The sequence below is a fragment of the Phalangium opilio genome, unplaced genomic scaffold (genome assembly GCF_054372755.1).
Source record: "Phalangium opilio isolate 3A_F unplaced genomic scaffold, DU_Popi_V2 ptg000087l_1, whole genome shotgun sequence".
NCBI classification, from domain to species: domain Eukaryota; kingdom Metazoa; phylum Arthropoda; class Arachnida; order Opiliones; family Phalangiidae; genus Phalangium; species Phalangium opilio.
In genome coordinates, this window is record NW_028324192.1 from 324 (window position 1) to 72,412 (window position 72,089).

The window sequence follows — 72,089 nt, forward strand, 5'->3', positions numbered from 1 at the left end:
GTATAACGAAGTAGAAATATCTTCGTGTTTTTGATGTCTTTCTGTTAAATTGAAATTTGTAGTAAATCACATTTTGTTTTTAAGTTTGAATTAATACATCCGCTATGGGGACCCCATTCCCAACATTTTTTTATTATCTTTCATATGGATGAATAAAAGTTAACTTCGAAGGTTGTCGTGTTTAGTATTATTCATAAAAAACCTTTTACTTGAAATTTAAAATTTACACCATTTTGTGTCTAATTTAGGATTTTTAAACCCTTTACGGGGACCTTTGAGCCAACGGTTTTTCATGTTTTTTCTTTCTACTGAAAATAATGCGATTTATCTAAATATCGTATAACGAAGTAGAAATATCTTCGTGTTTTTGATGTCTTTCAGTTAAATTGAAATTTGTAGCAAATCACAATTTGTGTTTAAGTTTTAATTAATACATCCGCTATGGGGACCCCATTCCGAACATTTTTTTTATTATCTTTCATATGGATGAATAAAAGTTAACTTCGAAGGTTGTCGTGTTCAAAAAAAAACTTTTACTTGAAATTTAAAATTTACACCATTTTGTGTCTAATTTTGGATTTTTAAACCCTTTACGGGGACCTTTGAGCCAACGGTTTTTCATGTTTTTTGCTTCTAGTGAAAATAATGCGATTTATCTAGATATCGTAGAACGAAGTAGAAATATCTTCGTGTTTTTGATTTCCTTCTGTTAAATTGAAATTTGTAGTAAATCACATTTTGTGTTTAAGTTTGAATTAATACATCCGCTATGGGGACCCCATTCCCAACATTATTTTATAATCTTTCATATGGATGAACAAAAGTTAACTTCGAAGGTTGTTGTGTTTAGTATTATTCATAAAAAACCTTTTACTTGAAATTTAAAATTTACACCATTTTGTGTCTAATTTAGGATTTTTAAACCCTTTACGGGGACCTTTGAGCCAACGGTTTTTCATGTTTTTTGCTTCTAGTGAAAATAATGCGATTTATCTAGATATTGTAGAACGAAGTAGAAATATCTTCGTGTTTTTGATTTCCTTCTGTTAAATTGAAATCTGTAGTAAATCACATTTTGTGTTTAAATTTGAATTACTACATCCGCTATGGGAACCCCATTGAAAACATTTTTTTATTATCTTTCATATGGATGAATAAAAGTTAACTTCGAAGGTTGTCGTGTTTAGTATTATTCAAAAAAATCCTTTACTTGAAATTTAACATTTACACCATTTTGTGTCTAATTTTGGATTTTTAAACCCTTTACGGGGACCTTTGAGCCAACGGTTTTTCATGTTTTTTGCTTCTAGTGAAAATAATGCGATTTATCTAGATATCGTAGAACGAAGTAGAAATATCTTCGTGTTTTTGATTTCCTTCTGTTAAATTGAAATTTGTAGTAAATCACATTTTGTGTTTAAGTTTGAATTAATACATCCGCTATGGGGACCCCATTCCCAACATTATTTTATAATCTTTCATATGGATGAACAAAAGTTAACTTCGAAGGTTGTCGTGTTTAGTATTATTCATAAAAAACCTTTTACTTGAAATTTAAAATTTACACCATTTTGTGTCTAATTTAGGATTTTTAAGCCCTTTACGGGGACCTTTGAGCCAACGGTTTTTCATGTTTTTCTTTCTACTGAAAATAATGCGATTTATCTAAATATCGTATAACGAAGTAGAAATATCTTCGTGTTTTTGATGTCTTTCTGTTAAATTGAAATTTGTAGTAAATCACATTTTGTGTTTAAGTTTGAATTAATACATCCGCTATGGGGACCCCATTCCCAACATTTTTTTATTATCTTTCATATGGATGAATAAAAGTTAACTTCGAAGGTTGTCGTGTTTAGTATTATTCATAAAAAACCTTTTACTTGAAATTTAAAATTTACACCATTTTGTGTCTAATTTAGGATTTTTAAACCCTTTACGGGGACCTTTGAGCCAACGGTTTTTCATGTTTTTTGCTTCTACTGAAAATAATGCGATTTATCTAGATATCGTCTAACGAAGTAGAAATATCTTCGTGTTTTTGATTTCCTTCGGTTAAATTGAAATCAGTAGTAAATCACATTTTGTGTTTAAGTTTGAAATAATACATCCGCTATGGGGACCCCATTCCCAACATTTTTTTATTATCTTTCATATGGATGAATAAAAGTTAACTTCGAAGGTTGTCGTGTATAGTATTATTCATAAAAAACCTTTTACTTGAAATTTAAAATTTACACCATTTTGTGTCTAATTTTGGATTGTTAAACCCTTTACGGGGACCTTTGAGCCAACGGTTTTTCATGTTTTTTCTTTCTACTGAAAATAATGCGATTTATCTAAATATCGTATAACGAAGTAGAAATATCTTCGTGTTTTTGATGTCTTTCTGTTAAATTGAAATTTGTAGTAAATCACATTTTGTGTTTAAGTTTGAATTAATACATCCGCTATGGGGACCCCATTCCCAACATTTTTTTATTATCTTTCATATGGATGAATAAAAGTTAACTTCGAATGTTGTCGTGTTTAGTATTATTGAAAAAAAACCTTTACTTGAAATTTAAAATTTACACCATTTTGTGTCTAATTTAGGATTTTTAAACCCTTTACGGGGACCTTTGAGCCAACGGTTTTTCATGTTTTTTGCTTCTAGTGAAAATAATGCGATTTATCTAGATATCGTAGAACGAAGTAGAAATATCTTCGTGTTTTTGATTTCCTTCTGTTAAATTGAAATATGTAGTAAATCACATTTTGTGTTTAAGTTTGAAATAATACATCCGCTATGGGGACCCCATTCCCAACACTTTTTTATAATCTTTCATATGGATGAATAAAAGTTAACTTCGAAGGTTGTCGTGTTTAGTATTATTCAAAAAAAACTTTTACTTGAAATTTAAAATTTACACCATTTTGTGTCTAATTTTGGATTTTTAAACCCTTTACGGGGACCTTTGAGCCAACGGTTTTTCATGTTTTTTGCTTCTAGTGAAAATAATGCGATTTATCTAGATATCGTAGAACGAAGTAGAAATATCTTCGTGTTTTTGATTTCCTTCTGTTAAATTGAAATATGTAGAAAATCACATTTTGTGTTTAAGTTTGAATTACTACATCCGCTATGGGGACCCCCATTGCCAACATTTTTTTATTATCTTTCATATGGATGAATAAAAGTTAACTTCGAAGGTTGTCGTGATTAGTATTATTCAAAAAAACCTTTACTTGAAATTTAAAATTTACACCATTTTGTGTCTAATTTTGGATTTTTAAACCCTTTACGGGGACCTTTGAGCCAACGGTTTTTCATGTTTTTTGCTTCTAGTGAAAATAATGCGATTTATCTAGATATCGTAGAACGAAGTAGAAATATCTTCGTGTTTTTGATTTCCTTCTGTTAAATTGAAATTTGTAGTAAACCACATTTTGTGTTTAAGTTTGAATTAATACATCCGCTATGGGGACCCCATTCCCAACATTATTTTATTATCTTTCATATGGATGAACAAAAGTTAACTTCGAAGGTTGTCGTGTTTAGTATTATTCATAAAAAACCTTTTACTTGAAATTTAAAATTTACACCATTTTGTGTCTAATTTAGGATTTTTAAACCCTTTACGGGGACCTTTGAGCCAACGGTTTTTCATGTTTTTTCTTTCTACTGAAAATAATGCGATTTATCTAAATATCGTATAACGAAGTAGAAATATCTTCGTGTTTTTGATGTCTTTCTGTTAAATTGAAATTTGTAGTAAATCACATTTTGTTTTTAAGTTTGAATTAATACATCCGCTATGGGGACCCCATTCCCAACATTTTTTTATTATCTTTCATATGGATGAATAAAAGTTAACTTCGAAGGTTGTCGTGTTTAGTATTATTCATAAAAAACCTTTTACTTGAAATTTAAAATTTACACCATTTTGTGTCTAATTTAGGATTTTTAAACCCTTTACGGGGACCTTTGAGCCAACGGTTTTTCATGTTTTTTCTTTCTACTGAAAATAATGCGATTTATCTAAATATCGTATAACGAAGTAGAAATATCTTCGTGTTTTTGATGTCTTTCAGTTAAATTGAAATTTGTAGCAAATCACAATTTGTGTTTAAGTTTTAATTAATACATCCGCTATGGGGACCCCATTCCGAACATTTTTTTTATTATCTTTCATATGGATGAATAAAAGTTAACTTCGAAGGTTGTCGTGTTCAAAAAAAAACTTTTACTTGAAATTTAAAATTTACACCATTTTGTGTCTAATTTTGGATTTTTAAACCCTTTACGGGGACCTTTGAGCCAACGGTTTTTCATGTTTTTTGCTTCTAGTGAAAATAATGCGATTTATCTAGATATCGTAGAACGAAGTAGAAATATCTTCGTGTTTTTGATTTCCTTCTGTTAAATTGAAATTTGTAGTAAATCACATTTTGTGTTTAAGTTTGAATTAATACATCCGCTATGGGGACCCCATTCCCAACATTATTTTATAATCTTTCATATGGATGAACAAAAGTTAACTTCGAAGGTTGTTGTGTTTAGTATTATTCATAAAAAACCTTTTACTTGAAATTTAAAATTTACACCATTTTGTGTCTAATTTAGGATTTTTAAACCCTTTACGGGGACCTTTGAGCCAACGGTTTTTCATGTTTTTTGCTTCTAGTGAAAATAATGCGATTTATCTAGATATTGTAGAACGAAGTAGAAATATCTTCGTGTTTTTGATTTCCTTCTGTTAAATTGAAATCTGTAGTAAATCACATTTTGTGTTTAAATTTGAATTACTACATCCGCTATGGGAACCCCATTGAAAACATTTTTTTATTATCTTTCATATGGATGAATAAAAGTTAACTTCGAAGGTTGTCGTGTTTAGTATTATTCAAAAAAATCCTTTACTTGAAATTTAACATTTACACCATTTTGTGTCTAATTTTGGATTTTTAAACCCTTTACGGGGACCTTTGAGCCAACGGTTTTTCATGTTTTTTGCTTCTAGTGAAAATAATGCGATTTATCTAGATATCGTAGAACGAAGTAGAAATATCTTCGTGTTTTTGATTTCCTTCTGTTAAATTGAAATTTGTAGTAAATCACATTTTGTGTTTAAGTTTGAATTAATACATCCGCTATGGGGACCCCATTCCCAACATTATTTTATAATCTTTCATATGGATGAACAAAAGTTAACTTCGAAGGTTGTCGTGTTTAGTATTATTCATAAAAAACCTTTTACTTGAAATTTAAAATTTACACCATTTTGTGTCTAATTTAGGATTTTTAAGCCCTTTACGGGGACCTTTGAGCCAACGGTTTTTCATGTTTTTCTTTCTACTGAAAATAATGCGATTTATCTAAATATCGTATAACGAAGTAGAAATATCTTCGTGTTTTTGATGTCTTTCTGTTAAATTGAAATTTGTAGTAAATCACATTTTGTGTTTAAGTTTGAATTAATACATCCGCTATGGGGACCCCATTCCCAACATTTTTTTATTATCTTTCATATGGATGAATAAAAGTTAACTTCGAAGGTTGTCGTGTTTAGTATTATTCATAAAAAACCTTTTACTTGAAATTTAAAATTTACACCATTTTGTGTCTAATTTAGGATTTTTAAACCCTTTACGGGGACCTTTGAGCCAACGGTTTTTCATGTTTTTTGCTTCTACTGAAAATAATGCGATTTATCTAGATATCGTCTAACGAAGTAGAAATATCTTCGTGTTTTTGATTTCCTTCGGTTAAATTGAAATCAGTAGTAAATCACATTTTGTGTTTAAGTTTGAAATAATACATCCGCTATGGGGACCCCATTCCCAACATTTTTTTATTATCTTTCATATGGATGAATAAAAGTTAACTTCGAAGGTTGTCGTGTATAGTATTATTCATAAAAAACCTTTTACTTGAAATTTAAAATTTACACCATTTTGTGTCTAATTTTGGATTGTTAAACCCTTTACGGGGACCTTTGAGCCAACGGTTTTTCATGTTTTTTCTTTCTACTGAAAATAATGCGATTTATCTAAATATCGTATAACGAAGTAGAAATATCTTCGTGTTTTTGATGTCTTTCTGTTAAATTGAAATTTGTAGTAAATCACATTTTGTGTTTAAGTTTGAATTAATACATCCGCTATGGGGACCCCATTCCCAACATTTTTTTATTATCTTTCATATGGATGAATAAAAGTTAACTTCGAATGTTGTCGTGTTTAGTATTATTGAAAAAAAACCTTTACTTGAAATTTAAAATTTACACCATTTTGTGTCTAATTTAGGATTTTTAAACCCTTTACGGGGACCTTTGAGCCAACGGTTTTTCATGTTTTTTGCTTCTAGTGAAAATAATGCGATTTATCTAGATATCGTAGAACGAAGTAGAAATATCTTCGTGTTTTTGATTTCCTTCTGTTAAATTGAAATATGTAGTAAATCACATTTTGTGTTTAAGTTTGAAATAATACATCCGCTATGGGGACCCCATTCCCAACACTTTTTTATAATCTTTCATATGGATGAATAAAAGTTAACTTCGAAGGTTGTCGTGTTTAGTATTATTCAAAAAAAACTTTTACTTGAAATTTAAAATTTACACCATTTTGTGTCTAATTTTGGATTTTTAAACCCTTTACGGGGACCTTTGAGCCAACGGTTTTTCATGTTTTTTGCTTCTAGTGAAAATAATGCGATTTATCTAGATATCGTAGAACGAAGTAGAAATATCTTCGTGTTTTTGATTTCCTTCTGTTAAATTGAAATATGTAGTAAATCACATTTTGTGTTTAAGTTTGAAATAATACATCCGCTATGGGGACCCCATTCCCAACATTTTTTTATAATCTTTCATATGGATGAATAAAAGTTAACTTCGAAGGTTGTCGTGTTTAGTATTATTCAAAAAAAAACTTTTACTTGAAATTTAAAATTTACACCATTTTGTGTCTAATTTTGGATTTTTAAACCCTTTACGGGGACCTTTGAGCCAACGGTTTTTCATGTTTTTTGCTTCTAGTGAAAATAATGCGATTTATCTAGATATCGTAGAACGAAGTAGAAATATCTTCGTGTTTTTGATTTCCTTCTGTTAAATTGAAATCTGTAGTAAATCACATTTTGTGTTTAAGTTTGAAATAATACATCCGCTATGGGGACCCCATTCCCAACATTTTTTTATTATCTTTCATATGGATGAATAAAAGTTAACTTCGAAGGTTGTCGTGTATAGTATTATTCAAAAAAATCTTTTACTTCAAATTTATAATTTACCCAATTTGCGTCTAATTTTGGATTAGTAAATTTGAATTAGTAAAGTTCGTAAGATATCGTACAAAGCACTAAAAATAATTTTTATTTTTAATAGGGCCTATATATTTTTTAATTGTTTCTAAAATTGAATTTTACCACCCTCTATGAGGCCATTGTTCCAACGTTCTTTAATGATTTTTGTTCTTGATGAAAATTTTGATATATACCATTTTAATTGAATTTTGTTTGACATTTGGTAGGTGGATCATTGTTCCAAGTTTTAAGTTTTTAATAGTTTGTTTCTTGAGGTTTTGTATTACTATTTATGATTTTTCTAAATTTATACAAGTATTATTTTTAAGTTTTCAAAATGAATCTTGACAATATCAGCTGCTTGATTACGGCTAATTCTTATCGTATTAACGTATTAAATTCCGTTTCCTTTTGAATTGAGACATTTTGTTACCCATAACTCAAGCTTAGAGAATATAAGTGCATTGCTATTCTTACGGGGACAAAGTTAACCGGAAATACGTCATAGATTTTGGTCCCCATAAAGATTGTAAAGAAAATTATGTAAAAGTTTCCTTTAAAAATATTTGGAATTCATTTTAAGATGCAATTTGAAACAAGTCATAAAAGTGAAATATATTTTCGATTTTACGATAAAAGCGGAGGAGATATTGCGTTTTCTAAATGTCCCCGTAAGTGACTTTTTAAACTCGGTCCTCATAAGCAATGTAGGACATGTATGGGTGTGTGTGTGTGTGTCTGTCTGTCTGTCTGTCTGTCTGTCCGTTGTCACACCCACGTGACCGCGTTCGCAGTTTGCGTATCGGAGCAAACGTGTTCGCCATTTCCGAACTGCTTTCACAGACACGGAAATGGCTCCTCTACTTGAGTTCTCACACCACCATCTTCTCGTCTTTGTCCATCCCACACGGACACCAGTCTGTACTTACTGGCTTCTAATCACCACCATCTTTTGGTCTTCGTCCATTCCACTTGGACACCAGTCTGTACATACTGGCTTCTAATCACCACCATCTTCTGGTCTTTATCCATCCCACTTGGACACCAGTCTGTACGTACTGGCATCTAATCACCACCATCTTCTGGTCTTTGTCCATCCCACTTGGACACCAGTCTGTACATACTGCCTTCTAAACACCACCAACCTTCTTCCGTCTATTCCACATAGACACCAATCTGTATCATTGGCTTCTACTCCATTATCATCGTTTGGTTTTAGGATATACGCGGCGATCAGCTAGGGTTACGAGAAACGTCTAGCCTCCCTAAGGTGGGATCGCCACCAAAGGTTTTCGTAATTGCGCTTTTTCCTTACTATTATAATGGAAACGAATCGTATATATACCCCAAAATCTGAAGAAAGCGGGCAAGAGGGGTACCCTTCACTTTAAACGTCAATATTAGCAAAGTTTGAGATGATAATAGGTATAACTTTATTTTAAACGATTTAACTATTATTAATGTTAATTATTGAAGATTAAAATAATTAAAAATAATTATATTTATTTAATTATTAAAGATAAACCTCTCGTTCAAAGAGAGAGATTATCATTGCCTCCTATATCTACCAAGGCCCGTGCATGCGATATATTTCCTTCATTGCCTCCTATATCTTTCAAGGCCCGTGCATTGTGATATATTTCATTCATTGCCTCCTATATCTATCAAGGCGCGTGCATTGTGATATATTTCATTCATTGCCTCCTTTATCTATCAAGGCCCGTGCATTGCGATATATTTTTCAAAACAACAACAAAAATGGGAAGCTCCTCTCAGAAACATAATAATTTCTTTTCTCTGTATATGAAATGAAAATATGGATAATATTGCGCTCCTTCTTTAACGGTATGAATCCTTGCCTGTCTATTAATATTTTACGTAGGAGTAATACATTTTTAGCGAAGTCTAGAGAGGATAAACATAAGCGAAATTGTTTCGAAAAAAAATACTGCTTCCACTAATGGGTTTATACTCCTTGTTACTGTTGTATAGAGTAATCATGATAAAAGCTTAAAAAATACGAGAGGACAGACCTTTTTTATCCTCTTGTTTTATTCTTAATAAGAATATAAAACATTTATTTTTTGATGCTAAGATTGCTTTAAAAAAATCCAAACGGTTAGGCATTGGTAAAAGAGACAAATGATATTTTTCAAATCTAATGAGATAACGCCCACCTAGTTGAAAATTGGCCTTTTTTATCCGCGGGATCCATTCTTAATGAGAATTTCGATGCTAGTAGGTTGTCAATTAAACTACTGGTATATTATTGTTGTTGGAAATTGGATATTAAGTCAAATTAAGTGGTTGTAAAGAGCCAGCAGGTTTTTGCCGCTTCTTTTTGTGAGTATTTGATTTTTGTATGTAAAATGGAGGAAGATAATGTTGAGAGTAAGGATGAAATGCGGAAGCGCAAAGCGCGGGAAAGGATGAGGGCAAAAAGGTCGACGTTTTCATTGGATACTTAAGTTTATATAATCTTCTCGACACGGAGAGGTAATATTTTGGTTTTCCCAACTTGTTATACTTATTTTTGTATAATATTAAATTGTCCCGAAGTGGCGCCTTAGCGCCACCGCTGTCAATCTATTAAAAAACATTAGTTCGCGGGGATAAAAACCCCCGTCTACAATCTGTACACAGCAGTCTAGTCCGTGTTCGCGAAAAAAACCAGTTTATTGTTTGCTTAAATGTTTACTAAAAGTTCTTTGTTGTTCAACTCTGAGTCTATCCTTCCTCGCCATGGATCATTTGGTAAATATAAGTTAGTTATGGACAATAAGTCCTTTAAACGGGCAACCTGGGAACTTCTGAGTGTTCTTTTAATTTAAATATCTTTGTGGATCGTGAAATTAGGCCCCCTTTCCTACATTTAAATTTTACGGTTACATAAAGTGGCGAGCTTGCCAGGACTTGTTAAGACTAACATTACCAATTGTGATTAAACGCGTACTTGTGCGATTTACATTGTGCCTTGCTTGAATAAACTGTCGCGTCATGAATCCCGCCGATCCGCATGCTTTGTTCGCGGCTCTCAACGCGCAGTTACCGGGATCCTATACTCCCCCGAGGAGGAACACTCCTCCTCCAAGCCTTGGTACTAGTCCTGCGCATGGTCAAGGACAAGCGGCAGGAGGATTCCAACCTCCGCCGCCGCTACCGCAAGGTGCAGCGTCGAATGTTTTGATTCAAACTATTCAAACACTCGCAACTACATTAGCAAACATAGGAACTAGACCAGCCACCAAAAATAGGCCTAAACCGCCCCCTGACTTAATATTTAGTGGTGTCGAAGGTGAAAGCGCGCCGGAATTCCTTCGGACTTTAACGGAATTCGCTGCATATCACAGCATGGCAGACCATGACATTATCGCGTTTCTCCCACAAATATTAAGGGGCCGTGCATTAATTTGGTTTAGAGACTTGAATAGGCCAAATCAAACAATTACGTGGCGTACAGTAAAAGGCGCGTTTAGAGACTATTTCTTTTCTGTGCGAGCGGAGGAATCCCTCCGCCTAGAAATAACTCAGTTTAAACAACCCGCCGATGTATCTTTTGACGCGTACATCGCAAATATTACCGCGATGAATCAGAACCTACGCGTTCCGTACACTGACTCTGAACTTGTTGGTATTTGCAAGAGAAATATCCTCCCCGAAATAGGCATCCACGTCTTTAACGAAAACATAAGGACAATGCGCAGTTTTATAGAAAAGGCCTGCGTAACAGAAGAAATTTTACGAGCAACCCCTTCTAGCTCATTGTATCCTACTGAAGGGGCAAAGTCTGCCTCGCGTGAATCCAGTGGGAGAAGAAATTCTCCCACCGCCGCGGTTTTAACTAAACCGCCGGGGGGAGGCACGAAATCAAAGGTTGCGAAACCAAACGCAAGCAATGCCAATAGGTCAAAGACTCCTACGCTGGTGAAGCCAGCGCAAAACGATTTAAGTCGCGTAGAATGCTATAAGTGCGGACTCTTAGGGCATTATGCCACAACCTGTCCGGACAACCAAGAAGTCGCGCAAAGAAAATAAAGCCCCTTATGGAATTTGGCTCTATGGATGTGCGTCGCTGTGAGGTTGATCCTCCCCACAGAAAAAACTATGTTTAGGTTTTGAATGTATTATATGAAACTAAACACGTTTTAAAGCTAAACGTTAGATTTTTACATTCAATTTATAAACACCACCGTGTTCTTATGCTAAACATTGCGATGATAAACATTTTACCTTGCTGCTTTAAGCACGAGACCCGTTCTTAGCCTAAACGTTCCGTTTTATAAACATAAACCTAAATGTTAACATTTAGGAATTCACATTGGATGTTTGGGCGCAGAAAGGGAATTAGGGTTGAAACATGAATGTGTTAGTTTTTTCACTTTTGATAACAGTTTCGACTTCGACATGGTTTTACATGTCCTAAGTTTCAAGTAGGAACCCAATCTGAGTTGTTTACAATTCATTCGAGTGAGCAACGGCTGCCCCGAGTATCAAATTAAGAAGTGTGATTAACATTTTACATCAATTTTATTCTTAAAAAAACGTCAACCCAAATAGTTCTACATAGCAAGGATACCCTTTTCTCAATTCGACTTTTAATCTGGAACGTGGTAAGCTGGTAAATATCCCCACCGGCAGAGCGCGGTAGTAATCTCGGATGTGTCAAAACTCAAAATACTAAAGATTCATGCAAAAACGAGAGAGAAGGCCTAGTATAACAATGAACAAATTCTTAGTACAGATAGGCGTCGCCAGAAGTCGTCGCCCTATACTGATTCACCCACGCCGGGTCATGAATTTTCTTAAAGGCTTGAAGGCTGGACTCGCTGGAAATTGTAATTATGAAAATTAAGAGGTGATTTTTACTTTTGGTTAACTTTGTCACGATATAGTTATATGTCATAATTCTGCTCACAGAAGAATTAGTGTAATAAGAATGACGCTGGGCAGCTGGGAACACAAATCAGTATAGCCTGATTTAAGCCTTTGTCACTGTCAGTCTGTCACTGACTCGCTGATGTTTTTAGTTGTGCTAACAATCATCCGAAGTACTTAATGTTAATTGAAAGCAGCTTATATTTTCTTAATAAGTGCACTTGAAAAATCCTTTTTCGGTTTTTGATCAAGCTAATTATGGAAACATCAGATTTGAAAGTGTGCCAATATTGTACATATTACACTAAATATGATAAACTGTTAACACAACATTATATCCGCTACCACAAACACTTGGCTAAAATGTCGTTTCGGTGCAACGTTTGCGGTGCGGTATTCAGAAATTATAATTCTTATCGGAGTCATAAATTAAGAAAACACTCTAATTCTGAAGTTGCGGAAAACGTTCTGATAGACGATGCTCAATTTCCCCTTGATGATCGTGACTAATGTGAATCTGACGATGAACCAGTAATATCTACCCAGCAGTATATTGAGGCATCTTACCTCCTGAAACTCAAAGAGAAGCATGGTTTATCGGATGATCTAATAACAGATATTATGGCGACCACCTCGGAACTAATTGTTCATTAAAATCAGGCTAACGTAAATGTCGGGGAAAGAAATATATTTCAAGGATTAGAAAGCTCTTACAAGAGAGATAGGTTTTTCAAAACTAAAATGAACTATGTGGAACCTGTTGCTCTAAAACTCGGTGAAGATAAAAAGCAATCAAATATTGTTACAACATGTTTTGCACAATATATTCCATTTGTGACGTCAGTCAAGCACTTGCTCGCGATGCCAGATGTAGAAGAAATTATATCATTGAACCGGGGCGATTCAAATGTCATATCAGATATTTTTGATGGTGTTGAATTGAAACGTAAATGCCCAGCTATTGAATCAGAAAATGGAGTTTTAAATTTACTATTTTCACTATATCTGGATGATTTGGAAATATGCAACCCTATTGGGGCTCACGCTAAAACTCACAAAGTTACTGTATTTTACTGGCAACTGCTAAACCTTCCGCCGTACTTACGTTCGAAGTTAGCTTCCATACATCTTCTCGCAGTTGCTAAGCAAAAGGATTTAAAGAAGTTTCCAACAAATTTGTTACTTGAAACTTTCAAACGTGAAATGAAAGACTTACATGCTGGTATAACCTGTCGAATTAATGGTGTGGAGAGATTAGTAAAGGGGAAATTGGCTTTCATACTTGGGGATACTCTCGCTGCCCAAGAAATAGGTGGATTTAAAGAAGGTGTAGGAAACGCTTTTAAATTTTGCAGAACTTGCGAAATTAACAAAACTGAAATTAAGTCCTCAATTTTGTCGGAAACATTTCCACTGCGTGACGAAGAGGAACATATTGATCGTCTAACAGCATTAACCAATTGTACCAAGAAAACGAGAGTCTACTGGTCAAGAAAATATGGTGTGAACAGAACATCAGAATTACTTGGTATACCTGATTTCCAAGTAACCAAAGATCTCCTAATTGATCCAATGCACGTACTTCTAGAGGGAGTTGTTAAATATGAAATTCGACTAATGCTCCACCACTTCATTTATGAGCTTAAACTTTTTAGCCTTGAGCAATTAAACTTTGCTATCCAGTCATTTAAATATGAAAAACATGAGCTAAAAGTTAAACCCTCTTTGATTGAAAAGAAACATTTGTTGTCATCCGGTGAATTAAAACAAACAGCTTCAGCAATGAAGACATTGATATTCTTCATGCCTTTGTACATTGGCAGTGAAGTACCAGCTGATAACTCACACTGGAAAATTTTTTTAACTTTGACCCAAATAACACAGATATGCTTTTCAACAGTCGCCAATGACAATACTGTTATAAATCTGAAATGCCTAATTGCAGAGCATAACGAAAACTTTCAAATATTGTACCCTAATTCCAGTGTTACCCCAAAAATGCATTACCTGGTACATTTTCCCGAGCAACTAAGAAACTACGGTCCATTACGGTATCACTCTTGCATGAGATTTGAAAGTAAACACTCTTATTTCAAGGGGAAAAAATGGAGGTGTTTCAAATCAGTACCCAAAACAATGGCATTTAAGCACAAACGATGGCTCTGTTTGAATCAAGCCAATGGTTATGGTGGTAAAATCATCATTTTCTTGGCGATATTGACCAAGTCAAAGAAGGCTACGACTGCAATTTGGAGGAAGATATAAGGAATCTCCTTCTTAACTTTGATGAAAATGCAGCAGATACTAAATTTATGCATGTGAGCCCGACTATAAAAATCTATGGTCATGTATATCAGAGTGGTACGATTCTGGTTAAAGAATTCTCCGATGAAATCGGCCCAACTTTTATGGCCGTTATAAATCCCGTTTGCATAAATCTTAAAGCTTATGTTATTGCCATCCAAACTGAAATAGACTTTTTCGACAAACATTTGAATCGTTATGTTTGTACAAAGCCAAACTCAGGAAGAAAACTTCTATATCCTATAAAAAAACTCAAGTACATGTGGCCACAAGTGTCTTATATCGCAGAAAACAAGTTACTCGTAATGATATACAATGCTGAAAATGTGGAGATACTTTAACTATATCTAGGATTACAACTTTGCTAGGTATGTTTAATTTGAAATCTTTTTATAGCTTTTAATTGGGATTCACCGCAAGATTGCACTGTTTAATATTACAGTAAAACAGCCTCCAATTGCAATGAATAGAAAGCTATAAACGTATCTGAAACTGGTGGGACATGGCACTTTATTAATAGAGAGAAAATAAGGGAATCACGTTTTGTACATAATGTAAATTGAAGGTCAGTTGGGTGTATTTGACTAACACAATGCAATGAGAGACTGGACATTTATGCCAACTAAAATCTCAATTTTCATCAAATATAACACTGAAAGCGCAGAAAACCCGTTCTTCAAAATTGAACTATCCGACCCCTCGATCTACATGGTCTTCCAACTTGACAAAGGCTGCAGGTGTTTTTAATTAAGGGAATAAGAGAGTTCAAAGCCTACTAAGAATAGTAGAAAATTTTGGGGAATTTTATTTCTTCCCACTCTAGAGTGGATTTTCTTTGAAGCTCACTTTCAGATCGCTACTCGTGCAGTTAGTCCTGTTTAAGTTTTGCAAACGGGTTTTCCTTTAGTAATTATATTTTTTAACTTAAAATTAAACAACTTAAGTATTATGTTGTTTAAAATAACATCAAAGGATCGAAAAATAAGGAAAGCTGTAGTGGCAACCAGCTTCAAAGAATTTCTTAATTCAGGTAAAAAAATAAAATCTAATTCATTCACTTAAGATTAAGGCTTCGGAATAAAGTTTAGTTTGTATAAAACGTTTCAGCATGCGTCAAGTTGAACATAAATGCAAACTCCAATGTAGAATTGAAAGCTGTGTTAGAATCGGATCGTACTGAAATTGACGAGTGGGAAGTTTTATCGTTATTTGCGGGAGAAATCATCATGATTATAAATGAAAATGAATTTTATGAAGCTAAAGTGAGGACTAACATTTAAAGATGTTTTTATAATTTTACGACTGGCAATTGATTTATTCGTTTTTAAGAGATAAAGAAGTAGAAAAAAGATATAATTAATTTATAAAAGGTGCTAAAATATGCATAAAAACATTTGAAGATGGAAATTAAAAACAAAAGAATTTTTCCCATAGCCAATCAGGGGCCGCTAAAAAGGGCTCTCACTCATTTGTTTTCCCGGTCAAGGATTAGCCCACTTCAAGGCTCGTTGAACTTAGTTTCACTGTTATTATTGGAATTAATTTATGAAATTGGACTAGATTGTGGTCCAAGCGTTTTTTACGATATACAACACTTTTCTTGTAGCACGAACTAGTCCTATTTAATAGATTAATTCCAATAATAACGCGGAAATTAAGTTTAATGAGCGTTGAAGCGACCAATCCTTGACTACAGAATTGAAAGAGTCGCTGAAAATTTATTTTTTTTAAAGAAATTTCCGTATTTATAGTTTCTTGGAAGTGGGTTAGTGAGCTAAAATCACAACTTTAAAAATTAATTAATGAGAATGGTTTGATGAGATATCTTAATGTTTCTTTGCATATTTTTAACACTCATAATGAATTAAAAAATAACGTTTTTCTTCTTCATTATCCCTTTAATGCCACCTATTAAATTTTCCCTTTTTTTAATTTAGACTATATTAGTCCAAGATTGTGATGTTAGTGATGTTCCTTCTAATAGTTCAGCATCAACTAGCACTAGCAATTATGAAAATACACCTTTTCCAAATCCTTCCGAATTAATTGATATTGATTTCGCATCAGTTGAAAATGGAGATTTAAATTATATATCTAAAGTATCGGTAAGTTTATTTGCTGATATTATAGCTTTAAAATAATTTTCTGAGCCTTTCTTTAAAATCCAAGGACCATGACCTCCTAAACAATGGTTTTTCTGGCCTTTTTTTCTTTAAAACCTCTATAACCGTGGTGCTTTTATTGAAGTAAAAAAAACCCTCATAATCTTTTAAGTATATTTAGAAACTATTTAAATTGGAAAAATATTTAGAAACTATTTAAATTGGAAAAATATTTAGAAACTATTTAAATTGGAAAAATATTTAGAAACTATTTAAATTGGAAAAATATTTAGAAACTATTTAAATTGGAAAAATATTTAGAAACTATTTAAATTGGAAAAATATTTAGAAACTATTTAAATTGGAAAAATATTTAGAAACTATTTAAATTGGAAAAATATTTAGAAACTATTTAAATTGGAAAAATATTTAGAAACTATTTAAATTGGAAAAATATTTAGAAACTATTTAAATTGGAAAAATATTTAGAAACTATTTAAATTGGAAAAATATTTAGAAACTATTTAAATTGGAAAAATATTTAGAAACTATTTAAATTGGAAAAATATTTAGAAACTATTTAAATTGGAAAAATATTTAGAAACTATTTAAATTGGAAAAATATTTAGAAACTATTTAAATTGGAAAAATATTTAGAAACTATTTAAATTGGAAAAATATTTAGAAACTATTTAAATTGGAAAAATATTTAGAAACTATTTAAATTGGAAAAATATTTAGAAACTATTTAAATTGGAAAAATATTTAGAAACTATTTAAATTGGAAAAATATTTAGAAACTATTTAAATTGGAAAAATATTTAGAAACTATTTAAATTGGAAAAATATTTAGAAACTATTTAAATTGGAAAAATATTTAGAAACTATTTAAATTGGAAAAATATTTAGAAACTATTTAAATTGGAAAAATATTTAGAAACTATTTAAATTGGAAAAATATTTAGAAACTATTTAAATTGGAAAAATATTTAGAAACTATTTAAATTGGAAAAATATTTAGAAACTATTTAAATTGGAAAAATATTTAGAAACTATTTAAATTGGAAAAATATTTAGAAACTATTTAAATTGGAAAAATATTTAGAAACTATTTAAATTGGAAAAATATTTAGAAACTATTTAAATTGGAAAAATATTTAGAAACTATTTAAATTGGAAAAATATTTAGAAACTATTTAAATTGGAAAAATATTTAGAAACTATTTAAATTGGAAAAATATTTAGAAACTATTTAAATTGGAAAAATATTTAGAAACTATTTAAATTGGAAAAATATTTAGAAACTATTTAAATTGGAAAAATATTTAGAAACTATTTAAATTGGAAAAAATATTTAGAAACTATTTAAATTGGAAAAATATTTAGAAACTATTTAAATTGGAAAAATATTTAGAAACTATTTAAATTGGAAAAATATTTAGAAACTATTTAAATTGGAAAAATATTTAGAAACTATTTAAATTGGAAAAATATTTAGAAACTATTTAAATTGGAAAAATATTTAGAAACTATTTAAATTGGAAAAATATTTAGAAACTATTTAAATTAGAAAAATATTTAGAAATTATTTTTCCGGCTCAAATATAAGTAAAAAAGCCTGAAAAGCCACTTTTTCAAGGATTTGGTAATTTAAGTGTTGAAGATAGCTTCATTTCCGTAATTCGACTCGTTAGAGTAATCCCTTTGCAGCTTGCCTCACCTAGAAATTGATTTACTTCACTTTCAGCAGCAACCAGTTGAAAGAGAAATAAAAATTACTCTACCAAAGTTCTCTGACTATGTAGAATCCCGATTGGCGGATGGTAAGCCTATGGCAATGTTTTCTGAACTTGTCTCGCAATTAGCTTACGGCCTTCTTGCCGTGTATAAGATGGACACAAAAGGAGAATATGACGCTGTTGGTCAACTAATGCTAAGGAAATACCCTTGCATACATGTTGACAAGACAAGTAAAGTACCATATGTAAGTTGTAATTGGGCGAAATTGTTGGCTCTAGTTTGAAATAATTGGTTTTAAATTTTTTTTTAAAATGTCAATTTAGAAGTACTTGATTCAGAAGCTGTCTCAGAAGATAAGGCACATCAGGTGGCTTAGAAAAGAAGAGAATCGGGAGTGGTGAGGGCGCAATCACCAAAAAACGCAAGAAGAATGAAATATCACCAGCTAGCTCGTCCTATAATGTGGAATTGGAAACTGAAGACATTTCTTACGAGAATGCTTTAATTGAACTGAAAGTGGCTTTTGCTGAAAAAGACATGGATATTCCAAAATTACTGAAACTTCATCGACTGACATTTGGAAAAAGAAGACAATGGCTTATTGATAGCAGTCGTGAATTTTGTGAAATATTGGAAACGTTTCCCCAGCTCTCACATTTTCAATTTGTAAGTACATTTATTTTGTTTTTATAACTTTTCTGTGACTGCATGATTCAATTTCAATTTATTACTTGGAAAAAGGCATTTTATGCCCATCACACCAAGGTCTATGTACAATAATATTGAATGTTAGAATGATAACAATAAACGACTAGCAATCATAACATAGTTGTATAATTATAAAATTTGTAAAATTATTAAATTAGGATTTAATTCGCTTAAAAAAATTTAAAGTCTCTGTATGGGAAATGAGGCTGGCCTCTGGAATGTGCATGGCGTTCCAGTCCCGAATAGTGCGCGGCAAGAATGAATTTAACCTTGCGTTTGTCCGTGAATGTGGCCTTTGTAGATATTGCCTCCCATTTGCTTCCGTCTTATGTCTGGGTGCTGAGGCGACTGGTAGTGTTGCAAGGCTGGGTTTTGCAGAAAAGACAATGTCCGAAAGATGCTGGAGCCTGCGCTTCTGACGCCGGAGTTTTAAGGAAGGCCATTTTAAATTCGTGATAAGTGTGGAAACTGATACCGTCCGATCGAAATGCTTAAAGGGCGACCATCGCGAACGTTACCTCTGCTGAACTTTGGTGACCAAAGATAAATTATTCTTTTCCACCCCTTTTTTTTAACCTAAATACAAAGTTTCATTAAAAGTTCAGTAATTATTATATGCGAGTTCTGAAAAACTGAAACATTGTATTTAATATTCAGCAATTTTAATTTCTTTTTTTTTTGTTACAGCTTGAAGCTGAGTTAAATCTCATGCTAAATAGGACGAATACCAAAAATTTATTCACCACAAATTTCGATAAAATGTATAACTTGTAGAAGGAGAAAATGTTCAACGAAGAAGACCTCGAAGACAATTTTCATACGGATTTGGCCTTAGTAAAATTCTTGGAGAGGAAACTCAAAACTACTACCCAGATTAAACGCTCTAAAGGTCAGACTGTTAAGAATGTCAAAGTAAAGAACAGAAAACAGGATTTTTCAAAGATAAACATTGTTAAGGTAAGAATACATAATTGGGAGGAATACATAGAGCTAGTGGGAATCATTTTTCCCCATATCTTTCATGTTAATTTCCATGCGGGTCTTGTGGGCTGGGCTTGAGTGCTATCTGTCACGGCTCATGATTCTGACGTCAGCGCGTGTTCAGGTGCGCGCGAGGTTCATCGCACAGCGAGATAGATTATTCGTGCAAGGTTCATAGCACAGCGAGATAGATTATTTGCTCCGTAAAATTACTTATAGCTCTTCCCACAAAATCCGCCTAGATACGTTGAGAATAGGGCTACGCAAATTTCCTATTAACTTTATGTATTAAAAGATGCCTACTTAGATGATAACTTAGTGCTTACAATAACAGTGTTTTATAGGATGAACCACCTGTCTCAACCCTGAAAAATGCGCCACAAATAGTGGTCGTAGAAAAGACGGAAAGTGAAAAAGAAGTTTACATTTTATTCAAGGAAGTTCAAATTAATTGTGGATTGCCTTTAAAAACTAGCATTTACTATCTGCTAGCATTTTATTATGCATTTGATTTGAGCTACCCTGGTGTACTTGGTCAAGTACTGGGATTCCTGCAAGAATATGCGCTTAAGGATTTATCACCAAAAACCACATTTATTAAATCATTTAACTATTTGAAGTTTGTTGAAGACAACTGCTTGGAAAATTTAATGCTTGAAACAATAGAAGATTAGTTTTTGTACCATTAATAATGTTGTTTTTTAATAATAAATAAGCCAATCTCTCTAGGCAATTTTTGAAATTTGCAAAATTATTTTCATTATTTTCGAGCTAAACATATTGAAGTAGCAAATGTTGAAAACCTAAATATTTCTATCTAAACGTTCATAATTCTGATGTTGGAAAAGTAAACGTGCATATTTCGTAAAGCTAAACATCACAATTTCAAGTGTTGAAAAGCTAAATAATTTAAGCTAAATAAAATGTTAAAAAGCCAAAATGTTTGAAGCTCAACGCATAGTAAAGCTAAATATGGGAAGCTTAAAATTACGTATTCAACGCGTTCTAATGCTAAATATCTGAAGGTAAACGTGTTTATAGCCTAAACAGAAAAAACACCGAACATGTTCAGGATGTAAACAAATAAGACCTAAACATGTTTAGTATATTCATGTGTTCAAAACTCTGTTGCATTTTGACAATTAGGAAAATGTTTAGATTCTAAACATAGTTTTTTCTGTGTAATTCTTACCCATGAAAACCATTCTTTAACGTTTATTTTTCGATACGGTCGTTTCATGTTCTAATTCGCATTATCCACTTCACTGTGTTCCCCTATATTGAATATAAACGAAAGGGAAAGTATCATTTGTACTTTTTCCCAAGTAATTAAAAAAAGCCTAACCATAATATTCCGTTTCTAAAAGCTTTATTTGTACGAAACATGAGCTAACATCGCTCGATTGCCGTCAAGGATTTTTGTTTTGTAATTTTCTCCCCCAAATTGTTTATATAAAGCATGGTTACTACAAAAACCATGGTAAGAAAAGCTGTTTGTCTTTCTTTTGTCCTGTTTTTCTTTCGAAACTTAAAAATATCAGTGGCATAAGGAGATGAAATGTACCACGTGATCCGTGTAAAACACTGGTCGGAGCTTGAGGGAGGCAAACCCCCAGGATAAAAAAGGCCCTCAACTAATTTTACCCATGAGAGTGAGGCCACGCCCACTTCAAATTCTTTCTTTTATCTGTTGTGTTTTTACTTTCGATCATTTGGAATCACTGACAAAATAAGAAGGGGGACCAGGCGTTCCACCAAACAGACACAAGTGAATATCTGAAGAACGACCACAAATAACGCGAGTGTTGTTTAAAGTTATTTTAATTTTTCATTGCCATTTTGCTCGGAGTAGTTTTATCTGAGTGATAATCAATGCTTTATTTCAAGTGCTTTTGCACTGTAACAAGACCTCGTTAAATATTACTCCATTATGGCACACATCTGGCTGACAAAACGAAACGGTGTTAATCGATTTGAAATGTGAAGGGAAAAAGGTATTTCTTGAATCGCGTGATATATAATAATAACGACGCGTTGGCTGAAAGTTTCTAATGTTTTATTATTTATATTCTTCTACCATCGAAGGAGAAAATTAAGCTTTTGACCTAACAGGACTAAAATAAACAGTTAATACGGGGGAGGGATAAATAGGCCTAAACTACCCCCTCAACACACTCACTGAAAAGTGTAGCTATCTCCTTGGTTTCTTGTCCAAACAATCAGCGCTGCATTTTATGACGTCATCTTTTTCAAAATTGGTGACGTCAATCTCTCTTGACCAGCGCCCTCCTTATTGTTTCAGTTTCAATTGTTCTTATTAGAATTGAAACAGGAGAAGCTAAATTGATTCAATTAATCTTAAATTAAGGACTATTACTTTCTCAAATGATTCATGGACGTAAATCCGATACAAAGAATCTCGAAATTTAGATTTAATCTTTTTTAATGTCTTTTCGGCGTCGGGATTTTTTTCGTCGTGATTTTGGTGTCGAGATTCTTTGTGTCAGGATTCTGACCAGCAGCCTGTCAAGTAACTTATAATTTAATATTAATTTTTATTAATTAATCCTAATGAGTACAAAGCTACATGGTGTTGTTTTTGCTATTACTATTAAACATGTTGGCTAATCTTTTCATAGCGTAGTTTTTTTTCCGGACATAAAGAAATATTAAACCATGCCGAACTTTTTTAAAAAGGACTTCACATTCCGTTGAAGATGGATGCTAATTTGATAATAATTTCAGCGATGAAGGTGGCTGTGGCAATTCCCAAACCGTAGACGAATAAAATGAATGTCCCGCGTGTTTCGTTGATTGACATTGCTGACAGGCCTTTCGCTGGTTTTTTCCATGTAACTCTCGAAATGTAGAAATTGTTTTTGAAAAACAAGTAATCCGAGAATTTTGTCTCGGTGGCTACCATCGTTCTAAAATGAAAGACAAATAGAATGAAAGATAATTTGCAAATTCTCATCAATGAATTCAATGCCGTGCAATAGATACAAAGCCATTTATTTCTTACGCAAGAGTCATTTGCTCAATATACTCAGGACACCTTTTCGTTTCGCTACTGACAGGAAAGACAAACAACAGATTTTTGATTCGCTTTGCGTTGATGTAGAAAAGCAATTTCCCGGCATCTGCTTCGTTTTCAAGAAGAATTGACATAAGATTTTCGATGTAAAACTGTGGTACAAGGATTCCAGTTCTTCCCAAAAATACGTCCGTATACGTATTAATGTCTAAGAGGTCATCTACTTCCGCGTATTGTACTCTCGAAGCCAGGGACAGTTGGGGTTCATTTTGCACGGTGGCCTTTTCCTAATATTACACCGAGATAGCAATAAGGCACTTTTATACACAAACACTAAACGTACCCATTCCTTAAAAAATCTGACGGCGCTGTCGGTAGGGCTAAATATAATTTTAGCGTTGGTGTATTTGCTGAAACTTTCTAGACTGTCGATCAAGATGTGTTCGGTTGAGTACAGTTCCGTTTTCAAGGCGGATCCCATGAATATTGAAATGAATAAAATAGCAATCAGCCACGAACCGATTATGATCCTCCATGAAATGCTTTTCGAAACCCGAATAAAGGCTGGAAAATAATTCAAAATTATCTTTTGGAAATTGTGCAATTTGGGAAAAATCCACAGGAAAAAGTCAATCGTCACTTAAGTCAAGTACTTACGCTCGAAGAAAAATATACAAACGAAATCCCAAGTGAAATTTGAATGGTTTAAAACTTTCCGACGAATAGATGTTTGTTTTTGACGTCTTCCCTGACCTCTGTTTGTAACAAACTCGGAAAGCTTCGCCAGTAGCGGTAGGACGACGATGCACGAAACAAGGAGATACGAAACCTGAAAAAATTATTTAACCTTTCCAAGCTATGGTGTAAAATAGTTAGAAAAATCATTTCTTACCGTACTGTCGATGGTCAAAAAGGACATGGAATAGTTTTCAACTTCATCCGGTGGCCCAGTCATTAAGTAGAGCTCTGATGTCAAGTACACCGGTGAATAGTACAAAAATCGTCGTTCGCAATGTCCGAAAGCTCGACGGTAAATAAAACGGCAAACATATCCTGAAATAGCCAATAAAAATCACCTAACCAATGATCTTGCGGTAATTATGCAATTTGTCGTATTAGTTGAATGGTATTTACCTTAATTTGTATTATCGAGCTACCATTTGCCATTAATTCCTTATATGGAATAGCAGTGTATTCAAATCTGTATAATTGAAACGTAAATAGCATGTTATCCTCGCAATAAATCCCATCATTTCTGGTATTTTCAGTTATTAAAAGTCCGTATCAGCTCCTTACTTCACGTTAAAGAGTTTGATGTACATCTTCTCCACTAACTTGATCGATTGCTCAAGTGACTCTTGAGCTAGAAGCTCCTAAAAGGCAGATTTTATATTGCAATATCCCGATCAGTAAGTTTGATTGTATTTATATTACCTCGCTTATTACAATGGGAACACTTCCGCATTCCGCTGCTCTAAAGAAATAATAATAATTGTGTAACAGGAATAATTGAAACGAGTAAGATTACTTGTATTTGTAGAAGAGATTTTCGCTCTTATATACTTTGGTGAGATTCATCCCAAATAAATTTTCGCAATTCATGGCTTCTCAGTTTGTTGTCGTAAAATGGATTATTTCTTTTTCAGGAATTTTTAATTGACGTTTCGTTTTGCTAATTTGTTGATAAGGTGTTGATAGCAATTCTCAAAGCGCAAAACCATCGGAAAAGACTCAACTTATTTTTACGCGGCGGCAACGCCCTTGCTGAGTATAAAAGAGTTAACGTTGGCTTAGTTTTTTGCAATTGACTAAAGTGGTTAATATTGAGCAATGCACGCTAGAAATTGAGACTACGTGCTTTGTCTGTGAAAATATTAGCAGCCTATATATTGATCACGCCCTGCCATTAGATATTTGTCATAATTGTCTCCTGACAATTTCTGCTGCACGTAAGCCAACTGTTTATGATAATTTTGGAAGTGCCATTTCACGTTCTAATTCGTAGTATCTCCTCACTACGTTCCATTCTAACATTTGGAAAAGTTTCGTTTACGTCTAAAGTTTACTTTGGTAAAGAATATAACGGTTGCAAAGTTTATTAAGTGTGGAATTATATGACCAGTCAACCACTTTCTAATAAAACTAGATCAACATAAATTAACATATTTACTGAAATGAAAATTGAGTTGTTTATCTTACACTTTTCGTATTTAGTTGTATTGCCATCATTCTTAAGCCGCCTTAACACGAGACACTTTGGAAACCGTTTGCAACCGAATTAGAAAAGTCTAATCCTTTTGAAAATTAATAAATAATTTTCCCACGTTAGATCTCTATGTTTAACTGTCAAATATGCCATTTCCACCAATCGAAAACAGTTTGTTAACGTGGCTTTAGTCGATGTGAATAATGAAAACATTTCTGATGTCCAAAGATCAGTGTTCGATGAAACCTCAAGCTCAACTATTAAGTCAAATTTAATCAAATAACAAAAGAAAACGTAACGTATTGGAATTCGTGCAGCATTAATTCTATCTATATCTATATAAATCAAAGTCCTGAATGACTGATAATCAACGCCCAGCCAAAACCGCTTGCCCTAGAAGGCTGAAAACTTGCAGGAACGTTACTCATAAGTAGTAGGCGCTTACTAAGAAAGATTTTTTGCTATCTGCCGCCATCTTAAAAAATGGCGCCCGAAAATGTAAAAAATCTTCTCTATGCAACAAAGTCCGCGCGTTTCAACAGATTTCACAAATATTTAGTACACTGGTTTCCTTTAACATATAAACGGGTTGAATGGTCTTTCGGGTTCGATTTCTTGCCATCTTTTTAAATGACGGTCAAAAACTTAAAAACCCTTCCTTATAGAATAATATCCGCGTGAAAAATAATAAAAAATGTCCTGACGGGCTGACGGGCAACGCCGAGTGCCTTCGCTCCAAGGGTGCTAAAAAAATATTAGTCATCAGTAAAATGTACCCATTCTTTATATCATTTTGATGGAAGTTCTTATTACACGCGAGCAACGCCGCGGGTAACAGCTAGTCTGCAATAAGAAAGTAGTGATGAAAGCCCCAATTCGTATTTTGAAGCTGCCAGCAAATAATTTTAAATTTAACGTTGCCAATTTCAATCACCGTGTATTATCGATAGTTTTATTTAAAAATTATGCCCACATGTAAGATGATAATATTTACTAAAATAACCTGAAACGCACGACTATTAAAATATGGTCTTGCTTTTAACTAGGGATGAACCGGTACCGATACTCGGGGTTTCCTGCCCCGATAGTATCGGATCGGTTTAATATGATACTAAACCGATACTCGTTTAAAATGCGCGTTATATGGCGCTGTAATGTGGACGTAAGGAATCCAGCACTGCTTTCTTTTAGCAATTTTTAATTTTCTACTTAGTACATTTCTCTCTAAGCCTAACACTGTTCTTGAAACTTTACTTTCTTTAAAAACAACACAAAAACCAAAAACCACGCGACCATACTCAACGGTCAAAACTCTACTCACTCACTTCTCGTGACCTCGCGCATATCTATATCACCTCTCTCACGTGTCCTCACTAAACAGCCTATCTCACTTGTCCTCACTAACACAGCCTATCTCACTTGTCCTCACTAATACAGCCTATCTCACTTGTCCTCACTAACACAGCCTATCTCACTTGTCCTCACTAATACAGCCTATCTCACTTGTCCTCACTAATACAGCCTATCTCATAAACTTATTACGTATTGTTACACATCTCCCCTTTCAGTTGACATGTCCTCATGTCTCAATTAAAAAAAATAATTTTAAAGTATATACGGCCTAGAATTAATCATATCCAGATTTAGTAATCATTAAGATGACGAGGTAATTGTCGTTGCTCAGCGTCCCGTCGGTCGTCAGATAATCGTTTGAAACAGTTCCTAGCGTAATGGCTGTTCCTTTCACTATTGTAGCAAGTTTCACGAGCAGGGGTAGCTTGCTGATAGTAACCGCGGTAATCATTATTAATACCTTCTTTCGGTAGTATAATTCATGAAATTACTCTATAAATTATTTCCTAGTATATTTAATGTAAATGGCCAGAGTACTACTAAAAATATCGGTATCGGTTGAAGTATCGGGTTTTTGGATCATAGTGAGTAAGTATCGGTTGAAGTGTCGGGTTTTTGGATCATAGTGAGTAAATAACGGTTGAAGTATCGGGTTTTTGGATCATAGTGAGTAAATATCGGTTGAAGTATCGGGTTTTTTTGAATCATAGTGAGTAAATTTCGGTATCGATCGGTATCGGTCATGTTTGCACCGGTATCGATCGGTATTGCGTTAAGCCTTAGCCTGGTATCGGCCATCTCTAGTTTTAAATGCCAAAATAAAGCATTTTTATTATACTAATATTTTCATATCGAGGGTTCGTTCATAAGGGCAACCACCTATAACGCTGTAACGACGACCTCCACGTTCCTTCGAAGTCGTCTGCTTCATCTATTTTTTTATTTGTGGTTACAATTTCTCTCTTAAGCGCCACTAGCTCTGTGTAAAAAGATGAAAAAACTAAAATTTGAGAGGGATAAAAACCCCCGCCGCCACCTTCTAAAGGCAGTAGTTTTTGTAACGCGAACAAATACCTCCTGGTATTTACGGATTATGCCACCAAATCTGTCGAACTATACCCAATGAAGAATATCACAGCCAGAACGTGTGCGAAGAAACTCGTCTCCATGATAGTTCGCTACGGATGTCCGAAAGCCATCTTAAGCGACAATGGGACTCAATTTGTTTCACAACTTTGGAAGGACATTCTCAAGATGTTCAAAGTCAAGCCACGATACATCACTCCGTATAATCGTGGAGCGCACAAAGAGAGTTCTGGGCGAAATTATTTCGATGTTCGTTGGTCGAGATCACCGAAGATGGGACGAGAACTTACCGTTTATCCAGTTCGCCATCAACTCGACTACACACACGACAACAGGAAGAACTCCTTTCTACCTGAACATGGGTAGGGAGCCGAGATTTCCCTGGGACTTAGACGTGGGTATGCCAGTAGCGGACTTTGTTGAGAGGTTCGCATCGCTCTCAGCTTTAGCGAAGCAACTAGCTTTGTCTAAGGAGCTTGCCACGAAAGCGCAAGCACACCAGAAACGCTACTACGAAAAAAGGCGGGAAGGAATTGAATTTCCCGTTGGTGCGCTTGTCTGGAAAGAGACGAATCCCTTGTCTCAAGCGGCAACCAATATCGCCGCTAAGCTATGTCCCAAATGGGATGGTCCCTACAAGATCTCAAAGAAACTAGACCGATTGCGATACAAATTAGAAGACCCAGAAACCGGAGAAATCAAAGGAATCGAGAATATCGCGCACTTAAAGCTATATTGGTCAAATAAAGATGTCTGCCGACCGGACAGAAGCCAGTCATCCTCAACGTCAAGGAGTTCATCTTCAAGTTCTACCTCGTCACAATCCGTACCTATACTTCAGGACGCTGGAGTCAGTACTGGTGACGAACGTCGTGAGACTCGGCGAGAACGAAGACAACGACTGTTGAGAGATCAAGAAGCGCAGACCGAATCGTCTGGAGAAGAACCAAGGAGAACTCAAACCTCATCTTCATCCACTCATGGTTCCTCTTCTTCCCCGTCGGAAGAAATGCCAGAGACCTTCCCAGAAGTCTCTGATCTACCCGAGGAATCTGAGCCAGTCGCATTCGCCTTATTCTCAGATCCTCCCGCGGTCTTCCGAGTGAATCGGATGCCGCCAGACCTTTCTCCACTTTCCTCTCTTGATAGGAGCTCGAGGGAGAAGTCTCTCCCTCCAACCTCTCCATCTTCCTCTCCTGATAGGAGCTCGAGGGAGAAGTCTCTCCCTCCAACCTCTCCATCTTCCTCTCCTGATAGGAGCTCGAGGGAGAAGTCTCTCCCTCCACCCTCTCCTCTATCTCACCCTGACGATTCCAGTTCTTCCTCTGGGGGGAGGATGTAACGACGACCTCCACGTTCCTCCGAAGTCGTCTGCTTCATCTATTTTTTTAATTTATGGTTACAATTTCTCTCACAAGTGGCGCCTTAAGGCACGCGCACACCTATCGTCATCGGACGGACTGCACGTATCGCACGCATCGGATTTTATTATTATTACCATTGTTTCAAATGAGAACGCGCTCATCCGTCCGCATCGTACGTATCGGATGTCGGCAATGCCGACGAGGATTCCCGATAGGGGCATACAATCCGTATGGTCCGTACGGAGCTAAGACAAAAATCGCTTAACGAATGCTCAGATTATGTGTTGATGTAACATAAAATGGCGCTCTTTTAAGATTAGGAAAATTTGCTCGGTTTACCACATTATTCCAAGTTGAAAGGTGTTTTTGGTTAGTAATTTAATCCGGGAAAAATCAGAAAAAATGCTTATTTTTCTAGAAAAAAAAAACACGCACAACTAGCCACTATGTTAAGCCTAGTTTGAAATTTCGCGCATTTGGAATATTCCCGAGTATTCCGCCGCGCATGCTCAATTGCTCATACGCGCGTTCGGAATTTCGGAAATCCGAATGCTCCGAATTTAGTGTGCGCGGTTGAAGAAAATTATTCGATGCGTGCGATCCGTCCGATGACGTTAGGTGTGCGCTAGCCTTTAAGCGCCACTAGCTCTGTGTAAAAAGATGAAAAACTAAAATTTGAGAGGGATAAAAACCCCCTCCGCCACCTTCTAAAGGCAGTATTTTTGTAACGCGAACAAGTACGGACGTGTCTTTTGTTTTGCCCAAAATAAACATTGTAATCTAGTTCTATCTCTCTGCGTTATTTTTCCTACAACAATGGACTACTTGGTAATTATAAAGTAATGGTCAATAAGACCTTTAAACGGGTAACCTGGGAACTTCTATATTGCTAGTTTTTATTTAATTTCTTTGTGAGCCGTGAAATTAGGCCCCCTTTCCTACCTTTAAATTTTACGGTTACAACGCGACTGTTATTTAAAGAGCTATTACTTTCCATTGCCATTTTGCACGGAGTAATTTTATCCGAGTGATAATCAATGTTTTATTTCAAGTGCTTTTGCACTGTAAAAATACCTCGTTATATATATCTCCATGGTGGCAAACAAAGGTAAACGGCATTAGTCGATACCAAATGTGAACAAAATAAAGTTATTATACTGTATGAATCGCGTGATATAAAATAATGACGCCGCTGTGCCCTGAACGTTTCTATATTATATCATTTATAATTTAAGGCGATCGAGTTATATACGGCTATCGAATGAGAAAATTAAGCGTTTCACCTAACTGGACCAAAATGAACAGTTGATAAGGACAATGGATATACAGGGTGTTTCTGATAAGCTAAATTGATAGAAGTAGTTCAAAGAATCAAGGTCTTAAATCAATGGCTTTTGTGTCTTTGTTTCGCAAAAAAAATTAAAATTGAATGTTAATTTTTATTGCGTTTAATCATAAAGAGTGCAAAGCTATGGTATTGGTTTTGTTATTTTTGTTAAACATGTCAGTGTATTTTTTCATTCGAAGTTATCGGCACCGATACTCGGGGTTTCCCTATAGTATCGGATCGGTTGGTTTAATTTGATACTAAACCGATACTCGTTTAAAATGCGTTATATGGCACTACATGACATTTTTAGGTCTTTCAGTAATGTTTTGATGGTGATATCTTATTTCTATGAATGTCAATCGTGATAATTTCTCTTTACATGAAACGTTTGAGAATTTAGTTTATCTATTAACTAATTTTAATAGAAGTTTAAGGATAAAAGGGCCTCTCAGCATATACTAGTTAAAAAAGACAAGCCGTGATATTATTTTGAAAATACCTCTAAACAATGTGCTTAATAGTATAATCCACGAAATTACTCTTTACATTTAAATTATTTCCTTGTATTTTTAAAACATATGTAAATGGCACTGTCCTACTAAAAATATCGGTATCGGGTTTTTGAATCATGGTGAGTAAATATCGGGGTAGGATTGCACTTTACGTGACCCACCCAACTAACAATGGTTTCTAGTTAATTCGACCCTGAGGAGTCCGAAAAAAATAGTTAAAAAATTATTTGGCCGCCGCAAGTTGGTCAAAAAAATTTTTGAAAATTTTAAAATCCACTCACTTACCGCCATTGAAGCCGCTATCCGCTTAACGCATTCTGCACTCAATCTTGCAAAATAAGCCGAGGAGGTCTGTGAAAAATTGCCGGACTCGCGCCGGAGTTTTATAGCTATGGATTTTTTTAAGCTTACGGAAACCGTTCATTTCTGATAAAAGGAGGGAAATATAAATGCGAGAAAAACTGAAATGTTTTGGGAAAATCGTTGAATTTTTTGGGAATTCAATAATTGATAACGGTAAATTTTGAAAAAAGCCGTCAAATTATTCGGGATTTTTTTTAATTCACTCAACATTATTTTTGGGAAAATGTGTCAAATCCTTGGTAAATATGATTTTTTGTAAAAAAAAAATTGAAATAAAAGGCGTAGAGAAAAGGTGTCAAAATATAGGGAAATTGGCAAATGTCAACGTCAATATTTCAGAAAAGGAATCTAGTTTTTTTGCAACTATATTTTGGGAAAGGCGACAAATTATTGAGAAAGAACCAAATGTCAACATCAATATTTTGGAAAAGGCGTCAATTTATTGGGCAGTTAGCAAATGTCAACATCAATATATATGAGGGGTAAATTTATTTCAACTTTATTTTGGAAAAGGCGTCAATTTATTTCAACTATATTTTGTAAAAGGCGTCAATTTATTTCAACTATATTTTGGAAAAGGCGTCAATTTATTTCAACTATATTTTGGAAAAGGCGTCAATTTATTTCAACTATATTTTGGAAAAGGCGTCAATTTATTTCAACTATATTTTGGAAAAGGCGTCAATTTATTTCAACTATATTTCGGAAAAGGCGTCAATTTATTTTAACTATATTTTGGAAAAGGCGTCAATTTATTTCAACTATATTTTGGAAAAGGCGTCAATTTATTTCAACTATATTTTGGAAAAGGCGTCAATTTATTTCAACTTTATTTTGGAAAAGGCGTCAATTTATTTCAACTTTATTTTGGAAAAGGCGTCAATTTATTTCAACTATATTTCGGAAAAGGCGTCAATTTATTTTAACTATATTTTGGAAAAGGCGTCAATTTATTTCAACTATATTTTGGAAAAGGCGTCAATTTATTTCAACTATATTTTGGAAAAGGCGTCAATTTATTTCAACTTTATTTTGGAAAAGGCGTCAATTTATTTCAACTTTATTTTGGAAAAGGCGTCAATTTATTTCAACTATATTTCGGAAAAGGCGTCAATTTATTTCAACTATATTTCGGAAAAGGCGTCAATTTATTTCAACTATATTTTGGAAAAGGCGTCAATTTATTTCAACTATATTTTGGAAAAGGCGTCAATTTATTTCAACTATATTTTGAAAAAGGCGTTAATTTATTTCAACTATATTTTGGAAAAGGCGTCAATTTATTTCAACTATATTTTGGAAAAGGCGTCAATTTATTTCAACTATATTTTGGAAAAGGCGTCAATTTATTTCAACTATATTTCGGAAAAGGCGTCAATTTATTTCAACTATATTTTGGAAAAGGCGTCAATTTATTTCAACTATATTTTGGAAAAGGCGTCAATTTATTTCAACTATATTTTGAAAAAGGCGTCAATTTATGCAGTAATTTGTGGCACTTAGCGTTACCCGAGAAACACCACTTGGAGGTGGCCACACGTCGTTTCTCATGGGGAGTTTTTGTATGGCAGGACCCCTTGCCTACTGCCGGCAACAATGTCCTGGGTAGTCTTCACTCGACAAGCCCTCTTGCCTGCTGCCGGCTTCGTTACCCTGCGGAGTTTTGAATTACTCCGCAGGGCAACGAAGCCGGCAGCAGGCAAAAGGGCTTGCCGAATGAAGACTACCCAGGACATTGAAGCCCTTTTGTCTACTACCTGCATCACTCATCGCTGACTTCAAAAGTGTTTTCAGCGTTTTGCCCTGCAACAAGGAACGCCGGCTCTGTTTCTGGATTCAGAGTACTTAACTCTTCCTCCGACACGCCAATTTCAATTAGCTCAAGGCCTTTTCTTCCTGGACCAGGGTAGCATTCCTTGACGTCCTCCAAGAACCGACGGAAGTTGGTTCCTGGAGGAAGCCAACTGCCATCTTGGTCCTTGAAAAACAAGCACCTGTACCAATAGGTCGCCATGTAGCTGTTCAATGCCCTGTCAGTTCTATATGACTTAATGCTGTCCTTCAAATGCCTGTTCCTATTTTCTATGTTATTGGTATGAGCTCGTGAATCCTCAGAATTCACAAACTCATACTTATGAAGGACAGTCAGATGCTCCTGAAATCCCATCAAAGTACAATTCATGTACATTGGGGCACCGTCCGAAACTATAACGGACCCAGGGGCTATGTACTTAGACATTTGCGTCCATAAAACGGCCCTGGACTTATTTTTGACCCTTAAAAAGAGACCATCTTTTGTATCTCTGCAGTAAATGCCAAAGATACAGATGGCCTCTCCAGCCAATTGAGCCCCACGATGGTATTTTCGACAGTGTAAATACGTTTCGTCCACCTCTACGAACAATCCTGGTCCTCCTATCTGAACCTTGTCAGCCCTGTTCGAGATTACAATCTCAGCTACCTCGCGGCACATGGAAAAATAGTCCACGACGGTATGGGCGGAACATTCACTGTGGGTAACAGCGTCAGACACGCTCATGTTGCACACCCACAGGAATACCAAAAAGAGATTGTCAGTGACCGACAAGTTTTGATTGTAGAACCAGGTGTTCTTTGAGGGGACGAAAGCCTTTACACATTCGCTTACCAAGTACTCTGGTACTTTTCTTTTTTTCGCCTTTAAAGCTTTTCGCTTATTGTCGCGAGATTTGGCGGCTGAACAGCGGATTAAATATCCAAATCGCCTTTGAGCATCCTGAACGCCCACAAGATACCCATTTATCTCCCCATCTTCAGACCTGTTCCCGCATTCACAAACTATCTTTCGTTCATTGAACGAATCAAGTCGCGGGACAAGATCCAAAGAAAGTACCAGAGTAATGGCGTCCTTCTCTGACCTCGCCTTAAGGGCATCATCCATACAAGGGAAAAATCCTCCCCAATTCCTCAGTGAAACCCTTTTAAAAAAATGCTCCACATTCCCAAAATTAGGGTTTTCAAAAATATCTCTCTCCAAATTAGCCTCGGCCATTGAAAAATATCTCCTTGACTCCCAAATATATCCAATATCACAGCAAAAATAAATGCCTTAAAAAAGCCTCCTGAAAAAAAACGTGTCTTAACGCGTTCGTTTCCAACGAGTCTCTGCTCCATGCGAAGGACGTTGTCATAGCAACCAGCCTGGCGGGAAGAGCCTAAAGTCCGGGGGCGGAAAATTGGCGCCAATTTTACAGGGGGGGGGACGTCAAAGTTCTTCCAACATCTGTTTTCACAAAGTGTTTATTAGAAAGTATTCAGTGCTTTGGAATTATTTTAGTTACAAGAATCGTTGCAAGAATACGAGAAGGTAAAATTATGGCTTTCAAAAACAATCGTGTTGCGGCCATGAGACGCTTATTAAATGGAATGGATGTGACTAATTTTAGTAGCGTTCCGGACCACATTGTTTGTGCATTTTTTGACGAATGCACGTATTTGAAACGAATGCAGGTTGTAGCATTTTGCATATTGAATGGCATATCCGAGTATAATGCATGGCGGTTAATACGCTGGAGAGATTGTTCTAGGAAAGACAAACGTAAGGTAGCGGAGCTTTTCGTTTATATGAAAAAATCGGAAAATTGTGGGAGGTTTTATTCCTACGAGATCCATTCTGGGCTTATAAGATATTTGGATGGTGCTACTAGGTATTTTGGTTCTCGAATTGAGTAACCTTTTTTTAAACTGTCTACTCAATTTCTATCAAGATGATAAAAAATTTGAATATGAAGCATTCATTTAGGGCAGTGGATATGGGCAGTAGGATAAGGGGGCCTGCCATAAAAAACTCCCCACGAGAAACGACGTGTGGCCACCTCCACGTGGTGTTTCTTGGGTAACGCTAAGAGCCACACATTAATGCTCACCATTTTTAAATTTCAGTGCATACTTTCAAATTGTATTGAGTCCATCCCCAGTGAACCACTTTCCAAAATATCATTTATCAAATTCAGGAATAATTTGACACCTTTTCCAAAATATCATCCTTCACACTTATCAAACTCCCGAATAATTTGACACCTTTTCCAAAATATCATCCTTCACACTTATCAAACTCCCGAATAATTTGACACCTTTTCCAAAATATCGTCCTTCACATTTATCAAATTCCCGAATAATTTGACACCTTTTCCAAAATATCATCCTTCACACTTATCAAACTCCCGAATAATTTGACACCTTTTCCAAAATATCGTCCTTCACATTTATCAAATTCCCGAATAATTTGACACCTTTTCCAAAATATCATCCTTCACACTTATCAAATTCCCGAATAATTTGACACCTTTTCCAAAATATCATCCTTCACACTTATCAAACTCCCGAGTAATTTGACACCTTTTCCAAAATATCGTCCTTCACATTTATCAAATTCCCGAATAATTTGACACCTTTTCCAAAATATCATCCTTCACATTTATCAAACACCCAAATAATTTGACACCTTTTCCAAAATAACGTCCTTCAGATTTATCAAATTCAGATTAATTTGACACCTTTTTCCATGATATCGTCCTTCACATTTATCAAATTCCCGAATAATTTGACACCTTTTTCCATGATATCGTCCTTCACATTTATCAAATTCCCGAATAATTTGACACCTTTTTCATGATATCGTCCTTCACATTTATCAAATTCCCGAATAATTTGACACCTTTTCCAAAATATTGTCCTTCAGATTTATCAAATTCAAGAATAATTTGACGGCATTTACCAAAATTTGCCGTTATCAATTATCGAATTCCCCAAAAATTCAAAGATTTTACCAAAATTTGCCGTTATCAATTATCGAATTCCCCAAAAATTCAACGATTTTCCCAAAACATAGCAGTTTTTCTCGCATTATATTTCCGTCCTTTTATCAGAAATGAACAGTTTCAGTAAGCTTAAAAAATTCCATAGCTATATCTCCGGCGCGAGTACGTCAATGTTTCCGGCGCGAGTACGTCAATTTTTCACAGTCCCCCCCGGCTTATTTTGCAAGATTGAGTGCAGAATGCGTTAAGGGGATAGCGGCTTCAATGGCGGTAAGTGCATGGATTTTAAAATTTTCAAAAATTTTTTTAACCAACTTGCGGCGGCCAAATAATTTTTTAACTATTTTTTTCGGACTCCTCAGGGTCGAATTAACTAGAAACCATTGTTAGTTGGGTGGGTCACGTAAAGTGCAATCCTACCAATATCGGTATCGATCGGTATCGGGGTAAGCCTGGTATCGGCCATCTCTATTAAAAATCCGTTCCGTTGAAGCTGGGCACTAATTTGATAATAATTTCAGCGATGAAGGTGGTTATGGCAATTCCCAAACCGTAGATGAACAACACGAATGTCCCGCTTGTTTCGTTCATTGTCAGTGCTGAAAGGCTTTTCGTCGGCATTTTCCAAGAAACTCTTGAAAGATAGAATTTGTTTTTGAAAAACAAGTAATCCGTGAATTTGGTCTCGCTAACCATCATGTTTCTAAAAAAAGTGAAATGAACTGTACATGTTCTAATTTCTCAACGAAACAAGGCTATTTAGTCCTTACCCAAGAGTTAATTGCTCAATTAATTCAGGACGCCTTTTCAATTCGCTACTGATAGGATAGACGAAGAGCAAATTTTTGATTTGCTCTGTGTTGAAGAAGAAAACAAATTTTCTAAAATCATCGTCGCCTTCAAGAAGAACTGACATAAGAATTTCGATGTAAAACTGTGGTAGAAGGAATCCAGTTCTTCCCAAGAAGATGTTCCTGTACATATCAATGTATAACATGCCATCTACTTCCGCATATTCGACTCTCGAAGCCAGAGACAATTGGGGTTCATTTTCGACAATGGTCTTTTCCTAATAAAACACCGAGATTACCAAGAGGACAATTTTAAACACAAAACACATAACGTACCCATTCCTTAAAAAATCCAGCGACCATACCGGTAGTACCAAATCGAATTTTTGCGTTGGTGTATTTGCTGAAACTTTCTAGACTGTCGATGAGAACGTGTTCGGTTGAGTACATTTCCGTTTTCAATTCGGATCCCATGAATATTGAAATGATTGAAATAGCAATCAGCCACGAACCGATTGTGATCCTCCATGAAATGCATTTTGAAACCTGAATAAATGCTGGGACATAATTTGAAATATATCTTTTGGAAATTATGCGATTTATAAAATATTCACAGGAGAAAGTCAATCTTCACTAAGTACTTACGCTCGAAGAAAAATAAGCAAACGAAATCCCATGTGAAATTGAAGTGGTTTTTGACACTCTGAAGAATAGATGTTTCTTCTCGACATCTTCCTTGACCCCTGTTTGTAACAAATTCGGGAAGCTTCGCCAGCAGCGTTAGAGCGACGACGCAAGAGACAAGCAGATATGAAACCTGAAAATATCATTTTACCTTTCATAGCTTGAAGAATTCGCCACACTTTTGGTGAAAATTTGTTTGAAAAATTATTTTGTACCGCACTATCGATAGTCAAGAAGGACATGGAATATTTCTCAACTTCAGCTGGAGGCCCAGTCATTAGGAGAAGCTCTGATGACAAGAAAACTGGTGTATAGTACCAAAATTCGTCCTTTGCAATATCCGAAAGCGCTACGCCAAGGAATACTGTAAGCATGTCCTAAAAAAAGCAATTAAAATCCTCTTACCCATGATCTTCCTGTTAGTGCAAAATTCGTCGTGTCAATTGATTGGTGTTTACCTTAATTTGTACGATGGAGGTTCCATTTGCTGTTAATTCGGCATAAGGAATAATATTGTATTCAAGTCTGAACATTTGAAACGTAAACAGTAATGTTCTCTTCTCATTGAAGTACATCATTTGTGCTATTTTTAGCTATTAAAAGTCAGTATCAACTCCTTTCTTTACGTTAAACATTTTGAGGCACATCTCATCCAGTAACTTGAACAATTGCACAAGTGACTCTTGAGCTAGAATCTCCTAAAAGCAGATTTTAAATTTCATTAACTTGATCGCTAAACTTAAGCGTCTTTTACATTACCTCGCATACTGCAACGGAAACACTTGCGAATTCCGCTGCTCTAAAAAAGAATTCATTTTGAAACAGGAATAATTGAACAGAGTAAGTCAGATGACTTACTTGTATTTGAAGAAGAGATTTTCGCTGTTATAAACTTTGGTGAAATTTATCCCAAATAAATTCTCGCAATTCATGGCCTCTCAGTTGGTTGTTAAAGAATGGATTTTTTAAGGTATACTTAATTAGCGTCTCGTTTTGCTAATTTGTTGATAAGGTCTATGTAGCAATCCTTAAAGCTAAAAAACCTGAGATGAAAATCTACTATTCTTTAAGCTGCGGCAACGTTACTAGCTTGACTGAAAAAAAGTGGTTAACTAACTGCATTAAAAAGGGGAAAGCGGTTAATATTGGCAATGCACGCGAGTGAATGAGAATACGTGCAGTGCCTAAGTATTGATTTCACCATGCCAGTTAATATTTTTATTATTGTCTCCTAAGCTACTTTCTGTTGCACGTTAGCCTACAGTTTATGATAGTTTCAGTAAAGCCATTTCCCTTCTAGCCTATGGAAATGTTTAATTTACGTCTAAATTTTACTTCGTAAACAATTTCACGCTCGCAAAGTTTATCGAGTGTGGAATTATATGAACAGTCAAACAACATTTTAACAAAACTAGATCGACTTATAAAACTTACCGACCTTAAAGCGCCAGTCATTAATAGAAGTAAGTGGTTCAATATCCGGATTTCTAGTTCGTGTCCCCTGTGCTACATTTCTAGAATTAAGTATGCCGAAAAATCGGTTTAATATTCTGAAGAAAACTACTGTTTCCGATGCTTTCTTTCCAACTAATTTTTCAACGGCTGCAGCTGCGCTAAGTATTTCAGATGATAATTTGACTCTCATGGCGTAGAAAGATCCAAGTTCTATGTGATCCAGAGTTAGCTTTGGACAAAGCCTCAGAGCGGATGAAGTATCTTTTAAGAACATTTCTTCAATATGGGCCCATAACAAATGTTTTCCATTTTTTGTTAAAACCCTTGTACTGCTGCCAAATCCACTATGAAATGAGCAATTTCGTGATGTTTTTATAAAGTGAGGTGGGTCAGAAATATAGAATATATCTCTTGGGTCACTTAGAGGAGCATAAAGATTTTTGGGCCAACACTATTTTACAAATTTACCAAGGGTGTCTACAAGTGCCTACAGTAGTAAAACTACTATTGTAGTCGTTTTCTGATTATTTTAAATATAGTATCGTTTTCAACAGTTTCCGGCCTTTAATTATAAATATATATGATCTGAATTTGCTCCAGATTGTAAGAAGGTCCCGAGGAAATTAATATTTAACTATCATTGTTAAATATCCCTCCTATCATATTATTGGGAAGAGCCCCTATAGGGGTTGGAATTTTACCAAATATGTTTATTTCAGTTAATTAAGTATGAAATTAAAATCTAATTTGGAGTATAATGCTATTTGAATCAAATTAATTACTATAAAATATAAATTGCGGCCAATTAAACTTACGCTTAGGGTGCCTTCAAATTATTTCTAAAGGAAAACCTCGCCTATATAGGTTTGAATTTTACCAAAATGAGATTATTTAACATAAATATTAAAGTAATGAAATCTAATTTGATTATATCAATGTGGTGTTCTATTTAAACGCAATTTAATGTTAATTGCGAGTAATTATTCTCAAATATAAGGTGCCTACAACTTTTGAATTTTACATAACCTGGGTTTCTACAACTCTTGTGCCTACGAGACACTATTTTACCAAAACGATATCATTTACCTTAATTTTGGATGGAATTCAATCTAAGTTGGTACATGTACATTTGAGATTGCGCTGATTAATTTAAACGCGATTTAAAGTTAACTGCGAGCAATTATCCTCAAATATAAGGTGCCTACAACTATTGAATTTTACATAACCTGGTTGCCTACAAATTTTGAATTTTACATAACCTGGGTGCCTACAACTTTTGAATTTTACATAACCTGGGTGTCTACAACTTTTGAATTTTACATAACCTGGGTGCCTACAACTTCTGAATTTTACATAACCAGGGTGCATACGAGACACTATTTTACCAAAACGCTTTCATTTAACTTAATTTTGGATGGAATTCAATCTAAGTTGGTACATATACATTTGAGATTGCGACGATTAATCTAAACGCAAATAAAAGTGAATTGCGAGTTATTCTCAAATATATGGTGCCTACAACATTTGAATTTTACATAACCTGGGTGCCTACAACTTTTGCATTTTACATTACCTGGGTGCCTACAACCAGCTTTTGAATTAACATAACCTGGATGCCTACAGCTTTTGGATTTTACATAACCTGGGTGCCTACAATACACTGTTTTACCAAAACGCTTTCATTTAAGCCTAATTTAATTTTGGATGGAATTCAATCTAAGTTGGTACATATACATTTGAGATTGCGATGGTTAAACGTAAAGAAAAGTTAATTGCGAGTTATTCTCAAATATATGGGGCCTACAACATTTGAATTTTACTTAATCTTTATTGCCCTTGAATATACAGCAATTTCGTTTGGTGTGAAATATTATTGGTACCTATGAGTTAAATTCGAAGGAATCTTATTATATTTAGATTTATTATAAATGTGTAAGGTAAATTTAATAGATTATGCGTGTAAATATAATAATCTTTTATAGGCCATTATGAAAATGTAGGATCTGATAATAACCAAGACACTTCAACTTTTTTATATTTTACTAGCCGTTACCCGCGGCGTCGCTCGCGTGTAATAAGAACTTCCATCTAAAATGATATAAAGAATGTGTAGATTTTACTGATGACTAATATTTTTGTAGCACCCTAGGAGCGAAGGCACTCGGCACAGTCCGTCAGCCCGTCGGGACATTTTTTATTACTTTTCACGCGGACATTATTCCATAAAGAAGGGTTTTTAAGTTTTTGGCCGCCATTTAAAAAGATGGCAACAAATCGAACCCAAAAGACCTTTCAGCCCGTCTATAGGTTAAAGGAAACCATTGTACTAAATATTTGTGAAATCGGTTGAATCGCGCGGACTTTATTGCATAGAGAATATTTTCTTACATTTCTGGGCGCCATTTTAAAAGATGGCGAAAAATCTAACCCGAAAGACCATTCAGCCCGTCTTAAGGTTAAAGCAAACCAGTGTACTAAATATTTGTGAAATCGGTTGAAACGCGCGTACTTAATTGCATAGAGAATATTTTTTACATTTCTGGGCGCCATGTTTTAAGATGGCGGCGGATTGGAAAAATCTTTCTTAGTACGCGCCTACTACTTATGAGTAACGTTCCTGCAAATTTTCATCCTTCTAGGGCAAGCGGTTTGGGCTGGGCGTTGATTATCAGTCAGTCTGTCAGTCAGTCAGTCAGTCAGTCAGTCAGGACTTGGATTTATATAGATATAGATTCATTGAAAAAAACATGTTTTTATCTCAGTATGAGGCAAACCCGAAATGGCTCTTTCGGCCCCTTCCTCGGCCCCTCCCCCTACGTCCTCTTGGAGCTTGTGGCCCTTTTTTTATTGAATTCATATATTTTCGATCGTCCAATAGCCGGAGAGTAGACATCCACAGAGGCCCAAAAAGTAAACTGGATTTCTGCCAGGTAACGTTTCGTAGGGCCTCAGTGGCAGCATCCTCCAAGTTTATGTTGTTAATGATGTTTTCTCTCCTCATTGCTTCAACGGATTCGATTATTTGGAGGATGCCATCTATTTCTCCGGCTAGAAAGGTTTTGAGTGTTTTTTCGCCCTCTTGCTTATTTGGCAAGGCCTGGTTAAAATAAAATAAAATAAAATTTATTAATATTAATAATTCAATTCAATGTTTATTTATTACTATTAATGATATTAATAACGTTAATAACGGTAATGATATTAATAACGTTAATAATTGTATATATTTATTGTATATAAAAATAACTACAACACACAGGTAAATAAAAAAATCAAAGAAAATAAAAAAGAAAATAACCCTTACGTCTAAACTTTGTTTTCCTTCTGCCCAGTTTTTCAATCTGCGGCACAATTTGTGCTGTAACTGAAAAAGCTGTGATTCGCGTGTTTTAACTTGGCCTTTAATATCCGGTATGATCAGCGGGTCAATCTCGGGGACAACATATCCCGCAACTGTCGTTTCCTGGTTCTCTTCTGACTATAATTGCATAAAACAACATTCATGGATGATAGAATTAATGAATGTTTATCTAATCACACTTTACCCCAGACTGCTCTAAAACATTATGACACTGTCTTCTCAACCTTTGTTCCTATCTTATAACTATTTTGTATTTATTCCAAGTTAATATTATGTATTATGTTCCTCTTCAGTCAATCTAAACTTAGTGTACTATGGTATACTATTAAGTCATATTGAACTTCTAGTCTTAATAAGACGATAGCTTTATGCTCAAACCTTTCTCATGTACTACGCGGTCACCACAAGTCTCACGACCAATGCTAACAATAAATAAATAAATAAATATCACGAAACTAGTCTATTTCCCTCCTTGCAACTAAGACTGTTATTGTACAGAGTAAAAAAGAAATTAGTCAGTCACATTTAGTCAAAAACGAAAAATTACTATTTTTAAAGCTGACCGGTCTAAACTCTGTTCGATTGAAAACAAAAATATTTCGCTGTTGATATGATATTGAAAGAAGACATTTAACTTTGAATTTTCCATTGCCAGGTTTTCCATATCCTTGCATAAGTTTCCTTCGTCTCGCTTTTCGTCGATGGACATGGTTTGAAACTAGTTGTGGTTGACCCGAAACATTCTACCTAGGTCTATTTATAGACTGGGCAATTTTACCTTGAAATGTCAGTACGTACAAAGCTAGGATACCTCTAATCCTTGGTTTTACTCAAAGGGCTGATATCGTGCCGATACTTAAAAAATCCATTATATTAAAAATTTTGGTCAAAAATATAAAAACGTCACGAAAGTCATACGGTACGATGTAGCTAAAAATGTCAAAACACCTTTAGAAACGGGAAGGACCGATCCCCTGGCACCTTTGTTAAGAACATGAAATATGGTTCCAAGTAATAAATTATTCTTTGGCTTGTTTAAATTTTCATAGGGTAGTAGATTTTCCTTGAATGATTCAGGAGGAAAATACTTAATACCTGCAGAGTACCTACTTGGCTCAGTGGAAACTAGCAGATACTTAAGGCTAAAATGAAGGAAAACAGAGATCGCCTCGGAAATAACGCTTTTCTTTGAAGATCACGTGATTTAAATTGTTGAAATCAAAACATGTTAGCTACGCACGGCAACTTTGGATACATTGTAAATTATACAGGTTGTTTCAAAAAGGGTAGTTGGTTCGAGAAACTATGGGAACTATGGGCGATTTTGAGTCGAAAATGTTCTAAGACATTTTGCCGTCCGTGCCACCGTTTTCGAGATATGAAATTAGTGTTTTACGGATGACGCCTAAAATTCAAGCAAAAACCACTTTCTTAAATGGAAAATAAAGTAGATATTCGTATTCACCACCCTCAAACTAGTCAGAAAACAAAAATCTTTTGTCGGAAAAACTTCGATTGTAAAATTAAGGAAGATTAATAATGTAATCGCAATAAGGCTTTTTTAACGTCTAGAAGTTTGACAGATGTGCTAAACTAAAACGTTTTTCACTATGTGGATGGCAATGTCCCTTTGTGCCTACCACGTGGTTGAAAATTCTATTTCTCGCACGTTGAAATATAAAATGTTTCCTTATCACCCTCCCTTTAAATTGAAATTACCAAAACATTGGCGCGCGGTTCTTTGAACAATTCTTCTAAGTGCGCGCCAGTATTTTTCTTTATAGTAGATTTTATTTTAATGTCGCGCCTCCAAAAATTATTATAATCAGTTAATTAGCAGTCTTTCATTTTTTTGCTTAAATTTTAAGGGTCATCCGTAAAACACTCATTTCATAACACGAAAACAGTCAAAATGTCATAGAGTATTTTCAACTCAAAAATCGATCATATAGTTCACACAGTTTCTCGACCCAACTACCCTTTTTGAAACACTGTATAAATTAACGTAATAAATTAATGTAATAATTTTTGTAAGTTTTGTTAATGGTTTTGATGTTATTTTATCAATTTAAAACAACAGTACTATTCCGCTTTGAACCTTTAAATTATTAAATAACAAAAGAGTTGTTGTTATTTGACGCAAGAACGACTCTGGGTTTAACTGGTTATTAAGAAAATCCCGTCAGGGATTTTCTATTTATTCTCAATCCGAAATCGTAATGTTAAACTCTATGGAGCTTAACATTATGAGGTGGAAACATTTTCGCGACCAAGGAGGTACACTTTTTTCACAGCCTAACTTTACAGCACTAGCAAAGGCTGAAAAGGTATAGTATCTCATTTCTCGTAGTGTAAGGTTAACTTGGCCTTTTTGTATAGGTTTTAAAAAAAATATATTTTAAACCACGCGCTAGCTCACGCGCCAGCACGCGCTGCATTTCAATTAAAGTTTCAATTCAAATCTCGCGCTTAATTTCACCATTTTGATTCTCAAATTAAGTTCACGTGATTTTTTTAAAACTTTTTGGGCCTAATTTTTGTCTTTGCAAGCCTAACGTTAAATGATCACAAAGAAATAGTAGGAGAATTTTTATAATTTTCACATGGTTTCAACGAATATTTAGCATAGTGTGTTTTTATACAGTGCATTGTATTATCCGACCATTCCAATTTCCGAATGCAAGTTACGATTTAGTGAAATACTATATAATTAGTCTTAAAAAATTGGACGAATGAGTTTCACTATTCCAGAACTAATTTATTCCCAAATAACGTTTCTCCCCAAAAAGGGACAGATATTATACAAAAACGAGTTTTGCTTCGCAGTCCTTAAAAAACTGCATTTATACACAATCCGCGGCACTTTTTCAAACCCACAAAGGGCCAGAAATTAGAAATTATTTTATGTATTGCAATTTGAAATTAAGTTTAATCGATATGAGAAATCTGGTTTTAATTGCGAAGTTCAAACATTTGTTATGATTAGAAATTTTACAACAAAAAGGGGTATAAATGCGGCGTTTCGGAACAAAGAGCTAAATCAAGGACGATTATGAGTCGAATTGAAGTTTAAAACGTATACAAGATGTATGATAAATGTCAGAAATACGACACTGCTTTTCAAAGCCACAAATCAGAATGAGGGACCTCATTTTAGGAGTAGTAAAGCGACATTTTACTCGAAATAAGTGTTCTTATCTCTTCCACCCTGAAAAACTAAAATGTTAAAAGCTCATTTTCTATTTTTTCGCTTTAATTATTTGAGAGGGATAAGTTTTTAGGGGAACAGATTCTATATAATTTCATACGTGAAAATCTAAGCTCCCTTTATCTCGAAACGCCGCATTTATACCCGATTTTGTTGTAAAATTTCTAATCATAACAAATGTTTGAACTACGCAATTAAAACCAAATTTCTCATATCGATTAAACTTAATTTCAAATTGCAATACATAAAATAATTTCTAATTTCTGGCCCTTTGTGGGTTTGAAAAAGTGCCGCGGATTGTGTATAAATGCAGTTTTTTAAGGACTGCGAAGCAAAACTCGTTTTTGTATAATAAACTCTTTATTAATTTAATTTAGAACATTAGTATTAATATCCGGGAACAATACACTGAACTGATATCTGAGAACAGATAACTGGGAACTGACAAACGTTATCGGAATGTTATCCGGTTATATAGTTAAGGCATCGCGATAAAAAATAAAGATTACAAGAATGACCGCGATGCATAAAAAACACAAGTATAGAAAATAGAATCTGGATATAGATAAAAAACACAACCGGTATTATCTCTAATTTACAACAGTCCCTCTTAATATCGGTGGTTTCAATCTTCTATCCAGGGGGTGGTCATTCAATTATTTCCAGTCCAAGGGCTTTGACGCAGAAGAGGTGCTTCGGACGGAACAGGCTCTTTGTACAGATGTCAGCTGGCATTTCCTCTGTTGGTAGATACCGCAAGGCTATATGTCCCTGGTCGTAGGTGTCTCGTATTTTCTCCCAAGTTCAATCTTTACTTCAGTCATCCAATCCGGGTTGTTGCTTGCAAGGATCAGATCGTCGACATAGACTCCAATGATCATAATATCTTCCGCGACTCTTAAAACGTATAAGCAGGGGTCGCTCTTCAATGGTGTCATTCCAATTTCCGAAAGTCTTTGATGTAACTTCTTGTACCATTGGCGGCCCGATTGTTTTAAGCCGTAGAGGGATTTCTTGATACGACAGACTTTATGTCCCTCTTCTTCCAGGTCCCTGGTCCATTTCTTTGCTCTGGCAATGATTGACTTGTCGAACCGGGTTGACTTGACGATTTCTTCGAGGGATTCTGTTAATCCTTCCGGGACGACCATATATATTTCCTCCTCGAGTTCGCCATTAAGATAGGCCGTGACGACATCCATCTGGTGGACTTCCAAATCGATTTCCACAGCAAGGGCCATAAGCAGTCTTATTGAGCTGGATCTAATGACGGGTGCGAACGTCTCTTGGTAGTCGATCCCTGGTCTCTGGGCAAAACCTTTCGCTATGAGCCTGGCTTTCCTTTTCTCTACTTCTCCGCTGGGTAAGTATTTCGTTCGGAAGACGAGACGATTTCCAAGGACCTTTTGGTTTTCCGGACAATCAACGATGTCCCAGGTTTCGCACTTGATAAGCGAAACGAACTCTTCCGTTACTGCTTTCCTCCAGTCGTTTGCGTACGGAGAAGCCAGGGCTTGCTTCATGGACAAAGGTTCTGACAAGATGGCTAGGTTTGCTGACTCATCAGACAGGGTTTCATGCTCGTCAGTAGACTCTTCTGAGACGCTCGGAATCATGTTGAACGATTTTTTCGGTCGTCCGGGTACTCCAGTTCTTATTTTCTTCGGTCTTCCGGGACCTTTCTTCAGAACGAGGGTTTCTGACGGTTCTTCAAAGACGTCGTCGTTTTCCTGGGAATTAGATTCTTCCGGGATTTCATCTTTGAACTCCTTTTTGACTTCTTTGAGTTCTTCTCCGCCTGGCGGTTTTGCAGCGTGTGTAGTGGCCGGGACTTCGATTTCGCCTTTAGCTTTGCTTCCGTATTTTAGGTTGACTTCTGGAGTGACGAAATCATCATATCCGCCTTGTTTATTAAATTCTCCCAGGAACTTGACATTTCGACTTCGGTAAATTTGCTTCTCGGACGGAACCCATAGTCGATAGGCCTTCGAGATTTCAGAATAGCCGATGAAAACGCATTCTTTGCTCCTGGCTGCAAATTTCCCCTTCCTTTTATTTTCGTCCAACAGCAAAGCTTTGTCGCCGAAAATCTTCAAATGTTGCAGGGATGGCTTCTTTCCGGTCCATCTGGTAAATGGTACTTCTCCATTTATGCTCCGGGAAGGACAACGGTTTCGAATGTAGTTAGCCGTGGCCATCGCTTCTGCCCAGAATGATGGTGGAAGTTGCGCTTGTATCATCATACATCGGGCCATATCTAGGAGTGTTCTGTTCTTTCTTTCGGCAATGCCATTCTGTTCCGGGGTGTATGGTACGGTGAGCCTTCTTTTTATCCCAGAGTCTTTCAGGAATCTGTCGAATTCATTGTTGCAGTATTCGGTTCCGTTGTCGGACTGCAAGGTCTTGATTTTTCTCCCGGTTTCCACTTCAGCTCGTTGCTTGAATTCTTTGAAGGCTTTCAACACTTCGCTCTTGTGTTTTAAAAAGCTGACTTCACTCCACCGGGAATAATCATCAGTGAAAACGACGATGTACTTGGCTCCACTCATCGACGTTACTCTCATCTGGCCGCATACGTCAGAGTGTACTATTTCCAGGACATGCGAGGTGCGGCTATCTTCAGGTTTCGGGAACGGCTCCTTCGATTGCTTTCCTTTGATACAGATTTTGCAGATTCCCAGACTCCCATCTTTTTCAATGTTGAGTCCCGTAGCCAAATTCTTCCGGGCCATTTCCTTTAAACTTCTCTCGTTCAAGTGACCGAGTAGGAAATGCCAGTTCTCCAGGTTGCTTCTAGGCTTTATTTCCGCTTGCACTGAATGGACCGTTTCTTCAGTCTTTCTCAGGAAATAAAGGTCTACAACTCTGTCAGCAACTGCAATCACTTCCCCGGTTGCCGTCTTAATCCAGGCCTGCGACTTCTTGAATGTGACCTCACGTCCTTTGTCTGTCATCTTGGCAATGGATAGGAGATTTGTTCTTAAATCCGGGACATGAAGGGATCGTTCCAGGCGAAGAATTCGATTGTCGCTGCCATTCGTTGCGTGTACTTTTACTTCGCCAACACCTTGTATCTTCGTTGACTCTGCAGTGGCCAGGTTTAAAGATTTCGTGGTCTCTTCGTAATCATTGAAGCAGTCTCTGCTGGAAGTCATATGCGAGGTGGCTCCGCTGTCCAGGCACCAGGAATCGTGATAAGTCTTCAGGTGCAATGCGAATTCTTCCTCGGCCAAATTTTCTGCCAGTACATGATGGGCGTTTTCTTTCTTTCTGGTTCTTATGCCTGAACCATGGTTTCTGTCGGGTCAATCGGCTACCTTGTGGCCGGGTTTCCTGCATCCATGACACTTGTACTTGAAGGTCGTGCTTCCTCGTCCACGTGAACCTCTTCCTCTACCCCTACTGCCCATCATCGCATTCTGCACGGGTTCGTCTTCTTTAGATTGCTTGGCGTCCGATTCCTCCAGGATCTTTATTTTCAAGGCTTCTGGATCAGGTAACGTATCCCTGGACTCTATTGCGCACCGGAAGTTCTCGTACGATTCTGGTAGACTGTATAACAACATAATGGCCAGTAGGTCGTCGTTTACAGCTACTCCCATGTCAGCCAACTTGTCTACTGCGTCGAAGAATTCTCGGACGTGGTCCCGAACATCTTCTCCCTCCTTCATTTTCTTGAGGGTCAGTTTCTTCAGCAGCGTGGCTTTCCGGGCAGGCCCACTGGACTGGTAGATGGATTCGAGCTTCTTCCATAGTTCGCGTGAGGTGGTGCAATTCTTTACTTGCTTCAACTCCGACGGACTGATCGACAAGATTAGGTCCGCTCTTGCTTTTCGATCATTTCTGTCCCAGGTAGCGACCGCCTGGGCGTTGCCTTCCGTTCCCCGTACCAGAGTTGGCCTTGTTGAAGTTCCATCTACGTACTCCCAGAGATCGTTCTTTTGAAGCAGGGCTTCCACTTGCATTTTCCAGGTATCATAATTATCTTTAGTTAACGTCTCGATTCGTCCCAGGTGATTTCCGGCCATTCTTCGTCTGACTCCGCACCTTAAAGGATAATCTTCCCGGCGTTGAACTTCTTATGACTTCTAAACCTCTGCGCAGTGGAAGCGTGCTGGGCCCATAACCTGTTGTTATTTGACGCAAGAACGACTCTGGGTTTAACTGGTTATAAACTCTTTATTAATTTAATTTAGAACATTAGTATTAATATCCGGGAACAATACACTGAACTGATATCTGAGAACAGATAACTGGGAACTGACAAACGTTATCGGAATGTTATCCGGTTATATAGTTAAGGCATCGCGATAAAAAATAAAGATTACAAGAATGACCGCAATGCATAAAAAACACAAGTATAGAAAATAGAATCTGGATATAGATAAAAAACACAACCGGTATTATCTCTAATTTACAACAAGAGTTAACACAACAGTTATCCTGGAAAAAATTGGTCACGGGGACACGTGATGGTTTAATGGGTTATATTGGAGAAATTTGCCCAAACTAAAATTTATTAAATATGACTCAAAACAATAAGACTAGGGCGCTTAATAGACCCAAAAGCTATCATCGGTATGGACTAATTATTCTTGGGTTACATGATATGGGGTATACAAGATACTAGTACCCCTAGCGCGTGACGTGATTTATTAATGGCCCCTCGACAACTCTGCGTTTTACAAAGCGCGATAGACAATACACCCTTTCGGCGAGTCTAAGACGCGGGGTAAAACTCTGCCTTCCATCTCGCTTTTTAGCCCCACCGCTGTAGGCGTTTTGGATCTCAGAGTGCACAAACACGGCACTGGAGCAACACCTAAACGTTTTAACATCTCAACTGATTATATTCGGGATCCTTAATTAAGAACTCCGGAGTCTTATTAATTCCGTATTGTGCGTCACTAATTAGAAAATGAGACGTGGCTCACAGTGCAGTAGAGCGTCACAGTTGCTTCTTCCTTTTACCCTAGCTTGCTTGAAGAGAATGATTTTGAGAACATTCAAAGAACTCGTTTGCGTCAACACTTATCAACAGCCATCACAATGGTTGGTTTTAGACGGTGTGCCGAACTAGCGAGACCACTTTTTATGCATCACTAACAATCTCGACTAAGTTTGTTAATGATCATGAACAATTTCATGATGTACTGCACCGGAAACCACACTTTGGCCTTTCCCAAATATTATATATATAGAACAACAAGCTTTGACAAGACAACGTACTAGAACTCTCTCCACACAAATACTGGCGAATCTACAACAATTGCATCAAACTAAAGCAACCTATTGTCTAGGTAGTGATGACAGTTGCACGCCAATGAACCGCATCAACGGGATCTATTGTACAGTGAAGGTCTGTCTACTCGCATTTTACACTTCACACTAAGAGCCGTCAGTGTGTTCTATGTTGCATAACTACATGAACCCAACACTACTTACCTCAGAGACGACTTATCTTCTAGCAATGTCCATATCACGTTCAATGACAGCCTCTACAGCGTCGAAGCCATCGCCATACCAACTCTCACGGTACAGGTTTACCAAGAGAAATTGTCTGTTGCCCTACAGTGATTATGGCGAATCACAGCAGACGTTACCGTTAATTGTGGAAATATACTCTATTACTACCCTTCGTGAGTACATAGTTGAATAATGTGTCAACACAATGCCTTTGTCTTCAATAACGTAAGCACACTATCAGTAGGTCTATTTCAAATATAAACTAAAGATATAATGATGGTCATATTTTTATATGTAGAATATCACATTACAATGGATGATTCATCTCACACAAATGGTAAACTGTTCACTCGCAGCTCAGTTTCCATTCCGGCTTGAGCCGAGCAAACCATACACCTTACCCATTTGAAGTTTGAGACTATATGTTGAGGCGAATGTAACCCAAAGGCGTCTAATGCGTCTTTTTACCTAATGAGACGTCATCATCCTAATGAAACACAATGCGACTCGCCACGTCAAATTCCCAGGCATTGGTCCAGCCTATCACTCTACAGACTAGGGTTCAGTTCAAGCCCTTGATGGCGCCAAAAATGTGTGCTTCCCATATCTATCAGGCTTTCGCTGTAGAACCTGGTAACTCTGAAAAGGAAATGGGTTAAATAATTGACATAAATATATTAACGTTTACGACCAAATAATATAGATATCTGTTATATGAGTACTGCTCTTTGCTGATGATGTAAAGCGTATCTTCCGTGAACCTATGATGGTCGAAGTGATGTAAGCTGAACCTATGAAGTAAGAGAGTAGTTAAATTTCTCTCCGTATATTTTGGACCAGGCTGATCTTGCAATGGAGAAAAGATGTTTATTAACAATTACACATCTCAAGGAAGTGACAAACATGAACCTCCTACAGACTATAAAGGTGCGATGCACAGCATGAAATCAAGAACATGCAATAGGGAATAACGAGAATAATCTTTTTTAAATATAGCATTAGCATGCTTAATTTTAATCGTTAAATTAAACAGATTGATGAAAGCGCATGCCAGGCTAAGCATGTAAAACATTAAATTGATGAAAGCGCATGCCAGGCTAAGCATGTAAAACATTAAATTAAATTACAATAAAAACGCATTCCAGACTAAGCATGTAAAACATTAAATTACAATAAAAGCGCATTACAGACTAGGCATGTAAAACATTAAATTAAATTACAATAAAAGCGCATGCCAGACAAAGCATGTAAAACAATAAATTAAGACAAAAAAGCATGCCAAATTTTGGGTGTTATAAATAATAAATAAAATGAAAGAAATGATTGAGAAATGCGCATGCCAAATTAAGCGCAAATTAAATAATACGTGAAACTAAGCAATACAGTAATGAAATTAAGCAATACAGTAATGAAATTAAGCCAGACAGTAATGAAAATACACAATGAAAATAAGAATGAGATTAAATAGAAAAAGGCGCGTCATAAATTAAGCGCGAATTAAATTATAGAAAACAATTTGCATATCAAAAGTTTTGCATGCAATAAATAAATAAAAAATGAACCAAAGAAAGAGGACTTCACGGAAACATGCGTGCAACTAAGGTTTTTAACGCTTCAGCCTGGACCATTGCAGCCTCAGCCTGAAGCTTAGCAGCCTCGGCTTGAATTTTAGCTGCTTCAGCGTTCAACCTTTCTGTTTCATTTTTGTGCTTCTTATTTTCAGCTTTTCGTTCCATCTTAAGTTTCTTATATTCAAGCCTGGCCCCTTCTTGTTCCAACCTCACCCGTTCATTTTCTGCCAAAACTCCCATTACGGAGTGAAGGTGTTCTTCACGTGCATTAGCTTCATTTGCAGATGCAAGAAGCTCTTCTTTGAAGGTCAAAGGTCTCTTGCGTCTGTTCCTGTTAGGCAATTCAGCTGTAAAAGAACTGTGTTCAGTTATGATACCAAATACTAAGCAGCGGACGATCACAGTGTAAGTGTAAGATGTACGTCATTTATCCGCTGTTGTGTTAATGAAACAATTTCATTCGCAGAGCAATGTCTTTTGCAAATAAATTCTCGCAAGATGCAACGAATGTTGCGACAAAAGGTGATGTCCTCTTGTGGGGTTCAAATGTTTAAGAACCAAACAAGGTAATTATTTACCCATTCCATAGATGACGCCAAATAACTGTGTCGAAGATTATGTTCGATACCACAGCAGGCGGTACCAAACATGAGGAAATAACTAATCACAGGTAACGTTATGATAAACGCCTAGCCACGGGAGTAAATTACCCAATTCATAGAACACTGATCCATATTGTATAGTATACGACTTACAATTGGTTTCAGACAGTGGCGGTGGGCCATCACTGGTGGTTGCGCCAACAGTTGTTGAGCAACTTGCCTCGGGATCTTGGATAATAAGGAATTAATTAATATTATTCACCATCTGTGTAATATGTCATCTTACCAAAGCTGTAAAAAAAGGTTGACACATCTTGCGAAAGAGAGTCAGATTGATCTTGAAAGGTAATAACAATATTAATTTGAGCGCTTGTTAAAAGAAATTAATTTCGCATGGCTAAAGAATGAGCGAGAGGAAATTTGTTTTCACGCTAAACAGCAGTTTAATCCATACATACTCTGTTCCAGCTTAGGTTGTCACCACGCCTATACCTAGGTCTCTATGTGACGTAGCTTTGTGCGTGCTGACAAGAGACAAAGAAATACTGATTTTCAGCATCTGAAATCTCGAGATTTTAGATCCTGAAAATCAGTATTTCTTTCGTCTCTTGAAACAAATTTCCATGATATTAATATAGACGGAAAGCTTTAAGACATACTGGAATCATTAACGCTTCCAAATCCCTAGGCGCAACTAACATCCAAAACGTCGTGGCGACTATTTAACGGAAAAACAAAGACCTTGGTCATATTTTAATGCATTAATCGTGTTAGTAACGTAACATGGTAGGAGTTCAATGTTGACATGGTAATTGAAATATGAGAGTTAGCCAAATCGCAGCCAAATATTGAAATGTGTTACAGGGCATGTAGAAAAGAATTCTATATACAAACACTATACAATAAGAAGCTGCTTTGAGCGTTTTTAATGTGTCTAATCCATTGTTCGGATTAAAAATTTTGGGTTAAAAATTTCTACTCATCATGAATTATCTCAACACTTGTCATAACAATGTTGCGTTTCGACCTTTTCTAAATTATTAAAACCGGTTTCAATGTGTCTAGTTCTAAATGTTGTATTGTATAATAATAATCTTAAGCTTTTGTTTATGAAGGGATATCCACACGAGGCCAATGGCCCTATTGTTCGTTCAACTGGACATTTGGCAACTACAGGTAAACTACCCGGTCGTACACTTGCATTTCTACTGCAAAAGCCTTTGAAAGCGTATGATTATTATGTTTATACGACAAGAAAAACTAAAGTATATTACAATGTGAAACGAAGTCACAAATACTGGCATTTTTAGGATTGTTTATGAAACTATCGGTGAACGTTGGTAAGGTGACAAGTATTTGACAACTAGGCCATTTGCTACAGTATGTTTAGGTTACCTACACGACTTCGCAAGGTATAGGTTGTGAGGAAGAGCTGCAAGCCTCGCTGTAAAGGTAACAATAACTCTGTTAATAGTTACTAGACCTACAAGTAACATTCTACAATTGTCCAGGAACCCTCTGAAGACGGGTTAGGTCACAAACAGCATTGCATTATTCCTCAAGGTGCTTGCTTTTACATCTGAGAGCCGGTTGGCCTCGTAGTAAACAGGTAAAAAAATTTATAAGATTTCAATCCTACTTTTGACGTAAAACACCGTTTATAGCTGACACTATCTTTAAAGATGCAAAAGCTATCACTGTCAAGAAGGAATACACAAATATTGTGTCAGTCATCGAATATTATTATATCAGGAACTCTTTTCTTAAGAAGCCAATGTTCATGGACAGAGCAATTCTTGCAGTTTAGGCTCTAATCATTTAGGTAAAATGCACCGGGATGTAGGGCTTGGAATACTTATGTGGCAAGCATTACATTTTAGGGCCTTGATTTACAACAAATAGATACAATTACGCAATGTCTAAAAGGGAACAAAATTGTACGAATAACCGCGGAAAAGACCACTTCACACAGGTTCACTTCTGATGCTTTTGAAATTGGGAAATTAATTGGAATAGTTTCTTGAACAGTGATGAAAATGCATACAAAACACGTTAGGTGACACCTGTCATTAGATGGGACTGTTGGACTGTTGGTACAAACAATAACAATAGGATGCGGACAATTCTGAAAGAGGTAGTTCCAAATGTAAATGCTCTCATTTTTGGTTTAGTGAAACAATTTTAACTCACGATCTTCCAAACTTGTCAAGATGAAGGAGTACCTAAATGTACACTTGTGCCAAATATGGACTTACCGGCATAATGTGTTTACTACTCTTACCATATATCTTTGGATTACATTAAGTTACTTACGTTTCATTAAATTGTGGCGCTGACGAAGGTCCTGGAAGAGAGGGTATACCCGAAAGTTCGTAGCCTCCGGCTATTCCAAAAATGGAGGCCCTAGGAATCAATTCAGCCAAACGAGACTCAATAATGTGAGCTCGCTGGCACGATTACTTCCTCCCCCAGTCTTTTTCGTTTCCGACGCTATTGTAGCCCCTCTATTTTTTAAGAAACTCTTTAGAGTAGCCAACTTCTTTCTTAGCTCTTCACCAGTGCGCTCTTGCCCACTGATGTGGTTCAAACGATCAGCAATCGTTTGCCACATTTTTCGCCTCTCCTCCTGAAATTTCCCGTACTAATTATACAGCAGGGAGGGCACTGCCTCAAGTTGGGAGACAAGACATTCCATCTCGTCATCGGAATATGTCCCCTTATTAAGTTTTGGTGCCATTACTTAAGCTATATGGCTTACTAATTAGAAAAGAATGTTTGCAAAACTACAATGTATGAACATGTAACTGCCACCATGTACGATGGAGTAAAATGTATCAACCTTGATAAATTAACAGTTTCATTTATTTTCTATTTAACAATTCCATTTATTTTCTATTTAACAATTTCATTTATTTTCTATTTAACAATTTCATTTATTTTTGTATTTGACAAATTACAAATATGACTAAAATGAATGTTTGTACAAAATTAAAAGTCACATTTTAAATATAATCGCACAAGCATCATTATTACCTTATTTTTCGCAGTTCAGCTGCACGTCCCACGTGCCGTAAAAACGATCGAAATGAAATCACAATGTTCAGGTCCTGCCCATATGGACAACCAATCCCCTCTCTTTGGTCAAAATGGCGTCATCAGCGTGAAATCCAACCAACAACCTTAAGTTCGATCCTGACCGACCAATCCGCGAGTTTGTCAGGGGTAGGGTTATACTTTTTCAGCAAAATACTGCTACAGAGCTAAGCAGCAAAAAAAACTCAGGTAAACCTGTCAAAAATACAGGTTAAATAAGAATAGACACTTCATTATTTACAAAAAATCTAAATTGATCCATATGCTTATCGCGACTTTACACGATATTCCATAGAATTAGGTATCAAAATATTTGCAGTTGACATTTTGGGCAAATGGAAATTTGGTGAAAAAACTAAGGTAAACAATTTCATCAAAAAACTGATCTTTAACCTGAAAACTTTCAATATCTGGGACTTCAGTAATTCCAATTTTTTTCTAGACTTCATCTACAAAGACAATTTTTATTAATATATTTAGAGATGAACGGGTAGCGACAGTTTATTTGAAACGGCTCCGATAGGCCTACTATCAAATCGGTTGGTGCAATGCTATAATCTTAGTTTACTTTGCAATACACAAATTGCTTTAAATGCTCATAGAGTAGACTTAAAAGGTTAACAACGTAGATCTACAATGTAGCTAAATAGACTACAGTTTTAAAATACGGACCAACATAGGCGTAGAAGGAATAATGAGAACCGAAATAAAATGCTATGAACTGTATAGTTTTGAAATGGCGTTCGTTAAAAGTTATAATACTTATGTTTTGCAATTTTTATTGAATTTGATTTCGCTTCGTCAAAGAATATATAGGCCTTTCAGTATCCACTAGTTGTTTTAAAATAGTATGATAATATTTTGGAAAAAATTCCATTAAAATTATAGGTGGTAGCCTAGTTCATCAAATTACTCTTTAAATTTATTTATCTTGTAATATTTAAAAAAAAATTCTAAAATGAAAAAACAAACGTCTCCAGACAATTGCGGTCCTTCTTTTGAATATGTGAAGAAGATTCGTCTCCCTCCGAGGGGTTAGTCACTTGAATAATCAGGTGTACAAAACCGCCGAAATCGATTACTTGATTTCTATAATTCTTAGGAAAACATCAGTAATCAAAATCATTCTTGTGGGTAATCAAAAATCTCCGATAATCAGAGGAAATCACGTGAAATCTTGAGAAAATCAGAAATAATCACATGACTTACAAGTAATCTTTTGTAATCACCTCGGTAATCACACATTTCGTGAAATAATCACGCGTAATCAATGGAGGAATTCGAAAATCCAAAATAAAAATCATAATCAGTTGAAATAGAAATAATCACTGCATTCATCGAAATTCACGAAGAATCCAGTGGTAATCATGGCATTCAACAAAAAATCACCGGAATTCATTGGAATTCAAACACTATTCGCGAGTAATCTGCGGCAATAACGGGTAATCAGTGTAAAGATTATGGAAATCACCCTGAATAATCGTAATCATAGAAATCAAGGAGGACGTTCAGTAATCATCGGAATTCACATAAAAATTCAGAAATCAGTAATCAGGTGTACAAAAATTTGGTGATGACTAGCCCCTCGTCTCCCTCTGTAGAGAGGCAGTTTTGGACAGCAGTCGTTGATACTCTAGCTTTTTAGTCCGCACCTGATTTTTTTTAACAACTCACTTCTTGTTGGATGTTCAAGAAAGTCAGGCTCGATTTGGTGATAGCAAACATTGCCGGTGACATAATAAAAATAAGTGTTTCGAACAATGTTGGTCAGACGGGTGGCGTTGAAACTTTTGAAGCCAGTTAACATCGAATAATCACACGGCATCAGCACAAAGTCCATACCCTATCAAGTTTTGAAAGTAATTTAGATTAGAATAATTGGGAAGGCTTTAACCCACCTACTGCTAATAATATTGATTTAAATGTTTGCACGTGACCTCGTTCGCGAGAACTTTATACGTTTTTTAAGATGATAAAGTTAAGTAAGCTCTCAATTTCCTATTTATTTTTTAACAATGTGGGTGTATTGTATGGTGGTAGGCACTGAGGTAAACAGTAAATGTCTTTTAATCTAAACTGAGAAACATTCACATTCATAATAATTAGTAGAAAAGGAAAGACTTAAATATACGAATATTCGAATTATTAGCGAAAAAATTTGAAATTTTTTGATGGATTCATATTACCAGGATTAAAAAGGTATTCAACATTTTAATCCAGGTCATAGTATACCTACGTGCCAAATTCGTCTAAATACGCTCATCCGTTACGCCGTGTAAAAGCGTCGTTGTTTTCTTCTTCAAACTTACGATTTAAAAAATCTCTTTCAACTCCAAAAATCTGACAAAAAGGGTTCAAGCGAAATGAAAACGGAACATCGAGAATTCGAGATGAACAATGGCGCTCTCGTGCCCATTTTTGAGCAATATTGTGAGGGGTTAATTATATTATTGGTATTGAATAACGAAAAGTAACCAAATCTAACCTGACCTTAACGGTCGAATGAGATTCTGTAAAAAAGAATTATTTTGATAAGCTATATAAAAAACCTAACGTTACGGTTCACTTCCATTGCGCCGAATTCCAATCAACCGAGCCGAATCCCATTCGACCGAAAAACCCGCACTTTGACGGATTTCCGATTCGGTCGAATGGTACAATCCCATTGCACCGAAAAACCCGCACTTCTGGTTTTTCACGATGGACTTTATAAATAAATAAAATCCCGGGAACTCAAATATTTAACCTTTGCTAGCAAAAATTATAATAATTTAATGCCTACGTATAATGAACACTAGATCCAAACATTTTCTAAGTTATTATTTTAAAACTAGGGATTATAAGAACAAAATAGTAATAAATCAGCAAATTATGACATAATAAAACCAATTGCTTATATTAATTGTTTTATTTATGTTATATTCATCATGAAAATACTTTCAGCCAGCCGTTTTACTATACTTAAAGTGTATAAACGCTACAAAGAAGAAGAGACGTCTTTCTAACCTAACCTAACCATATTTTTTTGGAAAAGGCATATTATTCTAGAAGTTAATGAAGATAAACATCAATATTTTGGAAAACGCGTAACATTATTAAGTGATTTATAAAATATTACTAACCTATCCTAACCCAACCTAACCTAATGCTTAACCCATGCCCAAATAGTAAAGTCCAATTTTCACTTTTTCTGTATGCTATTATATTCAATTTTATTTGGCACAATTACATTTGTTAATTATGTTACTTTTTACGTAAGAATTTAGTGTTGAAATTGTCAGCTGCACAATCAAGTTCTATTTTATTTTGTCAATGGCTTTTTAACATTTTCACGATAATTTTAAACCGCGTTGCTGTATCTTTTGTTGATAATTTTATGCGCAAAACTAACTTCGTGCACATCTAATTTTCGGTTCGTGTACTCAATTTGTATATGAAAAGTGTTTGCTCGTTTATGTTGAGTCTTTTGTAAATGCTTTGGTTATTTGATCCCTGATCGCAACAACAACTTTCAGTTTTAACCCAATCTTCAGTAGACGCTCAATTAAATCAATTAAAATATCGTATGCTCTTAAATCATTGGGACTCTTGTAATATAATAAGCAAAAGGTTGCTTCCAATGAGATTGCAGACGAGTCGATCTTGACTCTCGAACCCTTATTTACGCTCCTCGTTTCCAACCCCTCGTAACTGGTCGCGTTTATCGTTCCCCTTGAAGAACTCGCACCCGCTGGTAAATTGACACCGGATTGCGAACTTATTGTATTGGACGATCGATTAGGCTCATTTTTCAGAATACTGGTTCTTGACGAGTCGAACTTGACTCTCGAACTCTTATTTACGCTCCTCGTTTCCAACCCCTCGTAACTGGTCGCGTTTATCGTTCCCCTTGAAGAACTCGCACCCGCTGGTAAATTGACAGCACGATTACGAACAATTTCTTCCCGTAAGGTGGAGGTGATGGAAGAAACACGAGTAAGATCATCTCGCAACGTTTCAATTTCAAACTGTTGGGCGGTAGTTATGGCCAAGAGAGAATCTACCTGAGAACCAAGATCGGGGTTTGGCTTGAATGGTGGAGAGGCTTGAATTGAAGCCTCTTTGTCTGTGGCAGGGGAGATCGAGTCGAGAGTGGATGGTTTGCGGTGTTGGCTATCTAAAGTAGCAAGTTGATCACGTAGGAGGGAGACCTCTAGTTTAAGAGCATTATAATCCGTAAAATGGTGAGCTAGCGAGCGAAGTACCGTAGGGCCGTTGTCCGCACAGGCGGGGCAGAAGAAAGCAAAGTTATCACAGGTTTGTTTGGTGTGAAAATTGTAAATGTCTTTAGGAACGTTGACACAAGCGATATGACACCATGCTAGACAAATATCAAATTGAAAAGCCTTGTATGTGGCTTGAACTTGTTGGAGACATGAAGAGCAGGGATTCTTTGGACGTTAAGAGATAGTTTTCCCTGAGCGTATGGGCGTTTTGACTTTTGTACAAAGGGGAGCGCGTTTAGTACGACGATTTGGCGCAGGCATACATTTTAGTTTGTGGCCGTTAAAAGAATCAGCTTGAGGATGAGGTAGGGGGTCTTTTAGAGAACTTATATCACTTGAATCATCACAGGGAGCATCGGTTGACTCGTTACTAGGTTTTTCACATGCATCAGTACTGAGTTTATCACTGGTTTCACTAATGAGTTTGTCACTTGGATCATTAATGAGATCATCGTTTGGATTGGTAACTCGAAATCATTCTAGTGAAAAGTGATAAAAGTTTAATATAACCCAAATTTTAAAAACGAACAAGAAGGAACGAAGCACTTAAGTACTAATTTGAATATAATGCGATAATTTTTGAAATTAAGATACTCTAAATAATTTTAAAATTGAATATCACTTTGGTTACAGTTTTCAGTGGCCGACACCTCGTGCTTTTAAGTTACTCGCCACCCTCTCCTGGTCGACTGTAGTTTTTCTAGGTGAGAGTGCATGTGATTCATGACGTCAAGGAAAGTTTTCTCTCTGGAGGAAACTTCCATAGCACCAATAGCAACAGGCGAAGCTTGACGCGTGTTTCGCATGAAGAATTTTGAGCATCGAGTCTCAACTCGTTCATTCGTGGTTCTAGTTTCTCCGCGCGCTGATAAGGGTCTTATTTGCGGTATTACGGTAGTGGACGGTTAGCCGTTATTTTAAATTTTTTAACGCTTCGTCGTGTGCAATGCGCATGGAACAAGTGGAACTGGAACTCGCCGGCCCTTTTCTCAACTGATCTTTAAAAGGTAAATATTAATTATATATATTGTTTAAGTGTAATTGCATTTACTCTGAATAAACATTCACCATTATTTTTTATTTTAAGGTACTGTGAGTCTGCGACTTAAAATTGGATGTCTAGCCAAGGCTTTCGAATTTACGAAATAACTTCTGAAAGAGAATTTTTGGATATGAATCTTGGATATGAAACTTGCCGTTGGAGGCTGGATATATCTGGGATTTGATCACCTGCCGTTGGTGACTACTAATATTTAGGATTATATCACCTGCCCTTGGTGGCTTCTAAATATCTGAGATTTGATCACCTGCCGTTGGTGGCTTCAAATATCTGGGATTTGATCACCTGCCGTTGGTGGCTTCTAATATCTGGGATTTGATCACCTGCCGTTGGTGGCTTCTAATATCTGGGATTTGATCACCTGCCGTTGGTGGCGTTTAATATCTGGGATTTGATCACCTGCCGTTGGTGGCTTCTAATATCTGGGATTTGATCACCTGCCGTTGGTGGCTTCTAATTTCTGGGATTTGATCACCTGCCGTTGGTGGCTTCTAATATCTGAGATTTGATCACCTGCCGTTGGTGGCTTTTAATATCTGGGATTTGATCACCTGCCGTTGGTGGCTTCTAATATCTAGGATTTGATCACCGGCCGCTGGTGGCTTCTAATATCTGAGATTTGATCACCCGTTGTTGGTGGCTTCTACTATCAGGGATTTAAACACCTGCCGTTGGTGGCTTCTAATATCTGGGATTTGATCACCGGCCGCTGGTGGCTTCTACTATCAGGGATTTAAACACCTGCCGTTGGTGGCTTCTAATATCAGGGATTTAAACACCTGCCGTTGGTGGCTTCTAATATCTGGGATTTAAACACCTGCCGTTGGTGGCTTCTAATATCTGGGATTTGAAACCTGCCGTTGGGGGCTGCATTTATCATCGATTTTATACCTACCGTTGGGGGCTGCTAATATCTAGGATAAGAAACTTGCAGTTGGAGGCTGGAAATATCTGGGATTTGATCACCTGCCGTTGTTGGCTTCTAATATCTGGGATTTGATCACCTGCCGTTGGTGGCTTCTAATATCTGGGATTTGATCACCTTCCGCTGGTGGCCTCTAATATCTGGGATTTGATCACCTGTCGTTGGTAGCTTCTAATATCTGGTATTTGAAACCTGCCGTTGGGTGCTGCTAATATCTGGTATTTGAAACCTGCCGTTGTGGGCTGCATATATATTCGATTTGAAATCTGCCGTTGGGGGCTGCATATATCCTCGATTTTTTACCTGTCGTTGAGAGCTGCTAATATCTTGGATATGAAACTTGCCGTTGGGGGCTTTTTAATCGTGGAAATGATTAACCGTTGTTGGGGGCTTCTAATATCTGGGCTTTCATCACCGGCCGCTGGTGACTTCTACTATCAGGGATTTAAACACCTGCCGTTGGTGGCTTCTAATATTTGAAACCTGCCGTTGGGGGCTGCATATATCATTGATTTGATACCTACCGTTGGGGGCTGCTAATATCTTAGATATGAAACTTGCCGTTGAAGGCTGGAAATATCTGGGATTTGATCACCTGCCGTTGGTGACTACTAATATTTGGGATTATATAACCTGCCGTTGGTGGCTTCTAATATCTGAGATTTGATCACCTGCCGTTGGTGGCTTCTAATACCTGAGATTTGATCACCTGCTGTCGGTGACTACTAATATTTAGGATTATATCACCTGCCCTTGGTGGCTTCTAATATCTGAGATTTGATCACCTGCCGTTGGTGGCTTCTAATATCTGGGATTTGATCACCTGCCGTTGGTGGCTTCTAATATCTGGGATTTGATCACCTGCCGTTGGTGGCGTTTAATATCTGGGATTTGATCACCTGCCGTTGGTGGCTTCTAATATCTGGGATTTGATCACCTGCCGTTGGTGGCTTTTAATTTCTGGGATTTGATCACCTGCCGTTGGTGGCTTCTAATATCTGAGATTTGATCACCTGCCGTTGGTGGCTTTTAATATCTGGGATTTGATCACCTGCCGTTGGTGGCTTCTAATATCTAGGATTTGATCACCGGCCGCTGGTGGCTTCTAATATCTGAGATTTGATCACCCGTTGTTGGTGGCTTCTACTATCAGGGATTTAAACACCTGCCGTTGGTGGCTTCTAATATCTGGGATTTGATCACCGGCCGCTGGTGGCTTCTACTATCAGGGATTTAAACACCTGCCGTTGGTGGCTTCTAATATCTGGGATTTGAAACCTGCCGTTGGGGGCTGCATTTATCATCGATTTTATACCTACCGTTGGGGGCTGCTAATATCTAGGATAAGAAACTTGCAGTTGGAGGCTGGAAATATCTGGGATTTGATCACCTGCCGTTGTTGGCTTCTAATATCTGAGATTTGATCACCTGCCATTGGTGGCTTCTAATATCTGGGATTTGATCACCTGCCGTTGTTGGCTTCTAATATCTGGGATTTGATCACCTGCCGCTGGTGGCCTCTAATATCTGGGATTTGATCACCTGTCGTTGGTAGCTTCTAATATCTGGTATTTGAAACCTGTCGTTGGTAGCTTCTAATATCTGGTATTTGAAACCTGCCGTTGGGTGCTGCTAATATCTGGTATTTGAAACCTGCCGTTGTGGGCTGCATATATATTCGATTTGAAATCTGCCGTTGGGGGCTGCATATATCCTCGATTTTTTACCTGCCGTTGAGGGCTGCTAATATCTTGGATATGAAACTTGCCGTTGGGGGCTTTTTAATCGTGGAAATGATTACCCGTTGTTGGGGGCTTCTAATATCTGGGCTTTCATCACCGGCCGCTGGTGACTTCTAATATCTGGGCTTTCATCACCGGCCGCTGGTGACTTCTACTATCAGGGATTTAAACACCTGCCGTTGGTGGCTTCAAATATCTGGGATTTGATCACATGCCGTTGGTGGCTTCTAATATCTGGTATTTGAAACCTGCCGTTGGGGGCTGCATATATCATCGATTTGATACCTACCGTTGGGGGCTGCTAATATCTTAGATATGAAACTTGCCGTTGAAGGCTGGAAATATCTGGGATTTGATCACCTGCCGTTGGTGACTACTAATATTTGGGATTATATCACCTGCCGTTGGTGGCTTCTAATATCTGGGATTTGATCACCTGCCGTTGGTGGCTTCTAATATCTGGGATTTGATCATCAGCCGTTGGTGGCTTCTAATATCTGAGATTTTATCACCCGTTGTTGGTGGCTTCTACTATCAGGGATTTAAACACCTGCAGTTGGTGGCTTCTAATATCTGGGATTTGAAACCTACCGTTGGGGGCTTCATTTATCATCGATTTTATACCTACCGTAGGGGGCTGCTAATATCTAGGATATGAAACTTGCCGTTGGAGGCTGGAAATATCTGGGATTATATCACCTGCCGTTGGTGGCTTCTAATATCTGAGATTTGATCACCTGCCGTTGGTGGCTTCTAATATCTGGGATTTGATCACCTGCCGCGGGTGGCCTCTAACATCTGGGATTTGATCACCTGTCGTTGGTAGCTTCTAATATCTGGGATTTGATCACCTGCAGTTGGTGGCTTCTAATATCTGGGATTTGATCACCTGCAGTTGGTGGCTTCTAATATCTGGTATTTGAAACCTGCCGTTGGTGGCTTCTAATATCTGGTATTTGAAACCTGCCGTTGGAGGCTGCATATATCATCGATTTGATACCTACCGTTGGCTGCTGCTAATATCTTGGATATGAAACTTGCCGTTGGAGGCTGAAAATATCTGGGATTTGATCACCTGCCGTTGGTGACTACTAATATTTGGGATTATATCACCTGCCGTTGGTGGCTTCTAATATCTGGGATTTGATTACCTGCCGTTGGGGATTTCATATATATTTGATTTGAAATCTGCCGTTGGGGGCTGCTAATATCTTGGATATGAAACTTGCCGTTGGGGGCTGCTAATATCTTGGATATGAAACTTGCCGTTGGGGGCTTTTTAATCGTGGAAATGATCACCCGTTGATGGTGGCTTCTACTATCAGGGATTTAAACACCTGCCGTTGGTGGTGGCTTCTACTAACAGGGATTTAAACAACTACCGTTGGGGGCTGCTAATATCTAGGATATGAAACTTGCCGTTGGAGGCTGGAAATATCTAGGATTTGATCACCTGCCTTTGGTGACTACTAATATTTGGGATTACATCACCTGCCGTTGGTGGCTTCTTATATCTGAGATTTGATCACCTGCCGTTGGTGGCTTCTAATATCTGGTATTTGATCACCTGCCGTTGTTGGCTTCTAATATCTGGGATTTGATCATCAGCCGTTGGTGGCTTTTAATATCTGAGATTTGATCACCTGCCGTTGGTGGCTTCTAATATCTGGGATTTGATCACCTACCGCTGGTGGCCTCTAATATCTGGTATTTGATCAACTATCGTTGGTAGCTTCTAATATCTGGTATTTGAATCCTGTCGTTGGTTAATTCTAATATCTGGTATTTGAAACCTGCCGTTGGGTGCTGCTAATATCTGGTATTTGAAACCTGCCGTTGTGGGCTGCATATATATTCGATTTGAAACCTGCCGTTGTGGGCTGCATATATATTCGATTTGAAATCTGCCGTTGGGGGCTGCATATATCCTCGATTTTATACCTGCCGTTGAGGGCTGCTAATATCTTGGATATGAAACTTGCCGTTGGGGGCTTTTTAATCGTGGAAATGATTACCCGTTGAACCTGGGGGCTTCTAATATCTGGGCTTTCATCACCGGCCGCTGGTGGCTTCTACTATCAGGGATTTAAACACCTGCTTGGTGGCTTCTAATATTTGAAACCTGCCGTTGGGGGCTGCATATATCATTGATTTGATACCTACCGTTGGGGGCTGCTAATATCTTAGATATGAAACTTGCCGTTGAAGGCTGGAAATATCTGGGATTTGATCACCTGCCGTTGGTGACTACTAATATTTGGGATTATATAACCTGCCGTTGGTGGCTTCTAATATCTGAGATTTGATCACCTGCCGTTGGTGGCTTCTAATACCTGAGATTTGATCACCTGCTGTTGGTGGCTTCTAATATCTGGGATTTGATTACCTGCCGTTGGGGATTGCATATATATCTGATTTGAAATCTACAGTTGGGGCTGCTAATATCTTGGATATGAAACTTGCCGTTGCGGGCATTTTAATCGTGGAAATGATCACCCGTTGTTGGTGGCTTCTACTATCAGGGATTTAAACACCTGCCGTTGGTGGCTTCTAATATCTGGGATTTGAAACCTGCCGTTGAGGGCTGCATTTATCATCGATTTTATACCTACCGTTGGGGGCTGCTAATATCTAGGATAAGAAACTTGCAGTTGGAGGCTGGAAATATCTGGGATTTGATCACCTGCCGTTGTTGGCTTCTAATATCTGGGATTTGATCACCTGCCGTTGGTGGCGTTTAATATCTGGGATTTGATCACCTGCCGTTGGTGGCTTCTAATATCTGGGATTTGATCACCTGCCGTTGGTGGCTTTTAATTTCTGGGATTTGATCACCTGCCGTTGGTGGCTTCTAATATCTGAGATTTGATCACCTGCCGTTGGTGGCTTTTAATATCTGGGATTTGATCACCTGCCGTTGGTGGCTTCTAATATCTAGGATTTGATCACCGGCCGCTGGTGGCTTCTACTATCAGGGATTTAAACACCTGCCGTTGGTGGCTTCTAATATCTGGGATTTGATCACCGGCCGCTGGTGGCTTCTACTATCAGGGATTTAAACACCTGCCGTTGGTGGCTTCTAATATCTGGGATTTGAAACCTGCCGTTGGGGGCTGCATTTATCATCGATTTTATACCTACCGTTGGGGGCTGCTAATATCTAGGATAAGAAACTTGCAGTTGGAGGCTGGAAATATCTGGGATTTGATCACCTGCCGTTGTTGGCTTCTAATATCTGAGATTTGATCACCTGCCATTGGTGGCTTCTAATATCTGGGATTTGATCACCTGCCGTTGGTGGCTTCTAATATCTGGGATTTGATCACCTGCCGCTGGTGGCCTCTAATATCTGGGATTTGATCACCTGTCGTTGGTAGCTTCTAATATCTGGTATTTGAAACCTGTCGTTGGTAGCTTCTAATATCTGGTATTTGAAACCTGCCGTTGGGTGCTGCTAATATCTGGTATTTGAAACCTGCCGTTGTGGGCTGCATATATATTCGATTTGAAATCTGCCGTTGGGGGCTGCATATATCCTCGATTTTTTACCTGCCGTTGAGGGCTGCTAATATCTTGGATATGAAACTTGCCGTTGGGGGCTTTTTAATCGTGGAAATGATTACCCGTTGTTGGGGGCTTCTAATATCTGGGCTTTCATCACCGGCCGCTGGTGACTTCTACTATCCGGGATTTAAACACCTGCCGTTGGTGGCTTCAAATATCTGGGATTTGATCACATGCCGTTGGTGGCTTCTAATATCTGGTATTTGAAACCTGCCGTTGGGGGCTGCATATATCATCGATTTGATACCTACCGTTGGGGGCTGCTAATATCTTAGATATGAAACTTGCCGTTGAAGGCTGGAAATATCTGGGATTTGATCACCTGCCGTTGGTGACTACTAATATTTGGGATTATATCACCTGCCGTTGGTGGCTTCTAATATCTGGGATTTGATCACCTGCCGTTGGTGGCTTCTAATATCTGGGATTTGATCATCAGCCGTTGGTGGCTTCTAATATCTGAGATTTTATCACCCGTTGTTGGTGGCTTCTACTATCAGGGATTTAAACACCTGCAGTTGGTGGCTTCTAATATCTGGGATTTGAAACCTACCGTTGGGGGCTTCATTTATCATCGATTTTATACCTACCGTAGGGGGCTGCTAATATCTAGGATATGAAACTTGCCGTTGGAGGCTGGAAATATCTGGGATTATATCACCTGCCGTTGGTGGCTTCTAATATCTGAGATTTGATCACCTGCCGTTGGTGGCTTCTAATATCTGGGATTTGATCACCTGCCGCGGGTGGCCTCTAACATCTGGGATTTGATCACCTGTCGTTGGTAGCTTCTAATATCTGGGATTTGATCACCTGCAGTTGGTGGCTTCTAATATCTGGGATTTGATCACCTGCAGTTGGTGGCTTCTAATATCTGGTATTTGAAACCTGCCGTTGGTGGCTTCTAATATCTGGTATTTGAAACCTGCCGTTGGAGGCTGCATATATCATCGATTTGATACCTACCGTTGGCTGCTGCTAATATCTTGGATATGAAACTTGCCGTTGGAGGCTGAAAATATCTGGGATTTGATCACCTGCCGTTGGTGACTACTAATATTTGGGATTATATCACCTGCCGTTGGTGGCTTCTAATATCTGGGATTTGATTACCTGCCGTTGGGGATTTCATATATATTTGATTTGAAATCTGCCGTTGGGGGCTGCTAATATCTTGGATATGAAACTTGCCGTTGGGGGCTGCTAATATCTTGGATATGAAACTTGCCGTTGGGGGCTTTTTAATCGTGGAAATGATCACCCGTTGATGGTGGCTTCTACTATCAGGGATTTAAACACCTGCCGTTGGTGGTGGCTTCTACTAACAGGGATTTAAACAACTACCGTTGGGGGCTGCTAATATCAAGGATATGAAACTTGCCGTTGGAGGCTGGAAATATCTAGGATTTGATCACCTGCCTTTGGTGACTACTAATATTTGGGATTACATCACCTGCCGTTGGTGGCTTCTTATATCTGAGATTTGATCACCTGCCGTTGGTGGCTTCTAATATCTGGTATTTGATCACCTGCCGTTGTTGGCTTCTAATATCTGGGATTTGATCATCAGCCGTTGGTGGCTTTTAATATCTGAGATTTGATCACCTGCCGTTGGTGGCTTCTAATATCTGGGATTTGATCACCTACCGCTGGTGGCCTCTAATATCTGGTATTTGATCAACTATCGTTGGTAGCTTCTAATATCTGGTATTTGAATCCTGTCGTTGGTTAATTCTAATATCTGGTATTTGAAACCTGCCGTTGGGTGCTGCTAATATCTGGTATTTGAAACCTGCCGTTGTGGGCTGCATATATATTCGATTTGAAACCTGCCGTTGTGGGCTGCATATATATTCGATTTGAAATCTGCCGTTGGGGGCTGCATATATCCTCGATTTTATACCTGCCGTTGAGGGCTGCTAATATCTTGGATATGAAACTTGCCGTTGGGGGCTTTTTAATCGTGGAAATGATTACCCGTTGAACCTGGGGGCTTCTAATATCTGGGCTTTCATCACCGGCCGCTGGTGGCTTCTACTATCAGGGATTTAAACACCTGCTTGGTGGCTTCTAATATTTGAAACCTGCCGTTGGGGGCTGCATATATCATTGATTTGATACCTACCGTTGGGGGCTGCTAATATCTTAGATATGAAACTTGCCGTTGAAGGCTGGAAATATCTGGGATTTGATCACCTGCCGTTGGTGACTACTAATATTTGGGATTATATAACCTGCCGTTGGTGGCTTCTAATATCTGAGATTTGATCACCTGCCGTTGGTGGCTTCTAATACCTGAGATTTGATCACCTGCTGTTGGTGGCTTCTAATATCTGGGATTTGATTACCTGCCGTTGGGGATTGCATATATATCTGATTTGAAATCTACAGTTGGGGCTGCTAATATCTTGGATATGAAACTTGCCGTTGCGGGCATTTTAATCGTGGAAATGATCACCCGTTGTTGGTGGCTTCTACTATCAGGGATTTAAACACCTGCCGTTGGTGGCTTCTAATATCTGGGATTTGAAACCTGCCGTTGAGGGCTGCATTTATCATCGATTTTATACCTACCGTTGGGGGCTGCTAATATCTAGGATAAGAAACTTGCAGTTGGAGGCTGGAAATATCTGGGATTTGATCACCTGCCGTTGTTGGCTTCTAATATCTGGGATTTGATCACCTGCCGTTGGTGGCGTTTAATATCTGGGATTTGATCACCTGCCGTTGGTGGCTTCTAATATCTGGGATTTGATCACCTGCCGTTGGTGGCTTTTAATTTCTGGGATTTGATCACCTGCCGTTGGTGGCTTCTAATATCTGAGATTTGATCACCTGCCGTTGGTGGCTTTTAATATCTGGGATTTGATCACCTGCCGTTGGTGGCTTCTAATATCTAGGATTTGATCACCGGCCGCTGGTGGCTTCTACTATCAGGGATTTAAACACCTGCCGTTGGTGGCTTCTAATATCTGGGATTTGATCACCGGCCGCTGGTGGCTTCTACTATCAGGGATTTAAACACCTGCCGTTGGTGGCTTCTAATATCTGGGATTTGAAACCTGCCGTTGGGGGCTGCATTTATCATCGATTTTATACCTACCGTTGGGGGCTGCTAATATCTAGGATAAGAAACTTGCAGTTGGAGGCTGGAAATATCTGGGATTTGATCACCTGCCGTTGTTGGCTTCTAATATCTGAGATTTGATCACCTGCCATTGGTGGCTTCTAATATCTGGGATTTGATCACCTGCCGTTGGTGGCTTCTAATATCTGGGATTTGATCACCTGCCGCTGGTGGCCTCTAATATCTGGGATTTGATCACCTGTCGTTGGTAGCTTCTAATATCTGGTATTTGAAACCTGTCGTTGGTAGCTTCTAATATCTGGTATTTGAAACCTGCCGTTGGGTGCTGCTAATATCTGGTATTTGAAACCTGCCGTTGTGGGCTGCATATATATTCGATTTGAAATCTGCCGTTGGGGGCTGCATATATCCTCGATTTTTTACCTGCCGTTGAGGGCTGCTAATATCTTGGATATGAAACTTGCCGTTGGGGGCTTTTTAATCGTGGAAATGATTACCCGTTGTTGGGGGCTTCTAATATCTGGGCTTTCATCACCGGCCGCTGGTGACTTCTACTATCAGGGATTTAAACACCTGCCGTTGGTGGCTTCAAATATCTGGGATTTGATCACATGCCGTTGGTGGCTTCTAATATCTGGTATTTGAAACCTGCCGTTGGGGGCTGCATATATCATCGATTTGATACCTACCGTTGGGGGCTGCTAATATCTTAGATATGAAACTTGCCGTTGAAGGCTGGAAATATCTGGGATTTGATCACCTGCCGTTGGTGACTACTAATATTTGGGATTATATCACCTGCCGTTGGTGGCTTCTAATATCTGGGATTTGATCACCTGCCGTTGGTGGCTTCTAATATCTGGGATTTGATCATCAGCCGTTGGTGGCTTCTAATATCTGAGATTTTATCACCCGTTGTTGGTGGCTTCTACTATCAGGGATTTAAACACCTGCAGTTGGTGGCTTCTAATATCTGGGATTTGAAACCTACCGTTGGGGGCTTCATTTATCATCGATTTTATACCTACCGTAGGGGGCTGCTAATATCTAGGATATGAAACTTGCCGTTGGAGGCTGGAAATATCTGGGATTATATCACCTGCCGTTGGTGGCTTCTAATATCTGAGATTTGATCACCTGCCGTTGGTGGCTTCTAATATCTGGGATTT

General features: G+C 37.1%; 2 protein-coding genes across 2 annotated transcripts; both read left to right on the top strand.

The window, feature by feature from the left end:
• The first annotated feature begins 12,421 nt into the window (after positions 1–12,421).
• LOC149649638 (uncharacterized) lies at positions 12,422–14,428 on the top strand. The gene is made up of 2 exons (XM_089849176.1): positions 12,422–12,556; positions 12,824–14,428. Exons 1-2 carry the CDS (start codon positions 12,422–12,424, stop codon positions 14,426–14,428), a joined length of 1,740 nt encoding a protein of 579 aa, XP_089705302.1.
• Positions 14,429–18,914: 4,486 nt separating this feature from the next.
• Positions 18,915–20,676, top strand: LOC149649639 (uncharacterized). Its single transcript, XM_089849209.1, has 3 exons — positions 18,915–18,975; positions 19,705–19,974; positions 20,343–20,676. Exons 2-3 carry the CDS (start codon positions 19,801–19,803, stop codon positions 20,670–20,672), a joined length of 504 nt encoding a protein of 167 aa, XP_089705335.1. The 5' UTR covers positions 18,915–18,975; positions 19,705–19,800; the 3' UTR covers positions 20,673–20,676.
• The last annotated feature ends 51,413 nt before the right edge of the window (positions 20,677–72,089 follow it).

Excerpts from the sequence above, each read along its gene's own strand:
- LOC149649638 (XM_089849176.1), top strand. The coding sequence starts at position 12,422 with ATGGAAACATCAGATTTGAAAGTGTGCCAATATTGTACATATTACACT. Across the intron at positions 12,557-12,823 it reads GGTGCAACGTTTGCGGTGCG|GCTAACGTAAATGTCGGGGA; the intron begins GTATTCAGAAAT and ends CATTAAAATCAG.
- LOC149649639 (XM_089849209.1), top strand. The coding sequence starts at position 19,801 with ATGTTCAACGAAGAAGACCTCGAAGACAATTTTCATACGGATTTGGCC. Across the intron at positions 19,975-20,342 it reads CAAAGATAAACATTGTTAAG|GATGAACCACCTGTCTCAAC; the intron begins GTAAGAATACAT and ends AGTGTTTTATAG.